Source organism: Lactuca serriola, chromosome 6, assembly GCF_051521515.1.
Source record: "Lactuca serriola cultivar US96UC23 chromosome 6, Lser_US96UC23_V15, whole genome shotgun sequence".
Classification (NCBI taxonomy): Eukaryota; Viridiplantae; Streptophyta; class Magnoliopsida; order Asterales; family Asteraceae; genus Lactuca; species Lactuca serriola.
In genome coordinates, this window is record NC_136413.1 from 54,251,926 (window position 1) to 54,319,492 (window position 67,567).

The window sequence follows — 67,567 nt, forward strand, 5'->3', positions numbered from 1 at the left end:
AGATGTGGCACTTGGGCACTGTATAGTACTTGATAAAGTGGATCCCAACTCAACTAGTCAATCAACCCATACGTCTGTTTTGATGATAATCCCTAAATTTTAGTACATCGTACTCATACGGTTGAGATATAATTTTTACATGTATTCGTGTCCATATAAATTTAATAAGGCGTATGTCATTTCCTATTTAACTAGATATCTTCTAATTTGAACACTAATTATATCGTCGTACTCCTTTCAAGTTTCTTTACAAAATTTCATACTCGTGTTTCATGACGACAATACACAGAACTTAAAACTATACGATTAAACCTCTTTAAAAAATTCGAGGCAGTAGTAGGTGAAAAACGTCTAATAAATATGTTTCACATACTTTGTCATATTATTGTCTTCATGCTATTTCACAACAAAACAATATTTGTGTAGTAAAATATCTTCAAAAACGAATCATATTACAATTTAGATGAAAATAACCAGTTTTTTTTTACTCTAGCCTAATGTTCATAACCAACCCTTGAAGTATGCATTAGTAAACGGGTTATGGTTTGTTACATCTGGTTTCAATAGAACTATAGAAGGCTGTCATCTTGGACAAACTTTTAAAAACTATCTATTTAAAGAAATTTTAGTAATATCATATTTTTGATCTTAATTAAATATATGAATTACTCAATAAATGCAAAAAAAAAAAATATTTGTAGTGAAACATTTCCTTCTTTCCTCAAAATTTTGTGTCTTTAAATGTTTTTTTTAAACAACAAATTAATGTATCCTTAATTACCACATATATCTCATATCTCAAATAAGATTTGAATTCATAACATCTCAATTAAAATGAATACTCATTACCACTATACAAAACGTAATTTGATATACTTAACTGGTCTAATACTTTAATTTGCTTCTTATTAAATTAAATTAAGGACATATGCACAGATGTGGTGGCAGTTGGTAGTTCATAATAATTGATAAAGTGGGTCAAAACTTGATATCTTAATCAAATCATATGTCTCCTCCCACGTTTATAGGATACTCGATTTCACAATCCTAGTGTCGTCATCTTCCTTTTCCTTACCCACTAAGATTTTATGTTAATAAATAAATAATTTTTATACGAAGAAGAAAGGTGGATGCGAAATCAAACACAAATTCCAACTTATTTTAGTAAAAACATGTATTGAATTCATATGGACCTACAAACCGATGTCAAAAACAATAATTTGTATCATAAACCCAAGTGTAGTTGAATAAAGTATAAAATACCAACAACAATTATGTTTAAATGAATGTTTTTTTTTTATCATACATCTCATATTCTCATTTAATTTGTTAAATATCATTTTGTGGTTATTTTAAATTAATTTCTTTTCCACATGTCATTTTATGAGTTTTCGTATTTTAATAAATTTCATATAATACTTTAATGTAATAATTACAATAAATGTAGTAATAAATGAATATCGATTTTATTAGACTTACCTTCTTATTTCAAATTTTCAAAATTAAAGTGTATTAGTTTATTTTGTTTATTTATTTAAATTTAAAGATAACAAAAAATCAATTTTAATAATTTATTATTTTTCTTATTTTTTTTTTATAAATCCAAAGTTCTTAAATATTTAAACATTCACATTTAATTTTTTTAATTAGCTCATAAAATACATAAGTTTTACACTTAATACATTATTACAATCACTACTAGAAAAACATAAATATAATATTGTTGTTTCCCAAAATAGAGTACGGACTACCTTCCCGTATTATATTGGGGGTGTATTAGATTAGTGTCATAATAGATAACGGTTAAATAATCGTACTCTATCTCCATAACACCTCCACATATGATCCACATATAATACACACTTTATTAGCCGTATTGCACTTTATTTAAACGTACTCTATTCCAAAATAATAGCCTTCTTTTCCACAATTAACCACAATATTAATCGTGCTCCAGGAACATTAGACAAACCAACAAACATTACATTGTTAACTAGACATCCATTGCATTAATGAGGAAGCAAAAATATAAATTGAAAGGTAGCACTAAAGAAGCCAACAAAGGCAAATTGCTAGAACTTATTCAACATGCACAAAACTCCCTTCAATAGCAAATCAAAGACGAGTACTCCAAACAAATCAAGCCTCAAATTCTTTTAGGCATCAGTTCCTAGGCAAAAAAGTCAAAAATTTTGATTTTAAAAAATAGAATGATATAATAGAAAAACTAAGCAATTAATTGGGAGTACATTTTGTTAATTTAATTTGTATATATTTTTCAAAACATAATGTTATAATAGGTAAAAGGGAAAGTAGAGACTATAATGAACAAATCAAAGTTCAATGTTATTTCTTTCATAACAACATTAATGATTTATAAAATAAATCAAAGTTCATTTTCTGGACCTGATTTATTCTTCGTATAACATGATTTATATAACATGAAAATTAAGTAATTGCATGCAACATATGAGTTATAAGATGTATTAAATGCATTGCTTAGTGCTTACTAACCTTCACAATGAACTTCAAAAAGATTCATAGCAGCCTTATGACGACCATTATTGGTTGAAATTTACTAAGTACATTTGAAAGGGAAAAGGATGCCCTGAAACAATAATTAAGTGATTATCATACCAAATATATATGAAAGACTCAATCATAGTTATTGTTACACGTGTCTTTAAAACAAAGAAAAACAGATCAAGATTATGAAGCTAAAAGTTGTTTTACACACCTAAAATGGTAAAATGGTATAATGATGTATAATGATGTCTGTTTCATCTACTTGCAAGGTCACACTCTTTATTTTATCATCTCGATATTGTCCAAGTTTCAGGATTCCCTATAGAAAATGTTTAATTGTATCAATAACAAGTTTTTATTAAAAAAATGGGTAAACATGGATTTAAACATTTTTTCGTCATAAAGATGACATAATCATCATATCTCTTATTATGTTGTACCCTTTTATCCCTTACATAAAACTTCAAAGCAGAGCATAGTACAATCTACACCACAAGCCTTTAAAAGTTAGATGTCAACAAAATCTCATTGATCAAATGTCATCTGTAATTTGTAACTGTTTAGCCCACAAATTTGAATTGAATGGTTAAATAATAGTACTAACATGTTGTTAATGTTGGGGAAGGGAATATATGGTACTAGATTTGTCTGAATCATCATCATCATTATCACCTGCAACCTATGTTCATGTTGATGGGTTTTGGCCATATAAACATTCCTATGTGCACATACAAACCCTAATGCTTGGATCTAGGTTTCTCTAATTAAACATGCATTGGATCCAAGAATTCTAATGGCTAATAGAGTATAAGAACAATACAAAATCAGAGTTAGAAGCTTACCTTGAAACACTTGTTTGATCTTCTTGTTCTTGGAGCTTTAGAGTCACAAATGTCACTCCTCTAATGGCTTACAAACACCAACTAGCAAGAGGATGATTTGAGAGAGAGGAGAGGGAATAGAAATCGGCCAGGGTTTCTCTTCTTTTTTTGAGATGTCGATTTCCCTTGCCCCAAGGGTCTATTTATACTTGTAAGGCTCCTAGGGTTTCACCCTTAAACCCTAATTGGATAACTTTTACTCAAAGCAATCCAAATCCTTTCCAAGATAAGCCCTTGGACGATTTGTGGCTTATCCTAAGCCCTAGAAATCGTCCAACCCTATCCATAAAGGATTTACAGCCCAAAGTGTAACTATCAAACAATTGACAGTTTATACCCTCTTATTTAATTAATCTCTTTAAGTCACCAAATTAATTCTAATTAATTTCTGACTTATATTAATCAAATAACAATATTATTATTCCTTATATTATTCTCATAATATATTAATAATATTTATTCTATCATAATAAATCATCATGTCAAGTTGCTATGGTGAAGGCAACCCAAAAGGACCATGCACAATCGGGTCAAATACTTGCCTAATATAGTTGCAGCCTTAGACACTATTCCAACAGTCTCCCACTTGGATAAGTCTAGTAACTATATGCACAAGTACAATTCGATTTGCAATCGTAGCTCTCAAAGATGTTGTCAAACTCTGATCTAATCAATCTTGTCCTTTAGATAAGGGATCGTACAGTCCTCTGTTAGATATCATGCTGACAATTCTATGGAATAATTTGTCTAGCATTTGGTTTCTCGATCTCCGATTCATTTGACATAGAACTTAATCGAACACATCAATTCAGTTCTGACCGGGCCCGGCACATAAGTCAAATCAAATCATCGAGCGGCCGAAATATCGCTTTTACCCTCTTGGGATAAAAGTAACAGATAAACTTCGACTTATATGCATTTACTTATTCATTAATCAACTATACACAACAATGCGTTTTATAACACCGAGTTATTGATGCGTTTTCGCATTATCAATGTACAACCAATTAACAAATAACAAACGATATATCTAGGTTTTAAGACTATATGATATTATTGTCTTGCGATCACCCTTTTATATCATATTCCATAAGGTGATTCCAGCAAGCGCGGGTTTGTTCCAACGCTCAAAACTAGTTCATAAGCACTCATAAACGTTGCAGCAACCCTTTGCTATGTCGAATACCATTTAGACAATCTACACACCAATTCATGGCAATCTTCATTCATATCTACTTCCAACATATGAACGATTGTGGACAATTTGAATAATTCGATTATTCTTAATAAACTCAATTAGTCTGGAAGTCAAAACATGCAAAATGAAACAATAGTTAAACAATTAACATAAGACAGTAACATTACTCATAAATAATACTCTTTTATTTAATCATCAAATTTTAATCACATTTATTTATTACACGTTTCTATTATTATCTAATCTATGCTAATATCATCCTTCAGCCCAATACTCCTAGCATGCTGCAAGTGCTTAACCCTACTCAGTCCCTTCGTAAGCGGATCTGCTGGGTTATCTTCTGATGATATCCTCTTCACTACGAGTTGTCCTTCTTCTACACGATGTCTAATAAAGTGATATTTTATGTCGATGTGTCGATATCTACCATGATCTCTCGGTTCCTTGGTCAAGGCAACCGCTCCTTCATTATCACTGAAAATCTCCATGGGCTCCTTTATGGCAGGTACAACTCCAAGATCACCGATGAACTTCTTCACCCATATCGCCTCCTTCGACGCTTTGCTCGCTGCAATGTACTCTGATTCGCACGTTGAATCAGCTACGGTTTCCTGCTTGGAACTTTTCCAAGTTACTGCTCCTCCATTCAGGGTAAAGACCCAGCCCGACTGCGAACGGTAGTTGTCCCTGTCGGTCTGAAAGCTGCCGTCACTATACCCTCGCACCTTCAAGTCATCACTCCCTCCGAGGACTAAGAACGATTCCTTTGTCCTCCGAAGGTACTTAAGGATATTCTTCACCGCAATCCAATGGGCTCTGCCAGGGTTCCCTTAATATCTGCTAACCATGCTCAAAGCAAAGGCTACATCAGGGCGAGTACAAGTCATAACATACATGATTGAGCCAACTGCGGAAGCGTATGGTACTCGGCTCATTTCTGCTATTTCAGCTTCAGTACTCGAACTTTGAGTCTTACTCAACTTGGCATTACTTTGTATCGGTAATTCTCCCTTCTTCGAGTTTTCCATACTAAAACGTTTTAGTACCTTATCTAAGTAAGTGTTCTGACTAAGTCCTATTAGTCTCTTACTTCTCTCTCTTACTATCCTTATTCCGAAAATATAGGAAGCCTCTCTGAGGTCCTTCATAGTGAAGCACTTCCCGAGCCAGGACTTAACCTCCTGCAGAGTCGGGACGTTGCTTCCTATGAGTAGTATGTCATCGACATATAGAACGAGAAAGCTAACTATGCTCCCACTGGCTTTGACATATACACACGATTCATCTTCGCTTCGTACAAATCCAAACTCTTTGACTTTCTCATCGAAGCAAAGATTCCATCTGCGAGACGCTTGCTTCAGTCCATAAATGGACTTCTCAAGCTTACACACTCTATTTGGATGCTTCGGATTGACAAAACCCTCTGGCTGAGCCATGTAAACATCCTCGGCCAACTTCCCATTAAGGAAAGCAGTTTTGACATCCATTTGCCAAATCTCATAATCATGAAATGCGGCAATTGCTAGCATCACTCTAATAGATTTTATCTTTGCAACTGGTGAGAAGGTCTCATCATAGTCAACTCCGGGACTTTGAGTAAAGCTCTTCGCGACCAATCGCACTTTATATGTGTGTACGTTTCCATCCACGTCGGTCTTCTTCTTGAAGATCCATTTGCACCCAACGGTCTTACGTCCAGGCACATTATCAACCAAATTCCAAACTTGGTTGTCATACATGGACTGGATCTCGCTATCCATCGCCTCTTTCCATTTTACAGACTCCAGGCCTGCCATGGCTTCCTTATAGCTATTAGGTTCATCTAGATTTATTAGTGTACCATCACTAATATACGTGTCCCCTTCGGTAGTAATATGAAAACCATAAAACTAGGGTTGAACTCTAACTCTTTAGGAACGTCTAAGAGGTAAGGACTCGTCAATCGGTTCAACCGGAGTTTCCTCCTCGGGTTGAGTGCCAGCGGTAGAGGTTCCTTCATCTATTGACTCTTGAATCTCTTCAAGCTCGATTTGCCTCCCACTGTCTCCTTGGCTTATGAGTTCTTGCTCTCGGAAAATTCCTCTCCTCGCAACGAAGACAACATTGTCCTTCGGTCTATAGAAGAGATATCCAAAGGATTTTTGCGGTTAGCTGATGAAAATACATCGCTTACTACGAGGTTCGAGTTTGTCGTGAGTATCTCGTCTTACGAAAGCCTCGCAACCCCAAACCTTGATATGTGCCAACGAGGGAGCTTTCCCTGTCCACATCTTGTGAGGTGTTTTGGCAACCTTTTTAGTAAGGACTCGGTTAAGGATATGGGTGGCAGTCTCTAAGGCATACCCCAAAAAGAGATAGGTAGTGAAGCACGACTCATCATAGAGCGAACCATGTCCAACAAGGTTCGATTACGCCTTTCTGCCACACCATTCAATTGTGGTGTCCTAGGTGGCATCAATTGTGAAACTATTCCACACTCCTTGAGATAATCGTGGAATTCAAGACTTAGGTACTCTCCTCCTCGATCAGATCGAAGCATCTTGATTTTCTTGCCCAATTGATTCTCCACTTCATTCTTGAACTCTTTGAACCTTTCAAAAGTTTCTGACTTTTGCTTGATTAAGTAGATATACCCATATCTACTATAGTCATCGGTGAAAGTCACATAGAAGCGGTTCCCATCCTTCGTGGTTGATCTAAACGGTCCACATACATAGGTATGTATTAGGTCCAATAGACCCTCACCCCTTTCACACATACTTGTGAAGGGTGACTTAGTCATCTTTCCAAGTAAACAAGATTCGCATGTGTCATTTTCCCTAAGGTCGAATGACTCCAACACTCCATCCTTTTGGAGTTGGGCTATGCGCTTCTTGCTGACATGTCCAAGACGACAATGCCACAAGGATGCTCTATCCATACTATTGGAAGAATCCATGCATAAAACATCATTTCCTAAGTTATCAACAATCATAACAGTTTCATAAATTCCATTACACGGTATTGCTTCAAAATAAAAGACACCATTTAGATAAGCCAAAATAGAACCATTCTCATTATTAAAAGAAAATCTAAAACCTTGTCTAAACAAACCATGAAATGAAATGATGTTTCTAGCCATTTCTGGCAAATAGCAACAATTTTTCAAATCTAAAGATAAACCATTCATAAGCACTAAAGAATACACTCCAATCTTGGTCACAGGCGACGATCTTCTGTTCCCTATGATTAGATTTATCCTTCCATGCTCCACATCCCTATTTCTTCTTAGTCCCTGCACATTAGAACAAATGTGGTAACCACAACTGGTATCAAGAACCTAAGAAATAGCATGAGATGAATCGTTAGATTTAATTGTGTATATACCTGCGAAAGACGGCTTGATCTTTCCTTCCTTGATGGTTTGCAGGTACTCTGGGCAGCTTCTCTTCCAATGTCCTATCTTGTGGCAGTGGTGGCACTCTGCCTCCTTTGGGTTAGGGCAGGGTTTAGCAGGATCAACTTATGTCCCACTAGAAGAGGCACCATCTCGGGGCTTAACCTTGCGATGGTTCTTAGACGAAGCCTTCCTCTTCTTTCCCCTTCCTTGTCCAATAGCCAAAACAGAAGCATCGGGTGGATTGGGAGTTGGTGCAACAGACTTGTCCTTGAAGTTGCTCTCAGCGACCCTCAAGAGACCTTGGAGCTTGCTTAGGGTGACCTCTTCTTTGTTCATGTGGTAGGTCATCCTAAATTGATTGTAACTTGGAGGCAAAGAGTGAAGCACCATGTCGATCGCCAAGTCTTCCCCAAAGTCAACATTCAACTTGCGAAGACGGATGACATTCCTTTGCATCTTTTGCAGGTGCACGGTAAGAGACTCTCCATGACCCATTTTAGCGTAAATCATGTTAGTGAAAATCTCATAACGCTCTTGTCTTGCGTTTTGGTGGTATCTCTCCAACAAGTCTTGGTGCATCTCGTACGGGTACATGTCCTCATAGGACTTTTGGAATTCGGAGTTCATAGTGGCTATCATGATGCAATGTACCTTCGTTGCATCACGCTCGTGAGTTTCAAAAGCGGTCATTTCAGCCGGAGTAGCAATTTCAGGGTTGATTTCTCGAGCTTCTCATCGAGGACATACTCCTTGTCCTCATAGCGAGCAATAGTGCGAATGTATCTTATCCATTCGCTAAAGTTTGTCCCATCGAAAGTGACCTTTTGACAAAGGCTCATCAATGTGAATGAACTAGCAGCAGCGTTGTTTGCGTTCGACATCTACAAATAGAAAGGACAAAGATAGATTAGAATATGAATCCCTAATTATCACCCAATAAGAAAATTAGGGCTAGGATCCAACAACAATATTTACATATTAGAAAAGGGATACCGTAATCTAACATGCAAACAATTTGAAGGTAAGTGAATGACGATTCACTAATTCTCCACCACAAAACATTACTTTAAGTTCTAAATGTATTGAGAATTCCTAGGTTTAGATGAGATTCATTGAAACTTTTCAATGGCATGTTTAAATCTCGATATGCCCCTCTTGTTTGTGACTGGGATACCGAGGATCACAAAGCGGGTGTGAATTACCATGCAAATTCACATGGTGCCTTCATTGTAACGATCACCTATTCGATGTGCCGATAAACCACACATGCTTCATCGAACTATGATAAACAATGAATCACCCTTTTCCACCTTTGCTTAGAACCAATTAGTGTGCCGGTAAACCACACACGCTCCACTAACTTCTTAGCAAGGGTGCAAAGTGTAATTTCATGGGATTGCATCAATTCACTTTTCCTAAAGTAACTAAGATTGGGAAATTTTGAAAAAAAACATGTAGTTACTTTGTATTTCATATTATACTTTTAATGAGAGGATGAGGTTTCCCTATCCTACCCGTTCGGCTAACGACCCTCCACCGATCAAGCAAGCGGTGGGTGTGAGTGTACACCCATTAAGCGCCATTTTATAGACAACAACCTTATACCCACCTTATAGACCGGCTTCGTGAATGAGGCCTACTAACGGTAAGACTAGCATTTTAGTTATATATATATATATATATATATATATATATATATATATATATTAATCTTGTAATATTATATTAGTATAGGGTTGGATTTTAAACTTGTAAAATTCTAGGGTTTGAAATTTAAATTGTCTAATTTAAACTTTTAATCACAAAACATAAATTTCAAAATTTGAGGGCAAGTTTTAAACATTTAAAACATAGAGGATCAAATAACAAAATAATTTACCAATTTAATCAAAATAATTAATTAATTATCACATAAGGAAATTAAATATTTTATTAATTGATAAATATCTTCAATTAGATCAAGATTATAGTCATATATATCAAAAAATCGGATTAGGGTTGATCTAATATGATAAAGGCAAGTTTCCATAAGATAAATATCAAAAAATCCCGATTTTAGCCCTTCCTGACGCTCGGACTCACCGAGTGCCCAACTGGACTCGCCAAGTCAGACCAACTCGCCGAGTCCACCATGGGACTCGCCGAGTCCATGACTCGGAACCACAAAATTCGAATTTTGCAAGCAAGAAACAAACAATCATGCATCAATTTAATATAAACCAATCTAGTCTCTGATACCACTGATGGGTTTTGGCCATATGAACATTCCTATGTGCACATACAAACCCTAATGCTTGGATCTAGGTTTCTCTAATTAAACATGCATTGGATCCAAGACTTCTAATGGCTAATAGAGTATAAGAACAATACAAAATCAGAGTTAGAAGCTTACCTTGAAACACTTGTTTGATCTTCTTGTTCTTGGAGCTTTAGAGTCACAAATGTCACTCCTCTAATGGCTTACAAACACCAACTAGCAAGAGGATGATTTGAGATAGAGGAGAGGGAATAGAACTCGGCCAGGGTTTCTCTTTTTTTTTTTGAGATGCCGATTTCCCTTGCCCCAAGGGTCTATTTATACTTGTAAGGCTCTTAGGGTTTCACCCTTAAACCCTAATTGGATAACTTTTACTCAAAGCAATCCAAATCTTTTCCAAGATAAGCCCTTGGACGATTTGTGGCTTATCCTAAGCCCTAGAAATCGTCCAACCCTATCCATAAAGGATTTACAGCCCAAAGTGTAACTATTAAACAATTGACAGTTTATACCCTCTTATTTAATTAATCTCTTTAAGTCACCAAATTAATTCTAATTAATTTATGACTTATATTAATCAAATAACAATATTATTATTCCTTATATTATTCTCATAATATATTAATAATATTTATTCTCTCATAATAAATCATCCTGTCAAGTTGCTATGGTGAAGGCAACCCAAAAGGACCATGCACAATCGGGTCAAATACTTGTCTAATATAGTTGCAGCCTTAGACACTATTCCAACATATGCAGCAAACTCAAAGTTAATCAAACAAAACTACAATGTATTAATGATTAAACGATGACTCCCGAAAAAAGATTTCACAAGTTTTTTGTTGTAGGATTCCAATATTTTATCATATTCCTTCTTCCTTTTGTTAGCTTTGGCTATAAAAGGTGTTGTGTCCTACATTCACTAAAACATCCCAAAAATACAGTCCAAAAATTTCGTTTTTAATTATTAAGAAAACCATAGTCATTAACATCATATAAAAATCATAAGTAGTGTATCTCAAAATATCATAACATCTGTCAAAATATATCAGAGTATAAACATCCAAGGCTAAACAAATGGTGTATGTACTGCAATCATCTCGAGCTCTTCCCCTTGCTGTCGGAAGTACCTGAAACCAAAACTGAAAATTGTAAGCACAAAGCTTAGTGAGTCTCCCCAAACTACCACATACCATACACATAATCACATAATAACATAACAATGGGCCTTGCCCGCTACATCGGGCCCCGCCCTGGCATCAGACCGAAGTCCGACATCAGGCCCCGCCCGGCATCGGACCGAAGTCCGGTATATATATAAACATATCAACAAAGCATATAACATAAACACATAACATAAGCATTCCTCAGGCCCCGCCCGATATGGGACTGAAATTCGGAAACATATAACATAACATATAAGCATTCCTCAGGCTTACCCCGACATCAGACTAAAGCCCGTAACATATAAAAAACACATTCAAGAATCACGAAGACATCAAGCATACAAACATTCCTCGGGTTTTCCCCAGCATCAGACCGAAGTCCAGAAACATATAACCTACATTGGGCTAACCCCGACATCAGACCTAATCTCGAAACATACTATCATACATATACGAGCCGACATTGGTTCCTTCGACCCGTTCATACATGATGAAACTCACCTCAAATGTTGGGTGAAATAGTTGAACGTCTCTGCTCCTGCAACCGGCTCTACTCACGCCCTATACAGAAACAACCCCTTAGATACCATTCCTTTCTTAAGACCCCTTCACGGGTCAACCTTGGTCAATGTCAAGGTCAAGGTAAAAGTCAACACCCAGTCAAAGTCAAAGTCAACACCCCGAGTTAACTCAACTCGCCGAGTCAACCCCCAGACTCGCCGAGTTCCCTTGCTACTCGCAGTCATGATAAAACGAGTTGACTCGTCGAGTCCCTCCTTAGAATCATCGAGTTCCTCCTTAGAATCATCGAGTTCTACCATTTACAGAATCGGGACAAATCGGCTCAACTCGTCGAGTTCCTCTATGAACTAGCTGAGTTCTTCAATCTGTTGCTTCATCTAAATGGATTAAGCCCCAAATCTTCAGATCTTCAAATCTGAAAATGTCCTTTTATGGGTAAAGTTTCCAACTTTACCCATTAATACCCTTACTTAATGGGTTTAGCTGAAAACCTAACTCTTTTGGACTTAGATTTTGGTCCACAAGCCATCAAAACTCCAAGCTAAAGCATACAAACAGAGATCTGGACCCTAGACACTATATGAACACGTAAAGCTTCCACCTTTCTCTCAATGCATGTCCTTTTGGAGCTTAAAAGGCCAAAATGACATCCTATAACTTGCATGGGGCTTCAATGGCCATAAAGCTTGCACCTTTATGCCATGAAAGCCCTCCATGGTTCCAGATCTGACGGTGTATTCACTTGGGACATCCATTTCCCAAAGATCATGCTTCTTGGACCAAAAACCCAATAAAATGATAATAAGGAGATCTAAGAATTTACTAAGCAATTTTGAGACTTGCTTACTAGGAAATGATGAGAATGAAATGGAGTCTCTGGATTTATGAACTTCTTCTTGAATTCCCAAGCTTCTCCTCCCTTCACAAGCTTCAACACACACAAAGTTTCTCTCAAAAATGGCTCACAAGCTCACAAATGCATTAGGGTTTCTGTATTTAGGGTTTAGGACTTGGATGCTGGAAATGAGGCCAACATGTGGGGATTAAGATGCTTAAATAGGGTGCAAAACCCCGAAATTAGGGTTTCACCCCAGCCAGCCTACTCGTCGAGTTGAGGCTCTCAACTCGTTGAGTAGGTTGCTTAAAACCCGCATCTCTTCTGATCTCTACTCGACAAGTTTGGTGCTCCCAACTCGTCGAGTTGCTCTACAAAAATGAATAATTTATAATTTAAATGCGTACCAGGAACCAGGCGTTACATTCACATCCCCAAAAATAGGTAAATACTACATCAATTATATATATATATATATATATATATATATATATATATATATATATTCTTATAAGTTGTAAGTTTAAATGTTAAAAGTTAAAACCTCTATTCAAAACCTACATATGTTATTCTTATTCTACCTTTTATTGCACATTATGACTTTGCCTCAAAACTAAACATATTATACTTACAGAACCTACCATTGACTTCCCTATTGCCACACTAGTTTACCAACCCGATAATACGCAAGTGAAATTCAAATCCAAAGCTAAAACTTCAAAGCATAAACTCAACTCAATTTAGATAGAGAATACTTGAATAAAGCTTAATAAATTTATATGCAAATAACAAAAAGGAAGATCACTCACAGCAATAACAAAGTTGTGTTAAGAGTTATCTTTTTTGAACTGATTTCTAAAGTCCTCCCTTCACAACACATTAACAAAAGGAAAACCATCTAAATATTAGAAATTAAAGTAAAAATTAAAGCTAAAAGATAAAATAAAAGCAATTACTAACATGAATAAAAAGAAAGTGCTAGCAGGTCTCTTAGGTTTATTGGCATCCTTAGCAGCTTCCCCTTGGTTGTAGTTTTCTTTACAGCCAACCTAAAATCCTAACAAAAAAATTGTTAAAAAAATACCAAAATCATGATCATGGGGAAGAACAAAAACCTAATTTCATTGAAGGTAAAAAAAAAGCAACATAAAGCCTAACAGATGGCATCTATGAAACATAACATAGATTAAATTGTACTTGGTATCAACTTTCCTCGTAGCATGGTTTGATTTGCATCCTTTCGTCATTTGATTTTGAATGAAATAACCAAAATAATAAACTAGGTCAAAAAATCAAGATGAAAATGGTTGTAAGTGACAAAAATTAGAGTCGACCTTGAGGAAAAAAGATAGATAACCGAATAAAGACAAAGATCGAGTGACAATAAAACGACATCCCTGTCTCTAATCTGATCTGCCATACATCTGATATGATATGCGGTACATATGATACTTTTTTCCTCACAAATTCAACCGTATTTCAATAATCTATCATAGATCCCGAATTCCTGAACTAATATCCAAAAAAATGAAATCCTTTCTATTAGGGAAAAGTGTTGGTGATTTTTGTTTGGTTAATAAGAAGGAGGAGGCGATGCTCCAGTGGTTGTCGGGATGAGGAGAGATGACAGTGTAGTGATTGTCTAGAGGAGAATAGATGGTGTCACACCCCCAAACCAGAATGGCGGAAACATTGGGGGTGAATGACTTCATGTAGTATCATAACAGTTGAGTATTTGTAAAGAAAGTAAACACAACCCTCATAAATATAATTTAAAAGTTACATTGTTGAATGTGATACATGTTTCAAAATAAATTACAATATGATGATTTAATAAGTTTTGAAACTGACGCCTTAGTGTCCCTTCCCCAAAAGCTGGTGTTACCTGTATTACTGAATCCCTGAGGAATACAAGTAGTTTTGAAAAAGTGTTAACATTTAAGTTGGTGAGTTCATAAGCATTTTTGTATAGGAATAACATGCCTTTTAGTATAAACAAATTCAAGTTTGTTTCTAGAAAATCCAATATTTTCCATATTTGAGTGGTGGTTTTAAAAGTTCCAAAAACCGGAATGCATAAGTATTTTCCATACCTAAAGTAGTATAAGTAGATTTATATATATGTATATATAGTCACTAAGGCGTTTAACAGTCCCGTAAACCAAGATGTAGTAATACTCCATATGAGTTTTTATAATTGTACTATTGACCCAGACTGCCTGTAACAACATTCTTTAGGCGATGGAATGATATGACGTTTGTCACCCCAGACCTGCCGGTCTAACTGTAGCTAACAGTTTAGGTGTGGGATTGTCAATCCCATATAGATCTATACACAAGTATCACGCTCTCCCTACAAGAGATTATGGCTTATAAAACAGGACTTAATCTGCGAACTGAAAGGTTCGATGAAGTCATATATCTCACAAAATTTAGTATCAACAGGTTTTCGTATGAAAAGTCCATTTTTCTTGTGAATATAAGTGTTTCTTATTTTCTTTATAACATGTAAAACTATCATGAATATCTCGTAAACTATACCTATTATAGTTTTTAAAAAAGTGTGTTTCATTTGAATGATAAACCTTGGCGTATTACCAACTTTGCATGTAAAGTAGTTTATAACTTTAATAGTAACATTATTTTACGTATTTAACATTTATACATAAGATGTAGGTAAAACATTAGAACTTATGTGTAACGATTTGTATTTTAACATAAATTCCCCTTAAAACATAAAAAAGACGTGAAAATATAGGGGTATGAACTCACCTGGTAGAAGTGGCATCTTGATGAAGACGAGACTAAATTCAGGTTGCACTTCGACTGGAGAAATTCAATTTCTCGGAAATCTCGGGGGCGTCGGGACTTATGTCGTGTGCTAGTGATGTTACCGGGGCTTCGAGGTAGCTTAAAGGGGCTAAAGAGGTGTTAGATGGTGAAAGAGTTGAGAGAAAAGCAACCAAACCCTGGGCAACCTCGCATCATATTTATAGGGGTTAGCTGAACCTCGGAGGCAGGGTATACCTGCGAGGAACGTTGGGCGTTCTGGAGAGCAAGGCGTTCCCTTCTCGTACGCAGCGCATTCAGCAATCTCATGCGTCATCGTTGACCAAAGGCTCGGACGGAGCAAGTGATGTGACCAGGGGCGACATGGACAAACCGAGACCTAGCATTTTTGAATGCAGCGCGTTCCCTCGGAACGTAGGGTGTTCCCTTCGGACCCGCCTCGAAGTATGTGCCCATAATTTGTAAAATAAGTAACTTTCACATACGAGCTCCGATTTCGACGTTCTTTATATTCATGCGTAGGTAAGAAAATACTCTACAACTCTCGTTTAGACTTCGTCGGCTAATTTCGACTTTATTTTTAATAATGTATTTTTAACAGGCCAGGACTAGAAAAGTCCGTTAAAAAATCATAATTTCTTCATCTGACGTCCGTTTTCGTCAGACTTTTTAACGTTGCACTACTATTGTTGAGATCTTCGATTCTCGTGTAGATTGGGTTGGCCACAAATCACTCGATAGTTGTTTCGAGTTTTTAGCTGTCTACTGCTATCCTGAAACTTAGAAAAATCATAACTTCTTCATACGAAGTCAGATTTGGACGTTCTTTTTATGCGCATTCACGGTTTAGTATAATCTACGACTTTCGTTTAGATACCTAAGACTAAAAAGTACTTTATTGAAATTTCACTTTTTACGTCTAACAGTGTTTTACCGGTCTTAACACGAATCTTTTATTGGTCATAACTTCTTCGTTATAACTCAGATTTGAGTGTTCTGTATATTTCTGAAAACCTTGGCATGATATCTATCATTTTATGCAACCCAACTGAGACTTTTGATCGTTTTATTTTTAACGCCATTTTTATTATATCAAAAGTAGATTACAAATCCTTGAATTTTTGGTCATTACATTGACTTGAAATATCGGATTGTCACATCATCCCCCCGTTAGAGGAAATTTCATCCCGAAATTTTAGTTTAAGAAAAGTATTTATGGACTAGGGAAAAGATGTTATTTTTTTTTCATCTGATCTTCGCGCTCCCAGGTGTATTCAGGTCCTCGCTTTGCATTCCAATGGACCTTCACAATAGGTATGCGACTTTGTTTTGTTCTTTTTATTTCCCTATCCATTATTTCTACCGGTTCTTCTACGAAGTGGAAACTCTCGTTGATTTTGATTTCGTCCAGAGGGACAACGAAGGTCTCATCAGATAAGCACTTCTTTATGTTTAACACATGAAAGGTAGGATGTACATTATTGAGTTCATGTGGTAATCGAAGCTTGTATGCTACCGGGCCGATCCTGGCAAGGATCTCGAATGGTCCGATATATCTTGGATTTAGTTTCCCACGTTTTCCAAAACGTATTAATCCCTTCCAGGGTGAGACCTTCAACAGAACTCGGTCTCCAACCTGAAACTCCAAGGGCTTCCGTCTTTTGTCCGCATAACTCTTTTGTCTGTCTCTTGAAGCTTTTAGTCGTTCCCGGATTTGGACAATCTTCTCGGTCGTTTCTCTTATGGTTTCTGGGCCTGTGAGAGTGCGGCCAGCTATTTGTCCTCTAACTGGCTGCGTGTTACCCACTTCAGCCCAGCACAAAGGTGATTTGCACTTGCGGCCATAAAGGGCTTCGAATGGAGTAACCTTGATTCTAGTGTGATAGCTATTGTTGTACGAGAACTCGACTAGTTGTAAATGGATATCCCATGCTTTACCAAAATCGATCACATAAGCTCTTAGCATAATTTCCATGGTTTGATTCGTTCTCTCACTTTGTTCGTCCGCTTGTGGATGGTAAGTTGTACTTATGCCCTAGCCTAGTTCCTAGAGATTTTTTTGTAAAGACTACCAGAAACAAGGGATGAATATGCTATCTCGGACTGAGATAATAGATATTGGCACACCGTGCAGTCTAAAAATCTCTTTGAGGTAAGTTCTTGTTAGCTTCTTTATCTTGTCGGATTCTTTTATTGGTAGAAAGTGTGTGGATTTGGTCAATCCATCAACAATCACCCCAAATTATATCATAACCACCCATTGACTTGGGTAAATTAGTTATGAAAACCATTGCATGGATTATGCCTGATTCATCTAATACAGTTCCGTGTATACGATTCGTATATAGTTAAGATTGAAAAGGCAATCGAATAAATGATTCATCTCTAAACCCACATCCACACAAGGAAAAGGAGTCAAAGTGGAATCATCAAGTCTAAGCCTGTAGAATCTTAATTACGTACTACTCTTATGTATACATTTGATAGTATTAGATAAATAGCATAAATTTTTGGGGTCTTTGTTGGTGAACTTGACTTTCTGTGCGAGTAGTATTCCTGTAAACTTTGTTGGCGGTACTTGAGCAAAGTTATAGAAAATTTGGTGCTCCTTACGTGCCTACTTCGTTGGAGGTTTTTGTTGGTTTCCTTGATTGTCATTACGGTTTGAAGTGTCGACTCCATTTTCATTTTCTTTTGTGTTGTTAGGGTTGAATTGCACCATGACAACTACCACTGCAGCAGTTACAACGTCTTGGAACGTAGCGGAGTCTATGTGTAGGATCAGGGTTTCGTCGGTTAGTTGATCAAATTAGTCGTCTACACGAGGTAGTGGGTAACGATTCTTAAGGCTAAGCTTGTTCAATTCTCGATAGTCAATGTACATACGAAACGATCTGTCGTTCTTCTTGACGAACAAGACCGGTGCTCCCTATGGGGAGAAGCTTGGTCTAATAAATCCTTTACTGAGAGGTTTGTTAAGTTAACCGAAGCATTCCTGCATCTCTGTTGGAGATGGACGGTAAGGCGATTTAGCTACAAGGGTAGTTCCTGAAATTAAGTCGATTCGAAACTCGACTTGACATTATGGTGGTAATCCTGATCATTCTTCTGGAAAAATGTCGGGAAGGTCGCGTACTTCTGGGATATTATTTGGTGTTCTTACCTTTAAGTCTAAAAAACTATTGGGTAGGTTAGAAGGGCGTGGTACCCCTCGCATAGGTACTTATGAAGGGTTTTGCGTTTATGGGTCGAAAAAATTTCACCTGACAGTTGTTTAAGGGAAGAGTTCCTTTCATCTAGCACATAACCTTTACATGGTAAGAACCAAGCAAAACCATGTCGGATGATGATGTCGTAACTTCTTGATGATTTTAATATCATGTTGGTCTGGAAGAAGAAATGATTACTAGGACGAAGAACTAACCTTGGTATTAATACTACGAACATCACAAATTACGAGTATAAACTAAATGTGGGTTCTGATAATTTAAAATAATGAACTTTCATGAAGCAATCCCTACTAGGTTTTTCTATTATCGTCCGGTGTGTGCAAGAAGGTATAATTATGACGTAACGTGTAAAATTCTGTAAAATCTCAGGGGTCTAATTATTGAGGTTTAGATACATACCAAAATTTCCTTGTAGAGTTCCTTGTTGCTTTTTCAAGGTCCGTTGTTACACTCCCCCGTGTTCCCCGTCATTCCTCTCCGTTAGGCAGTCCCTCTTGAAGTGTCCTATTTCACCACAAAGGTGGCATACTAGACTGGCTCCCACATTGGTGGTTGAAGTGATGAGCTCGACCGGGGTTCTACAAAAACGGGCCGTGTGCCCCTTCCTGTTGCATCTATCGCAATGCACCACTCGATAGACTCCATAATGATGGTAGTTGCACTTATTGCAATGTGGGAGGCTTCGTAGGTACGGTGTGGTCAGTGTTGGGATAGCAGGGCTGATGGGGATATTGATTGCTCCAACTTGATGCCCTTCTGAAAGGCCTTGAGTTGAACTGCTCCCTTTCTCGTTCTCGAACTTTCATTTCAGAATATTAGGTTTGAGGTCTGGAGTGTCTTTACAAACAGGCACCCGTTGCTGTACTTGGTTATCACCGTGATTGGGGTTGTTGATAACATTTCCATTAACATTTGTGTTGTTAGCATTTAGGTGAGTCATGACAGCTGCTACGGCAGCTGTGACCGCAACTTGAAAAGTAATCGAATCTATCTGAAGAGTTGGTGCTTTGCCAGCGGTTTGGTTACGTTTCTTCGGAGGCATGATTTTGTTATACGATAAGAAAATGAGTTTGTGAGCGATTATGGTTGGCTCTAGATGTATTCTGATTATTCATGCGAATGTAAGTTTTTCGTTTTGTTATACTGTTCTCGATGGTTCAACCTACATCTCTATGATGCAGTCCTAGTAAGGAGTAGAAGTAAGTTTCTAAAATGGTTACAAGACGAGTGTTTATCCAACTAAATCATCTTTGGTTGGAGGTATAATGCTTTCCACTTTCGAAAAGATTTGAAAGTGTTACATGATGGAGTCTACACAAGGTAGACTTTATGAGTTTGATAGATATTCACTCTTGACTGGAATTCCATGATCCGATATATTGCTATTAGCCATAACGGAAAGACGATAAGCTTAAAAAAACCTAACGCGAGAAATGTAATCACTAAATCACTAGGTGGCATTAGTAGTCATTCTATGACGAAGGGGTATTCAAGCACTTTGCATGGAACACGCGTGTTTTTTCCTTGGTTCTATGATTTAATCCGAGCACTAATGGTTCGTTCTCCCTTGGTATCTACATGGTGTCCCTCTCCTCTGTAGGTACATGGAATTATGTGTCGTCTTACTTCCAATTCTAGCACTGATCCCCATTACTTCATAACGGGGAGTTCGAATCCCGGAAGTTCACGCGAACTTTTCCTCAGTGTTTGTATCAAGGTAACGACATGTTGTGGTTTCTATAGTTTCCTCGGGGTTGCGAATACAGACGGTGTTAATTTCACGCGAACTTTTCCTCAATTACCATAGTTTAACCATTAAATTAGAGTGTGATTTTGGTAGAGTTCTAACAATGGAAAGATGAAAGTATTTGGACAAAGATTTCCCTAGGAGATTAGGCGCTTGTCGATGTCATTGGTAGCAAAGATGTGATAAGTTCGGGAAAATTGACCTTGGAGTAGGTCTTACATCATACACCAAAATTGAGAAAATTTTGACACTTCAAAGACCTAACCGACTGAAAGTTCAAGGTCTTAACATAAGCATGAAATTAATACTAGAGTCTATACATAGACCTAATTTATATCCAAAAGAGAGAGTAGAGTAGACTCTACTTGCGACGAGAACTGCTCAAATGAGTCCTTGATTATGCCAGACGACGCTCCATGTCCAACATGCGTCTTTCAAATGTTGCCTGATGACTTCGAAGTTCCCTGACTTCATCTTGGGTTGTAGTTAGTTCTCTCTGCAGGGTCATATTCTGGTTCAGGATTCTTCCATGAGCAGTCTCTAAATGGCGAATGTGAACCGTATTGACTCCCGCATCGGCATCAACCTCCATGACCTGGTTGATGGCTGCCCTTCCATGTTCCTCATTACGAGCAACCCTACGAACCAAAACAGGCAGGATTTTGTATGCTGAGCCTCCCTCGCTCAGATTGTAGAAGCTTCGGTCTCCGTTATAGGGTAAGGGTTGACCTTGATCTTGACTCCATTTGTTCAAATTTGCTGCCCATAGGGGTGTGGGGCCTTGAAATCCTGGTCGAGGGTTAGGATTTGGGATACGAGCCACCAGGGGTAGATTATTGAATTCTGGCTCAGAGTCAGAATCTTCTGGGAAATTTTCTGCGAAATCGTCATCCAATGGAATTGCATGATTCTCTTCTGGCTCCGCATCGGTCCATCCACCATTATCTTGGTTGGGAAAGTACGGTTCGCCGAGGAGATAGGATCCAGTCATGGTATCTAAGCGAGGAAAGGGATGTAAGAAACATATAATAGACGTACTACTTAGATAATTATAGGATGATCCTTACTAGTTACTTCAATACTTGCGTAGTGCATACCAACCATATGTAACCAAGATAGAATAGACCTTCGAATAAGTGACCCTAAATCTAAGTCCACAACCAAACAAGGAACATGAAGTAAAGCAAAGACACAGATTCTGAGTCTATGACACCATAGTCACATATAACCTCAGCGTATCCACTCAACAACTATTGACCTACTAATAAAGGCCTTTTTGTTCTTAAATAAGTAATTATAGCAACACAAAATACTCCTATAGTATTTTAAATTTGTAAGTTTGATTCTAGTGTTTTCTTTGGTAAGTTTTTGACTTGTTGCTCACTATGACTAATCCCCGACATATGTTGGTCGTATCTCGGATAAATATAGTTAATCAGGCTATATTCATCCTAGATTTGATTACATATTCTGAGGCCTAATCATAGTGTCCAACTTGTCTTAATACTTTTGTATAGTTTTGACTAGGATACTAGACCGTTGCAAGCATGTACTTATACCTTTATAAAACTAACATTTTAATTTATTAAAAGTATAGTAAGTGAAAAACGTTTTGTCGGAGAGTTTTAGTCCCTTTGCATTTATAGTTTGTATATCTTATGCGGTTCGATATACTTAGTTCACTATAAACAATGCTCGGATACCAATCTGTCACACCCCCAAACCAGAATGGCGGAAACATTCGAGGGTGGATGACTTCATGTAGTATCATAACAGTTGAGTATTTGTAAAGATAGTAAACACAACCATCATAAATATAATTTAAAAGTTACATTGTTGATTGTGATACATGTTTCAAAATAAATTACAATATGATGATTTAATAAGTTTTGAAACTGACGCCTTAGCGTCCCTTCCCCAAAAGCTGGTGTTTACTTGTATTACTGAATCCCTAAGGAATACAAGTAGTTTTGAAAAAGTGTTAACATTTAATTTGGTGAGTTCATAAGCATTTTTGTATAGGAATAGCATGCCTTTTAGTATAAAGAAATTCAAGTTTGTTTCTAGAAAATCCAATATTTTCCATATTTGAGTGGTGGTATAAGTAGATTTATATATATGTATATATAATCACTAAGGCGTTTAACAGTCCCGTAAACCAAGATGTATTAATACTCCATGTGAGTTTTTATAACCGTACTATTGACCCAGACTACCTGTAACAACGTTCTTCAGGCGCTGGAATGATACGACGTTTGTCACCCCAGACCTGCCGGTCTAACTGTAGCTAACAGTTTAGGTGTGGGATTGTCAATCCCATATAGATCTATACCCAAGTATCATGCTCTCCCTACAAGAGATTATGGCTTATAAAACAAGACTTAATCTGCGAACTGAAAGGTTCGATGAAGTCATATATCTCACAAAATTTAGTATCAACAGGTTTTCGTATGAAAAGTCCATTTTTCTTGTGAATATAAGTGTTTCTTCTTTTCTTTATAACATGTAAAACTATCATGAATATCTCGTAAACTATACCTATTATAGTTTTTAAAAAAGTGTGTTTCATTTGAATGATAAACCTTGGTGTATTACCAACTTTGCATGTAAAGTAGTCTATAACTTTAATAGTAACGTTATTTTATGTATTTAACATTTATACATAAGATGTAGGTAAAACATTAGAACTTATGTGTAACGATTTGTATTTTAACATAAACTTTTCTTGCGTTTCACTTGTATTCCCCCCCCCCCCCCCCTTAAAACATAGAAAATACGTGAAAATATAGGGGTATGAATTCACCTGGTAGAAGTGGTGTCTTGATGAAGACGAGACTAAATTCGGGTTGCACTTCGACTGGAGAAATTCGATTTCTCGGAAATCTCGGGGGCGTCGGGACTTGCGTCGTGTGCTAGTGATGTTACCGGGGCTTCGAGGTAGCTTAGAGGGGCTAAAGAGGTGTTTGATGGTGAAAGAGTTGAGAGAAAAGCAACCAAACCCCGGGCAACCTCGCATCATATTTATAGGGGTTAGCTGAACCTCGTACGTAGGGTGTACCTGCGAGGAACGTTGGGCGTTCCGGAGCGCAGGGCGTTCCCTTCTCGTACACAACACGTTCAACAGTATCATGCTTCATCACTGACCGAAGCCTCAGACAGAGCTAGTAATGTGACCAGTGGCGACGTGGACTAACCGAGACCCAACATTTTTGAACGCGGCGCATTCCCTTGGAACACAAGGCGTTCCCTTCGAACCCGCCTCGAAGTATGTGCCTAAAATTTTTAAAATCCGTAACTTTTGCGTACGAGCTCCGATTTCGACATTCTTTATATCCACGCGTAGGTGAGAAAATACTCTACAACTCACGTTTAGACTTCGTTGGCTAATTTCGACTTTATTTTTAATAATGTATTTTTAACAGGCCGGGACTGGAAAAGTCCGTTAAAAAATCATAACTTCTTCATCTGACGTCCGTTTTTGTCATACTTTTTAACGTTGCACTACTATTGTCGAGATCTTCGATTCTCGTGTAGATTGGGTTGGCCACAAATCACTCGATAGTTGTTTCAAGTTTTAGCTGTCTCCTGCTATCCTGAAACTTAGAAAAATCATAACTTCTTCACACGAAGTCAGATTTGGGCGTTCTTTTTATGCGCGTTCACGGTTTAGTATAATCTATGACTTCCGTTTAGATACCTAAGGCTAAAAAGTTCTCTATTGATTAATTAAAAGATAAAGATAAATCAAAATTTTGGTTTAAAAGATCAGTTAATTAATATTTAATTCAAAATTAAATTTAAACCTTGAAGATTTTAAAATGTTTAAAATACACCCTATACATATATAAAATGTTTAAATACTATATTTATAACTAAAAGTCAGTCAAATAAATAGTATGCCTCATTCACGAAACCGCACTCTAAGAGATGTATAAGGAAATAACCTATAAAATGACCATTAAAGGAATGTCCTTTTCACCTACTGCTTCTTTGTGTGGTGGATGTGTTGGGTTTTGAGCATTTTAACACTCCTAAGTGTACATGCAACCCTAAATACCTTGGATCTATGTTTTCTCTATTATACACGCAAATATGAACATCCAAGGTATTATCCTAATCTAGTATACAAAACAATGGATATAACAAGATAGAATACATACCTTTTTCATGTAGAAAGTCTTCATGAAGCTTGAGTGCCTAGTTCCCCAAGTGTGACACCTCAAATGGTTCACACAACACCAAATATACTTGGAATAACTTGAGAGAATTCTACACTTCATGAAATCGGCTAGCCCTTCTTTTACACACACTAGTGGCCGATTTTTATCAAGAATAAGATGCATATATAGTTAGGGTTACACCATGTAAACCCTAATTGACATGGACTTTCATTTCCATGATCCATGGGTACAAATACACCATGGAGCATCCATGGAGCATCATATGGGTTTTAGCCCAACTAGATAATCCATGGAGCATTAGCCTACTATATAAGTATGGATGATTTGCACAATCAACCAATATATTTAATTAGTCTTCTTTTGATCACTTAATTAATCCTAGATTAATTCTTGATCAATACTAATTAAATAATCTTATTATTCTTATTATTAATATACTAGAACTTGTAATATATTAATAACCATAAGTGTCTTATTTCTCTCATTTAGTCTATCCAAGTGCATGATGCCATGCAACCCAAATGGACCATGCCGGGTCGGGTCAAGTCTTACCAATTATAGTTATGGACTTAGACATTAATCCAACAGTCTCCCACTTGGATAAGTCTAAAACTATTATTGTGTATGACTTCAGGAACCAACTAGCAATCGTAGCTCTCAAAAGCTTCTGTCGAACTCTGACCTTGTCGATGAACTCTGACCTTTGTCAATGACTTGTCCATTAGATAAGGGATCATATATTCCACCATTCTAGATATCATATGAACTGAGATATGGATTATAATCATTCTCTATGTCCATTTGTTGTTTCCCAATTTCCGATTTATGATGACTGACTAATTGAACAAATCAAATCAGTCCTAGCCCGACCGAGCACTTCCATTTGTCATCATCAAATCATCGAGGGGCCCACAGATATCGCTTTTATCCCGAAGGTAAAAGGAATGGATAAACTTCGACTCATATGGCTTGTTCTACTACTTGTTGAATCATACACAAAGGCACGTTTTATAGCACCGAGTTACCAAATGCGTTTTCGTGCAATCAATGTAGAACCAACTCATAGTAACAACTCATATCTCTAGGTTTGAAGAATATAAGATATTATCGTCTCATGATCACTCGTGATAAAATCCATGAAGTGATTCCAATGAGCGTGGGTTGAATCCAATACTCAGAACTTATGAGCACTCATGAGTGTTGTAGCCCTTTGTCCAACACCTTAGACCTCTACAAGCCAACCCATGACAGTCTTAATTCATATCTACTTCCAACATATGACCGACTGTGGATGGTTTGAATAACTTAGTCATTCCGGAAGAATAACCTAGTTTATTCTGGAAGTCAAAACATGCAAAATGAAACACAATAATAATTGAATCCAATATGGTATCAAAACCTATGAACATAAATAAAACACCTTTTATTTATCACCATATGATTACACATTATTCATTGTATACTGTTTCAGCTATCAACTTTATTCTTGAATTTAAAACAATAGTTGTCCCATGCTCCAAGCATGTACACTATGTTTGCTAAACACTAGTCATGCCATACACCAAGTATGCATACTATGTTTGTCTATGATCTTTACTTTGTGAACTAGATCCATTGAACATAACTTCAATGATTCTCTTTTCACACTCCCAAATCCTTACTGCAAGTACAAGAATTCCAAATTCATGTCATTTACTGAAATCTGTTAGATTCTAAACTTATATGCATTGATCCTCTTGTAATGATTATGCACAAAGTCAGAAAGACTTGACAACAATCATTACAGAGTATTCCAAAGGAGATCAGCTCCTTGGAAACATCCTTCTTGCATTAAGTTTCCTAATCTTACACAGATTGAATAATTTCTAACTTTGAAACATTTCCATATTCCATTTTGACTATCAATTCTGAACATGAGTTGCCTCCTTACAGACTATGTCAATATGGTCCTTCCAGAATTATCACTATACTTCCAACTGTCCTTGAGCAACCAATCTTTAGTAAACCTTAGATTGTCCTCGACAATTGTTTAATCCTTTTAGTCATATCCAGTTCTAAACCTTTTCCCTTCTTAATGCCCCAAGCATTTGGAAAATTTTAGAAAGGCTAAATATAGCACATGTAATCGATCCTATATCCGAAGCATATGAGACACGATTCATGATGTCTCACATAAAGAATAAACCAGTCTTTTGCTATAATATGTCCATTTCAATTTGCCAAGTTCTCATAATTCAGATTATGAAAAGGGATGCCGTAATCATAATCGAATTTTAGAACCCAAATAATGGACTCATATACAAAATTTCCTTACGTTGAGCCATTCCAACATGAAATTCATATATATCCTTGACTAAATTATTAAAACCTCACGATCTAACCTTATAGATTTGAGATGAAGTATAATTTCCTCTCCCTTAATTATAGCAAAACAACACTTTTCCAATTGAAACTTTTGTTTTCTATAATTAACATTGCTAGCTTGCAATACTTATCATAATTATCATGCTCCCACTAACATGATGATTATTAGCATAACACTTATGCTCCCACTAGATTTGACATGTACTCAGAAAACAGCTGACTTTCTTACCAAAGTTCAGATTTCTGATACTAGATTGTTTTGATAAGACTTTATCAAAACCATACACCTTCCCTTGGATAGCACACTTGTATGTCTAAACAATTATGAAGAGGGATGCCGTAATCATAATGGTTAGACCTTTTTGCCACTTCTCACAAGTCCAGGTTAGTGTGCCGGTAAACCACACACGCTCCACTAACGACTTTGAGAATGCAAATATCACAATTGCTATCTAGCTAAAATCTACTTAGTGAAAGTGTTTCCTCACCATCATTTTCATGAATCGGAGAGAAACCTTTTGACACTTAGATTTAATGGTGTATGTGTTCTTATCCATGTGAATTGTCAAAACCATAGACACAAGACAAGGATAATGACAAATCCACACTCATATGGATTGAACTCAATCTTAATTTCTTGCCACCTAGCAGCTCAAGGACCTGCCATTGCTTCCAAGTTGTTGTGCACCCAATTGAGAACTCTAAGAACTCATATGCAAAACCAACTTTAACTGGAATGGGCACAGAATATGTCAACACGATAGGTTATAAACCTCAAGTCGTGTGCTAGTGAAGAACTTCAGGTTTTATTCTTGATTAGTTCTTGAGACTTTCAAGACCTTTAAGACTCCCACTGTCCTCTTGACATATAAGACTCCCTTGTCAAGCATCCAAGAGATAGTGCGGATTCTAATCAAGACAAACACTTCACACAATTGGCCTTAGTTGGTCTTTGTTTTATCCAAAACATCACAACTTACCAATTTCAAATGTACAAGAGTAGAAAACTTTTACTCTTACATTTGACAAGTGTTTTAAACCTTCTCTAAGACATGTCACTCAAGTTACAATCTTGGAGTATGACTCTAAGAATTGTTTTTGGAACGAACTATGAATCATCTTCTTGATTTAACCACTTCAACAATTCATAGCCCCTCTTCTTAGCTATAAGAAGGCACTTAGAGGATGAATTGTGATAAGATCTCTAAATCATCAAGATGATCATAAAAACTGATACTAAAGTACTCTCCCATCTTTTCAGATTTGAGAAACTTTTATCCTTCTGCCTAATTTGATTCTTCTTATTTGCTCTGCCTTACATTGGAACCTTTTCCAATGTCTTAGAATTACACTTATGCTTGTAAGTATAACCATATTTACTGAACTTAAGTAAATCATGACGAATAGTCTTATCAATCTTTTGTGGTGGACTTAAGCAGTGCACAAGAATGTGTACTCGATCCCTTAGTCCTTCACTTGACTCACACATCCATGTGAACAAGTAATTAGTCTTAATTTTCCAATACTTGAAAGTTCTCATTCATCATGCTATACAACTTGCATGATTCCAAGTTCTGGTCCAATTGAAACTTGGGTGATGGGAATCTTTCCTTATTTGGTAAATTTAGACATTACCACAAATGAAAAAGAATCAATTTCATATTTCCACTCTTGCTATTAATTGAATCCTATAAGCAACACAATTTTTCACAGATGCCATTGTAAGGATATTTTTTAAAATAAATAAAATTAGAAATTTTCCTTTTATTTTTAAAAACATTGCGGAAAAACTTGTCCTTACAATCCATATGAAAACTTGTTGTTATCTATTCCTAAGCAATATCTCATAACTCCTAAGAAGTAGCTCAAGAATCCGATCTTCAAATTACGCGATAGAAATCCATCTATGCGATCAGATTCAACATATTCTTTCTCTAAGTTTCTTCATTTTTCTTTGATTCTTAAAACATCACCATGTGACCCAGTCACATAATGTATCCAGAATCTCAGAATAGAAACTTAGCAGAGTTAGATAGTGGACTTTACCTGAAGTAGGGTCAAACTTATTGACTTTAACATCCTTAGGTAAATCCAGTGTTGCAAAACTCGGCCTACTCGGCCGAGTACTCGGCCGATTACTCGGAATCGGCCCTCCACCGAGGCGAGTAATGTCAACTCGGCCAAAAAACTCAGATTTAGTCAAAATCGGCCAAAAATCGGTCAAACTCGGTAAAAAATCGGACAAACTCGGTCAAACTCGGGCCTACTCGGTCTTACTCGGGCCTACTCGGTCAAACTCGGCCAACTCGGTCAAAATCGGTCAAACTCGGTCAAAGGGTCAAAATTGTCATAAAAGGAGAAAAAAATCAAGAATTTCAAGATTAATATGTATAATGCACTTAATGATTTATTATTTAACACAAACATGTGATTATTACTACATATATATCTTAAATTTTCAGTAATTATCCATGTAGTGAGACAATTATGTGTATTTCAGTTTTTATGTATTCACATGTATCTAATTTTGGTTATATATTTTAATCAAATTATGATTTTAACTTATGATTTTGACATATATAATTTTCTAAAAAACATTTCTACATGAATTACCGAATCCGAGTATTCCCCGAGTACTCGCTACTCCCTAGTCGGCCGAGCAGGTACCGAGTAGCGAGTTCTACAACCTTGGGTAAATCTGGCAGCTTCGCAACTAATGACCCTTCCTTTGGCAATATAAACATATGGACCCTTTGGTAATGGTACACGGGACTATCACAGATTTAGCTTTTCTCTTTACCATTTGGTCAACCGAGTTGACTATGGCCGATCCCTTTCCATTGGGAAGAGAATGTTTTTCTGGATTTCCTGTGTCACTATTGTCAATGTCCATCAAGTTTTAAGGAAGTTGATCTTAACAAATAGATAAGATCATTAAGGGTCTTGTCATAGTCTGTTTCATAGGTGTCCCAAAGGAACTCACTATGTGACTTAGAAAGTGATTGAACCACCAACTTTCTCAAGACTTTGACACCCAACTCTCCCGGCTTGTCAATATGTGACTACATCTCCAAGATGTGATCACACCTAGACCTTGCCTTGCCAATAGGGCTTGAGTGACCTTGAACTTGTGGGTTAGGGAGAATAATTGGAGGAGGTGAAAGAAGTATGATTTCCATGGGACATCATCTTCATTTAGGAAAGCTTGTTTCAAGAGATTTGGGAAGATCATAAATGTCTAAACCAGACATCTTTTGGGAGATATTCAAGATAGTTGATCTTAAGTCCTTAATATGACACCCAATATGAAATATTAAGGCTAGGACCCTACAAACTATTTTATAACTTAGAAGAGGTATGCCGTAATCCAAGCTATAAAATATTTGAAGGTAGGTGAATGACGATTCATCAATTTCCACCAAGATAAACGAAATGCATTATTAGGTTTTAATTGGTTTTGAAACTCCTAGATCTTGTGAGATTCATTGAACTGTTCAATGGCATGTTTCAATCTCGAGTGTGCCCTTCAGGTTTTGTGACTGGGATGCCGAGGATCACAAAACAAGGTGTGAAGTAACCATGCAAACTACTTGGTACCCTTAAGTGTTTACCCCTCAATCGATGTGCCGGTTAACCACACACGCTCCATCGATACTATGATAAACATTAAGTTACCCTTTACCTACGTTGTTAAATACGAGTTAGTGTGCCGGTTAACCACACACGCTCCACTAACTAACTTAAACAAAGTGTAAAGTGTAATTTCATGGATTAGAACCTTATTCACATTTTCCTAAGTAACTAAGATTGGGTATTATTAAGAGTTTAGTTACTTAGTATTTATCATTAATACTTTTAATGAAGGGAGAATTCTAGTCCTGTCAAACCCGTTCGGCTAACGACCCTCTACCAGTCAAGCAAGCGGTGGGTGAGAGTGGACACTCATTAAGTTGTCATTTTATAGGCAACAACCTTATACCCACCTTATAGACAGGCTTCGTGAATGAGGCGTACTAGCGGTAAGACTGACTTTACTCTTATACATATATATTATTAACTTATAATATTATAAAGTATAAGGGTTGAATTTTAACTCTTTAAAATTCTAAGGGCTAACTTGGAATTAAAGTATCCATGGGAAAACTTTACAAATTCCAAAACTTGAGGGCAAGTTTTGAAACTATTCAAAACTAATTAATTCCATAACTTATGTGTTTAAAGTAGTTTTAATCCAAAAACTCTTCAAGTTCCATAACTTGAGGACAAGTTATGGAAGACTTTAAACTAATAAAAGAATTAACTTTTCTTTATTTTATAACTTATGGAATTAATTAAGGTTACATTTTTTTATTTATTATTTAATGAAGAGACTCTTGGTCCTCCATAACTTGAGGACAAATTATGGAGTCATAAAACCATTTAATTAGAACTAGACTCTTCATTTTTGTAACATTTGCCAACTTTTATGAGTTTTATGAAACTTAAATGTGACTTTTCATATAACTTGAGGACAAGTTACAAAAACACATTTTAGAATCAACTCTTAGATTAATTTGGATTGAAAACAACTATTTCACTCAACTTTCTATTAATCTAAGCAACTCATAAGAACAAGATAATTCAAATTAAACTTTTTCATGTAATTAGTCTAAACCTTAAACTAATACAAAACATGAATCTATTGACAATTATCTTTGAAATTGGATTAGCATGAACATTACCACATCAAAAACAAGTTTATAAGTCCAAAAACATCTTAGGGTAATGTTCCTAGTCCAATTCCAGCCAAAAAAGTCGAATTTATGCTGTCTGGGGGTCCAACTCGTCGAGTTGGATCGATTTGATCACTTTTTAGGCATGGACTTGCCGAGTCTCCTGATGGACTCACCGAGTCTGATGATCAGACAACAACAATTTCGATTTTTTAAGCAGTTTTGCAAGTATAACAAGAAAACAAGCCTAAGCTCTGATACCACTGTTGGGTTTTGAGCATTCTAACACTCCTAAGTGTACATGCAACCCTAAATACCTTGGATCTTTGTTTTCTCTATTATACATGCAAATATGAACATCCAAGGTATTATCCTAATCTAGTATACAAAATAATGGATATAACAAGATAGAATACATACCTTTTTCATGTAGAAAGTCTTCATGAAGCTTGAGTGCCTAGTGCCCCAAGTGTGACACCTCAAATGGTTCACACAACACCAAATACACTTGGAATAACTTGAGAGAATTCTACACTTCATGAAATTGGCTAGCCCTTCTTTTACACACACTAGTGGCCGATTTTGATCAAGAATAAGATGCATATATAGTTAGGGTTACACCATGCAAACCCTAATTGACATGGCCTTTCATTTCCATGATCCATGGGTACAAATACACCATGGAGCATCCATGGAGCATCATATGGGTTTTAGCTCAACTAGATAATCCATGGAGCAGTAGCCCACTATATAAGTATGGATGATTTGCACAATCAACCCATATATTTAATTAGTCTTCTTTTGATCACTTAATTAATCCTAGATTAATTCTTGATCAATACTAATTAAATAATCTTATTATTCTTATTATTAATATACTAGAACTTGTAATATATTAATAACCATAAGTGTCTTATTTCTCTCATTTAGTCTATCCAAGTGCATGGTGCCATGCAACCCAAATGGACCATGCCGGGTCGGGTCAAGTCTTACCAATTATAGTTATGGACTTAGACATTAATCCAACAGGATGGTCGTTAGTCGAACGGGTTTGATAGGGTATAATTACATTAAAAGTATAATGCTATAAAGTACTAGAGCATTCTAAATCCCAATCTAGTTACTTAGGTGCAAGCCAATGATCATTAGAAGAATGTGTGTCGTATCCCAAAGGTGTAAGCCAATGATTGGGCTTTTCTGTCGCTTTCAAAGTCATATGGTCAGTTCCTTGAGAACTTTCATATGAGGAATCTCGATGTGAACCTAATTAATCTGACCCATACGTTGATATTTGCTCAAGCATAAATTCTTGAGAACACACCTAATCCAACAAGATTTTGATTCATTTACTTGTTAACAACCCGTACCGCTAACCCTTTGGATGATCACCGATAAAATCTGTTTATAACCAACTCCATATAAATTTTAGAATTATACATTTATATTATACACTGTTTAACATTTAATTTTAATTCCAATCGAAAGTTCAAAGGGCAAAGGCCAGAGGCCAAACCGTTTTACCTAGGACTTAACGACTTGACTTCTAGACTTCAGTTTTCTATCGAGAATCATGATGACATTTCATTTATATTTCATCAAGCAATCGTCAGTTCCATTTATAAATCTTTACAATCATTTATCAACTGGAAAAAAGTTTGCAATTGCTATTCTCTTTCACTTTAATCTCTAGTAAAACATCAATCGAAAATTACTGCAATAGTGATTTTAATTCCAATCGAAAGTCCTCGAGTACATAATGTGCTATCTAAATCAACATTTGTTTTAGTACGAAATATATTTTTTTTAATTAAACTGTAGTAGACATTTTTTTTTAAAAAAATATTATTTTAAGAATTAAGTAAAATGTGTTTGATTATTCAAAAAAACCTTGTGAGTTATGGAGCGGGTTTGGATTGGATTTTGAAATTTGTTAAAAGGGTTTCGATCAATGTTGATTCGCTCCAAACCCGCTCCATTGTTAGGTCTACTACCACCACCTCTAGTTCATCTCTCACGGTTCCATCTCCTTTAGTTAAATTGATAACATCAAGGTCCAACCTAGATGTTCATCACTCTCATGGTCTCTTTCTACTTTATCAAGTTCCTCATTATAATCATCATGGTCCTTTTCATACTCCGCACCATTAGGAATGATGTTGATGTCTTCATCCCATAAAAAAGACTACCGTTTCAGATAAATTTGAGGTTCTTTATAGCAATGAAAATTCATCTTGTCTAAGGTGAGAAGGCAAAGTATATAAAATCTAATTCTTGGAAAGAAGATTGTTTGAGCATCAGTCATGACTTGTATAACTACGTTCTAATGACCATGGATGATGTTGTCCCTATATTTTGTTAGTCTTTAGTTATAGGATTTTTCCCATTTCTTTTGTGTTCCTAGTTTTTAGATTTTGGCTTATGGCATGTCCCTTATCCTTAGTTTTTGTTTTTTCGAGTGTCTTTTCACTCGTCATTTGTACTTTTATTTTTTGTTGTTTTAATATAATTTACATGAGGCTTCGTCTTCTATATCATAAAAAGTGTTCAAGAAATCATCATTGCAATCGTCCTTGGCATATGCTTTAAAATCGTCTTCTAGTTCATCGTCTATTAGATTATCCCTCAAGTCTGTCTTTGTAGTCATCGTAAACATAATAATATTGTACGCTTTCTTGGTATGATTCATCCATTAAAGAATCACCGCAATGTAAAAATCAAAGGGATGTAACAATTTTTAACTATAAAAACTTGTAAATAAGGTAAAAAATATAGACTTAATGAAGATTTTCATGTATACAACTCATTAAATAAAAGGGTCTAATGGTAGAGCTCAAGATCCATGTATACAACAACTCATTATATAGATTCAATCAAAGGCATCAAACATGTTGTACTTATGAATTGCTACATTTGATTTTCATCCATTCATCCAGCCTCTCTTCTATCTCAGGCTCAGGTAATAAATCTTTAGCCTTCATTTCCACATGATATTTATAAGCTTCCTCCAACATCCCATTCAAAAAAAGCCCATGAACCCGGGCCACATAAGAACTCCGATCAGGATCCAGCCCATTGCTAATCATCTCATTCCAAATCTTCGACACATTTTCCAAATCCCCCCATCGACTGAACTTTCTAATCAACATGACATAAGTGTCATGATTCGGGCAACATCCCATTACATTCATCTTCTTCAATATCAAAAGAGCTTCTTCAGCTGTTCTTGATGCCTGGAAAAAAGCATGGTATGTTCGAACTGTAGGGAGCAATCCTCTTTGCAGCATTTCATCGAGCACTTCACGGGCATCTGTAGATCGTTGTGCTTTACAAAGAGGCATGATCAAGGAGTTGTACGTGATTGAATTTGGAGATATTCCTTTCTCTTCCATTGATTTCATCAGATTGCGTGCTTTAACTACAAGCCCGGATTTTGCAAGAGAGTGAATCACAGCGTTGTAAACCTTTCTATCGGGATTAATATCTGATGCTATCAACTCATCGAAAATCTTGATTACTTCTTTTGTTTCACTTGATTTTGAATAGCAAGTTATGATAGTTGAATATGATATAACATCACGATGGATCCCTCTGTTGTTCATTTCCCACCATATTCTCTTCCCTTCTCGTGGACTGCAGATGATGTTACACCATCCGTTGAGGATGATGTTGAAGCTTTTGGTTGTTAATGGGTAAACGTCTTTGTTACAGAGCATCAAACTTTCAGCTTCTTTCACGTTTTTGTATCGGCAAAGAGCAGAAAGAAGATCTTGAAATGAATTGATACTAACCTCGAAGTTAAACTGTTTATACGCATAAAAGGTGTTGATGGCCTTGCCCACATCATGAACAGCACAATACCTTCTGATCATGATCAATAAGGTGTGAGGAGTCACCATTGATTCTCCGCCATTCTTTCCACCTCTCTTCATTTCATCAATCAATGTCCAAGCAGTATCGAATCTTCTCATTTTACCCAGAATACCGATCATGGAATGATACTGGCGCAAAGAATGTGCATAATCTGGCTGATTGCCAGCCCAAAGAAAGAATGTATACGCCAGTTCCCAATCGTTCCTAACTTGCGCGAGAACTTCAACCACCAGCTCCGGCGAGGTGGCCACACCACATTTCTCAAGATTGTTCCTCAAAGCAATACAACTTCGACCAGGTCGCTTGATTATCTCCATTATCAATCCAACTTCTCTTTCAAGTTCAGTTTTTTTGATAGAATCTTTGGAGGGAACTAATCTCTCGCTATCATTTTCTAACTCGTTTTCATCTGGTTCCTCAGAATCTGAATTTCCTACACGTGTGTAAGTTGAGGAAGAGAAAAATATTGGAAAGCCATACGGTTTAATTGAAAAACCATTAGAGGATATGGACGGATCAACATGTTGATAGATAAATTGTGTTGAGCCAATGACAGTAGGAAAAGTTCTTGAATTGGAATTATTGTGATGCGAATGTAATAACAATGATCGCGCAAATTGTCTTCTGAAGTTCCACATTCCAAATGAAAACCTAAATCATTCACTCAGAAAAACGAAGATGGTTTTGGGAAAGATCGATTTGCTGAAGCGGGTCTATGTAGAAGAAAGCAAGATGCAGACATGAATAGAAGCAGAGTTACTAAAAGAAAGAAAGGAAACACACACCAGCTGTTTGAGAAAATGCCTCCGAAAGACTCCTCTTTTAAACCAAGTTTTATTGTAAATTTGTAATAGGAAAAGCGGAGGGAGTGCACCTTGTCAATTGTCTTGTATACTTTTTCACATTCGCCCCCAAATTAATCTCTAATAAGAAATTTCCCCCAATTATTTAGCCATTTACTCATCTATACAATAACAAGTTAACAACACCAATATGCAGCAAATCCATGTGAATAAGATAAAGCGATCAGAGGTAGATATTCGAGCCTTTACTGAAAGATAGGGAGATTTGTTTTGATACAATGACTTAATGCATATGAAATGTTAATCTACGGTGGAGAATAAACACTAGCCTTGATAAATATGTATAAAATGATGTATGAATAAAAACAATTTATAATTAGTTAAAAATATGATGTGTATATATCTATCCGTTAAATTTTGCATAAACTATAGAGAATTGAAAGGAATGTTCCACGATATATTCAACTCTATAAAGTTTAATGGATTTTGAAATCAACATCTCATTTTTCGTATAACTTTATTATTTAATTCTTATAATCTATTCCGTTAATAAGAGTTTATTGGATTGTCAAATCATCATACTATTTTTTATCATTTAATCACAAATGATGATTTATTCTTTAATTCAACCATACAAGGAGATTGAACTTTATACTATTAATATTTCAGCTTTTAGATCATCATCTTACAATTCATTCAACTCTCATTCAATATCACATCATCCATCTATCTTCTCCATTCAACTTTCATTAAACTTGCATTTGTTTTTCTGACCCTCATTCAATGTCACATCAACCATCTATCTCCTCCATTCAACTTTCATTAAACTTGAATTGGGGATGTTCTTCCTCAACCTAAATAATGTGTTGTCAGAGCATACCATTAACACTAAAGATGAACTTTTTAATTGAATAACCGAACCGATTAGTGCTATTTGGTCAGAGCATACCATTACTCTTATACTATTTGATAAAAGGAAATTACAGTTTTTTTTTTAAGTCCATAAACTTTGAAATTATGGTTTCAATATCTTAATATTCATGTCAATTGATGCGTGGATACCGGTTATATTAACTTTGGGGTCATTTTGTAGTGTATCTATAATGTAAGGGTATAAATGAAACTTTCGTTCTATATGTCGGTTTATAGGTTCCATTTGCCTTGTAAAAGAACAATTGTGATCGGATTACGGGAAGGGTTTCAGTCGATCAGGTAACTCGCAAAATTCTCATTCAATATCACTATTGTCGATTAGTAATCTGAAATTTCTTTCGAATTCATTGCATATAGAACACAAAAACCTTGAAATTTATCATGAATTCCAACACCCAGAACTTAGAAATCTTCATACAAGCCCCAGATCTTCAAATCCCAACTCGTGCCCTAACCCTAACCCCTAATCTCACCATCCGCAACCTCAAACTATCTTTCCTTTCCCAAATTAGCTCAATCCATCAAACTCTTGTATCCTCCAGTTTCTTAACCGTGAACGGCCGCCTTCTCTCAGATTCCGACACCGTTGAAAACTCCGGAGTCACAAGTTTATCGACGCTCAGCCTTCGATTTCGTCTCTCTGGCGGCGGAGGTGATGGCGGTGCTACGGGGGCGGAGTCCCGCGACTGTTATCTCAACATGTATGCCGAAAAGAAGCCTGATAAATGTGATCCGAATGAACAGAGACTATCAAAATGGTTGAATTGTGCGTTATCAAACGAGCCCTTGAAGCATCCTATTGTAGTTGATTATCTAGGAAATCTGTTCAATAAACAACCTTTAGTCGAGGCATTGCTAATGAAAAAATTGCCAAAAGCGTTCTCTCATATAAAGGGTTTGAAGGACATGATAGCAGTCGAGCTTGCTGCTATACCTGGATCAGATTCTCCTAGCAGCGGTGATGTGAAATTTCAATGTTCAATCACAGGGATGGAGTTCAACGGTAAGTACAAGTTTTATGCTTTAAAGAGTTGTGGGCATGTGTTAAGTTCCAAAGCTTTGAAAGAGGTCAAATCCTCGACTTGTCATGTCTGTCATAAAGATTTTGCGGAATCTGACAAGATTGTGATCAATGGGAATGAAGAAGAGGTGATTTTGTTGAGAGAGAAGATGGAGATTGAGAAGATGAAGTTAAGAGAGAAGAAAGTGAAGAAAGTGAAGAATGGAGAGACAGGTATTTGTGATGATGAAGTTAAGTTGAGTGGGACTAAACATGGGATTGTTGATTTGAAGGGTCCTCAGAAGATTTCAGGTAAGATTGAAACAAATGGGAAAGATGTTAATGGTTTGAAGGCGAATGGGAAACGTTTTAAAGCAGGGGATAGTGCTCCTGCACATGCGAATAAGGAAGTTTATGCATCGATTTTTACCTCTTCAAGAAAATCTGAGTTTAAAGAAACATATTCTTGCAGATCTTTGCCACTTGGTAGGAATTGATCCAATATCTATGGTGATTCTGTGTGAAAATTGCTAGTGATTTTGGGTGTTTGATGTAAGGTTGTACTTTGTTTACAGTGATATTATCGCACAGACATTAATCAAGTAGTGTATTCGTTTTTGAATTCATAAAGCCTAGTAGTTAAGGATTCATGTGGTAACTATGCTAAAGCACTCGCGTATTTTCATTTCAGTGTAAGAAAAAACAATTGTTTCGTGACTGTTTATTTAAACATGAACAAATGATCTTTATTTATTAGGTTAGATTTGATCAAATCATTTACAAATGAAAGAAAAACATAAGAGTATTATGTGAAATTTGTTTTCAATTTCTCGAAGAGCATCCATTATATATACTATTAATCGTTAAAAACCTGAGCAACAGTAACTTTTTTTCTCTTTCATGTTTGGCCACGGAAGTTTTGCTTTTCGTTATTTTGACACTTAGAGTTTTGCTTTCGTTGTTTTCTTTTCATGGTTCCAACTTTTGGAAAATTTGCTTTATTTCACCGCCATCAGCTTCTGACACAACAATACGTGCCTTCTTCCCCTTTTTTTCTTGCTTACTCGCCCTCAATTGTATCTCTTCCAAGTTCCAACCGCCATTGTATTCAATCAGATAGAGCTTCGACCTTTTTTTTTCTTATGCATCCCTTCGAGGCGATTCTTAACCTTCTCCTTCCAATTCTGTAAATCATCCGTCAATCAATACATCACTCTGTCGATAACTGCCTTTCACAACTCTTCCGTTGTCTTAGAAATTCCGCTTCTGCTTCTCTTCTCACCTCCACTGTTGTTATGTATGGACATCAAATCATCGAATTGACGTCTCAGGTGAGGTCCCCAGTTTTTATGGCAAAGTAATTCCACCGGCGCGCCCCTTTTTTTCTCAGCAAACTCCGACACCGACAGCAAACAACCAGCCGCCACCAACTGTTGCTTCCTCTTTTTGGCTATACCACAAGCAAACGCAAAGTGCACCCTGATACTGTCACCCCTCTCAAGTTCTATACGTATTACATTAGATTAGATGCTCTTTGTGATTTACCCTCATTTAAGTAAGTTATTTATATTTTGCAATTCATGGAGCAAAATGCACAAATAACGGATTTTCCTTCATCTTTCTGCCTTTTTGGCTGTTTACGTTTTTACTTTTTCTTATTTTGTGTTTAGGGGTTGATGAAATTAATTTCAAACAGATTTCATTGATCAAGTGGTAGAGGTTGTTCAATATGTGAGGTTATTTTAGATACGCTAATAAACAACCTCATTATGTCCAGATGAGATCAATTGTTTCAATTTTAATTTGTATTTTAGACTTGTGATTCAAGAGAAATTATAGAGTTGGAGTTAAAGCAACGTGGCTATAAAGTTTAAACTTTTGAACCTAAATAAATAGTATATAAAACCTTATGTTTTAAGAGTTTCTTTTAATCATAGTGTCATTGGTTTTTACTTTTATGCTATTGTTTGCAGATACCAAATCACTGCTCCCCAACAACACGATTCAGTTATGCATGCCCACTTACGTTGATATTTGATAACAAGTTTCACAATGCACTCATAGTACTCGATGAAATGCTACAACCAGGTTTTTAATATTTTCCTTTTCGGTTATTTGGCAGAAATGATGTACACTTGATTGAGGTCAATCTGTTGTTTTTACCTCAACCATTGCTAAGAAATCCGTTTCTATTTGAAATAAAGATAATTTTAAAAAATGGGATTTTATGTGTAAGTTTGCAAAAGGTCTTTGTTGGGATTTTTCTTTTTAAAACAACACAGAACGAGTTTAAGGAAGAAGCCAAGTAATAAAGATTGATATACTTGTGGAGAAGTATACATCCATGTTTTTTTTTATTTTATAAGAAGGTAACAGTTGATTAGGATTAATCAAAACCTATATTCAGTATCAATTGTTTGTGAAAGTATTTGTTATACTCTTTCTCAACTAAACATAGATTCTTTGTTATTGTTACTGAGATTGTTTGTTTAAAATGCTTTTACAGGGTCAATCAGTGAATTATGTTCAATACGGAGCATTATTATAAGAATGAACATTGCGTCTGCATGGTTGTTCTTTGATCAAAGTGTTTCATGGGTTGCGAAATTTAGGAAAAAAGTTAAAAAGGTTTAATTTTTCCACTTGACTGGCTTGGTTGACTAATGGATTTGAGAAATTTCAACCTTTTATGAGATTAATTATAACTAATTGGTAAATTGAAGTGAGTGTTCTTTAATTTACTCTGGTTTCAATTCTCATTGCTTCGTGACGACTGTATTAATCTGTAAGAATAATCTAATTGATCGTTTTTTATATAAGATGGTTTTTATAAAATAAGATTAGTAAAGGTCAACTGAATTTTTTTAATAATATTTTACCTTAGATTCTCACTCAAATTTGTACATCCAATATTGTTGAATCTATTGATACTTTACTTTTGCTTATTTTGTTTACTTTGTATCTACTGCCGGCTTGCTTCTTGGCGGCCCAAGATATAAAGCTACTGCCGAGGTTTGTTTTCTGCATTTGCTCTCAGTACTCTTAATTGCTGCCTTGGAAGGTGAGTTATGTAAAATCAATATTACAACTCTCAATCTGATTTATTGTCTTCCTCCTAATTTAGGCTATTGGTTCAGTAAAGAAATTTGTAAGTACATCATTTGTACAGGTAAGCTATGGTTTAAATAGAGAGCATACATACATTATTTTCCTCTCTTTCATATTTTTTGCAAATCCTTTATTCCTTTTGTTTTTTGTTTATTGGAACTTTGTTGTTGAGAAAAAGTTGACTGCTTTTACTAGATTTAAAATGATGTGAAGGTTTGAAATCAGCAAGCCCCAATGAACTTCTGTTGCAGTGTTACACAGAATATGACAATTACCAACTACCTACAGTGTAGTAACAGATTTAGAGAAGAGGGGGAAAGGGATGTGGCGAGATTCAAGTAAACCAAACTTTTGGCTCCACTACGGCTGACTTGCCACATGAACAATGTATTGATCCATATCACTCTATGATAGTAAGTTGCTACAGTAGGCAATGTTTGATATTGTGCAATATAGGAAAGAACCGGATGGTTCACTCCATTAGAATTTAAAAAATATGTTTCATTTGTCAAGAAATCATTTCATTAGAATGAAAGGCTTTAAGAGAAAGAAATATATAAACTTTTTGCTGTAAGGTGAGTTTGGAAGTTGGTAAAACCCAAAAAAAAAATGAAATTATACTTTTATATGATACCATAAAAAAAATCATAATTGTATTTCATATTTTTGATGCCATGAAAAGAAAGTTGTTCAGATATTCAGAAATCATAAGTAATCGTTGTTTGAGGAAATCTAAAACCATGTAATTAATAATTGACTTTGTTTATATGTTAGGATATTACATTTGGACGAGATGCCATTGCAAATAACCAAGAGCAGGTTAAGCCGTATGGTGGAAAGAAAAATCAGAAGAGGAAGCATCGGTAAACCCAAAACAAACATCTTCAAGCCGAGTACTAATTTCATTTTGTACGTTATTCTTTTTAGTGGTTACAATTCTGAGGTTACATTTCGTCGATATTTATTTCCATATATACCCTTTTAATTTGATGACATTCTAAATTCTTATAGGTACTTTGAAGCTCAATTCATTATGGACGACTAGAAACGAGGCAAAAAAAGAATGATCAAGAACATGGAGTATGCTGTATATTTTGAAAAATTGTGTATCACTTAGATGATTAGATCTTATGGGTTGGTGAACTAGCAGGGCCCTTTTGTCAATTTTAAGATATGGTTGGTCGAAACTATGGTCCGGAGAGAGACTCTGTGGGGCACCTTTAAGAAATCTAATAGCTATACATTATCTGATATAACTAGAACAAGAAATTTTGTGATGCTATTGTTATATATCAAATAAGCACTACTTTCAATTTCTCTTTTAGAACTTTATAATGCCATGCTAATATTGTTATGATGGTGGATTGATAGGCCAATGCAGCATCAGGGATGACTGCAACCTAAAGTTTATGGACTTGAAGGCCAAAAGGACCTTCCGTTTCATCATTTATAAGATCGAGGAGAAACAAAAGCGGGTGATGGTTGAAAAGCTTGGAGAACCAGCAGAAACCTATGATGATTTTGCAGCATGTCTCCCTGCTGATGAATGCCGATATGTTGTCTTTGATTTTGATTTCATGACTGCAGAAAATGTCCCAAAAAGCAGGATCTTCTTCATCGCATGGTACCAATTACACCCTTCAATTGTTTCTTTATCATTGTTTGAAACTTAACATAGGCTCAATTGCATAAAAACCATTATAATTGCATAATTTTTGTGAGTTAACCACTTATACTTTTTCTTTTCCCAATCAAACCATAAAAAATTCAAACATTTTTCCAATTTAACTATTTTGACCGGTATGAATTATTTGGAAAACATCAATGAAACCTATTATAAAAATGCTTATATTTTGGAAAATGTCCAAAGCTTTTATTGTTTGCTTGGAAAAAATATATAGTATTTGTAGCTAAAAGGCAAAACTGCACAAAATATAATGTGTGTGTGTGTTTTTTGTAATTTTCTATTTAATAAATTATAATGGTACCAATAACGTTTTAGTGGTGTCGTTATTTTTTTTTTTTTAAATTAAACATAGAGTAAGTTACAGAAAAGAACATTATTATATCTCTGTGGTTTACTTTGGCCACATATGCTTAATTTTTTCCAGTTAAACCATAAAATTGTTGGATATTTTTACAATATAACCATTTTGACAAGATTTAACTGGTCACTATGGTTGATTAGGAAAAAATACCGTGAAATCTATTATACTAGGTCAAAATGGTTAAATTGAAAAATGTTGGAAACTTCCATGGTTTGATTTGAAAAAATAAAATATTGTTGATTTGTAAGAAAAAAAACGGCAGTCAAACCTAATGTAATAGGTTAAAATGGTTAAAATTGGAAAATGTTAGAAACTTTTATGGTTTGATTTGAAAAAATAAAATAATAGTTGTTATTGCCCCATCAAATTTTTTTTCCCATTAATAAATTATAATGGTAATAATAACTCTCCAATCAGCTATTTATTATTTTCTGAAGTTTAATATAATGGCAAGTTACAAAATAATCTATTATATTTTGGCGCAATTTTGCAGTTTACAGACTAATAGATTATCTTTTTCCAATCAAACCTTAAAAGTTTCATTCAAGACATTTTCCAATTTAACCATATTGACTTGATATGACAGTTGAAAATGTTTGGTTTGGAAAATTAGCTGTGAACCTGATATAACATTAACAGGTCAAAATGGTTTAATTCGGAACAGATATTTGAAAGTTTATGGTTTTGGTTGGAAAAAATAAATTTATAGGGGGTTAAACCCCAAAACTGCATATAATAAATGTTTTTTTTGGTAATATTCGGTTTGTCACATAATTTAATACTTGTGTAAAATGTGGCATGAAATTGAAAGGTCACCAGATACTGCAAGAGTGAGGAGCAAGATGATTTATGCAAGCTCAAAGGACAGGTTCAAGAGAGAGCTTGATGGCATTCAGATTGAATTGCAAGCAACTGATCCTCAATGTTCCAACTCATTCTTCCTTTTCCATTAAAAAGATTTTTTTTCGCATATTCAACTTAAAGAAATGGTTTTAAAATACAAATTAATCAAAAATATAGTTTTAATTAACTTATTTAGACAAAATAGTTTTAATTTTGACATTCAAATGTGATGAAATGATAGATTTGTGTCTTTCATATAGCATTTCATGTTCTACTTTCAATGTCTGAACCATAGGTTTTCGTTTCTTCCTTCTTTTGCTCTCAAAATTCCATTCTTACATTTTAAGATATGTTGTATGTTCCTAACTTATCATTTGGTGGAAATTAATATAACTTTTTCTCAATTTTTATTAGGCACAATTGATAGAGGCTCTAGTGAAGGGGACACTTAATGTTCTTACATCTGATGCTAAAGTTCCATCATCTTCCATGGTTGCAGTTGTGTTTCCTTATGAACCTCTGTTTTTTTGTTATAGATACGGGGATAGTGGGATGCCTTGCAGCAAGAAGAAAAATGCAATGCGAGTGAGTGTTTTTAAGTTTGTGTTTTTAAGTTTCAACACTGCAATCTTATATAATTATTTCCGTACAATAATCTTGACATTTATTTATATGTATTTCAAGTGCTTAGTTATTTATCAATTTCCGTGGTTGATGATACCTCATGGGCTTTAATACTGGCTGCACTCTCTAATCTGGTGACCTACCCACTTTGTATTTTCTTTAACCGATCTTTTTTTTTTTTTTTTTTTTTTTTTTTTTTTTTTTTTTCTAATTATGGAGTGGTTATTTAAAACACTTAACCATGCTGAATATGTAATTGCAGGGACAATAATCATTTCTCCTGTATGTTAAATATATTTTTATCAATATAACGGTATGTTGCAGTACATATACAACCTGTAAGAACAAAAAAAAAAAAAAAATGAATCAGCGCCAACGGGCGCGTATGATTCCCATCTGGTTATGTATAGTTTAATAGGAGAGTTGAACGAGGTGGCATGTTTAATTGACATTTAATTGATTAAACTCTACCATTATAGGATGTCATGTTGGGCATTTAATAGATATGAAATTCAATGACCGTTGAACTTTTCAGTGGAAAATAGAAAACTTTTTAACTATTTTTTCAATCAAAATGATATTCTTACATATAATTTTTAAATAACTTTTAAAGTTCAATACATATCGATTGAAGGCAAACGGACAAAAAGCTGTGCCGTCAGCCTTTTCTGGATGGCAAAGTAAAATAATAATGTGTCGATCCATTAAACTCTTCAACTCTAATAAGTTTAATGCATTGTGGATAGGCTGGATGGCAAAGTAAAATAATAATGTGTCGATCCATTAAACTCTTCAACTCTAATAAGTTTAATGCATTGTGGATGTCTAACTTTAATGCATTATAATAGAATCCAAGACTATTTGTTAATTTCTTCAATTCTTCAAATATATTATTTCATGAAGCAATTTTCATATCAATGAAAACAAAAAAGTACCCAACTCTAAAAGAATCTTCATCTTATCGTATTTCATCTTCATGATTAAATTCATCAATTATTCTTTTTCTAATAATATTATTTTCTAAATAATATTTATATCATAATAATTATTCTTTTTCTAATAATATAAATATTATTTATTAAAAACTATATGTATTGATATATAATAATTCAATAAAAAAGAATTACTCCAACAAAAAAAATTTAACGAAATCAACTAAAATAAATTAATAATCAAATAAAAGAATATTTATTAATATATAATATTATATATTAAAAATAATATCTATTAATATATAATATTTCAATAAAATAAAAAAGAATGTATGCAAAAATAATCCTTATAGTATGGTAAAAGACAAAACTGTGAAAATGGTCCCTGGGGGTAAAATTGTCATTTTAAGGAAGTTAACAACCAACTAACGGACGAGGGACCAAAACCACAACAATACTTGTTGAAAATGACCATATCTGCAACTTTTCAAACGTTTGGACCGTAACCACAAACAATAAGAAACCATAGGGACAATTTTTGCAGTTTTGTCTACTTTTTATTAATGATAAATATGTAAGTTCTAAAATGCTATAAGTATCCTTTTTCTTTTTGAATTCCACTTTTTTGTATTTTTTTTTCTGTTTTTTTTTTCCTATTTTGTTTTGTTTTTTTGTTGTTTTTACTTATTTATTTATTTATTTATTTATTTATTATTATTATTATTATTATAAATTTCGATAACCGTAAAAAATTCGGACAACATTTTAAATTTCGGATGACATTATAAATTTGGATGACATAATAAAATTCGAACGACTATATAAAACGGAACAAAAACAAAGTTTGTCTTTATTTATCACGGATATATTAATTGGTTCGATATTACATTTATGTGGTGTGTTATACGGATTGAAAGCAAATTTTACTTTTGTTCTATTTTATATAGTCGTTCGAATTTTATAATATCGTTCGAATTTATAACGTTGTCCGAATTTTAAAATATTGTCGGAATTTTATATGGTTATCGAAATTTATAATAATAATAATAATAATAAAAGAAAAAACAATAAAAAAGAAAAATAAAAAAATGATGTCAAATCAAAAGTAAAAAGGTTGATTAGATTGATGTTGGGGGATGAGGGGTAAAATTGGTTAAAGGGATAATTATAGAACAACCCTTCTAAAATTACTAAAAATTCTTCGGTTGATTAATGATAACATCAATACACAAAAGCCAATTGCTTACCACCTTAACAAAATTCATATCCTTTGTATGGATGAGAAGGGCATAATTCGTGGAACTAGACTATGTCTCTTTATTACATTCGAAGAAGTCCATTCTTGGCCTGTGATATCGCTATTTTTATACGTATAACTTATGCGATATGGTAGTATTTCTTTGTTGTATTTTGATCCTAAATTGAGATATTTAATACTTATTATGTTAAAATTCATATTGTAGCTGAGAGGATGCTTTTGGATAAAAATGAGCTAAAATTATTTGTTGGATTGTTGGACTAAATCAAAGAGAATAATAAAATGTTGAAATCTAGAGTCTGCGATGTGAGCTACTTGCCTTTGGAACGTGTATCCGTTGATCAACACGGCTGCATGAGGAATGATGAGCTATCAATTACTTGGTGGATACCTGGTAAACATATATTGGTGACGTGAGTTACCTATTGTCGTGACATGTTTTTGCAAAAAATTGGAAACTTTATATATGGATATCTCTTAACCTATAAAATGTATACGAAAAGAGGATCCAAACATGGACGATCAGAGAGCTTTCAAAGACATTTTGAAGACTGGCGATCATGTTTGAAGCGAGTTTTGGAATAATCAAGTGTTAGTACAAAGTGAAATCGTTCGGTTTGCTTTTACATACCATGTCAATTAGATTTTAAATGACTTTTACTTATGTTTTATCTATGATTATGGGCTAAAAAACTTTTATTTTCCCTTAGCGTAGATGAACCCTTAGATTATGTGTTGATTTCAATAAGAATTGATGTGACATCCCCAATTTCACGGCCAAAAAAGACCGATTTCATTTTTGCTTTTTAAAACAAAATCAGAGTAATCATTTGATTAAAAGTGTTGCGGAATTTGTTCCCAAAACCAAACATGATAAAAATTTATCAAAACCTTTCTTTAAGAAATATATATTTTTATTTCATAACAAAACCTCAGGATGTCATGTTCCGATACAGATCAAAAGCATAAACAAGACATTATAAGCCTTACACAGTTATTTACAACTACTGGCCTATAATCCAAAATCACTCATCATCATCATCCGACTATGCTCGGAGTCCACTACCTGTAATATAAAAAGCTAAGTGGGTCAGGCTTAGAAGCCTGGTGAGCATATAGGGTTTTCAACCCATCATAAATAATAAACTCTTTTAATTTATCAATCAACAAATAATTTATTAATTTCATCCACCTAAAATAACTGTATTTACCCATACTCGTTATCCTTACCTTACGTCCCTAAAACAACTATCACAAGGGACCTAGCCTAAGGATTTTCATTAGGGGTGACAACTTTGTTTCGGGGGTTCCTCAGCAATTATGTCAAATAAGGCAACCTACATGGTGACAACACTGCTTTCCTCAGCAATTTATGTCAAACAAGACAACCTAACACAAAACGACCAATAAAGTGACAACATTGCTGTCTTCAGCAATTTATGTCGAATAAGGTAAACACCGGGGTGACAACATTGCTTTTCCCTTAGCAATTTATGTCAAATAAACAACCAAAATAGGTGACAACATTGTTTTCTTCAGCAATATATGTCAAATAAGACCACCTGACATAAAGCAATCAGTATGGTGACAACATTGCTTTCCCTCAGCAATTTATGTCAAACAAAACAAACACCTGGATGACAACATTGCTTTCCCTCAACAATTTATGTCAAATAAGCACGAAGTCACATCGTCGCCAAGGTTTATACAACAGACACTAAGTCCATAGTTGCCAACATACTAAATCCATAGCTACCAACGTACATCTATACTGTACTAAATTCATAGCTACCAACGTACATCTATACTGTACTAAATTCATAGCTACCAAAGTACATCTATACTGTACTTCTATCCCTCATACTTTATCTAGCCATATTTACCCAACATATTTGAAGATAATATATATATACATTTTAAATCATTTTAAACATGTATAAAACATTCATTTAACGCCCATCTCGAATAAACAAACAACATATATACACATAGCACGTATTTTATATAAAATACTTCATATCTATGTGTAAGATGAAAGTGACTACACACTCACTTGATTTAATGAAAACCGGGCAACAATTCGTTTCCTAAAACGATCGTTTCTAATAAAACCGGGAGTTTTATTGAGAAACCAGGCTCTGCAAAAGTCGGGCTTCGAAACCGAAAAGATAAATTTTCTGGGCTTCACGGGCACTTCGTGGTGTATTCCGGGGCTTATAATTGATACCGGGGCTTCGGGGGATGATAATATGAAAGAAATATGGAGAAAGGGGCAAAAAATGACAAGTTTTCAAAATACCCCCGGGAGGTCTCGCACCCTTTTATTTATAGGGGAGGAGGACCGAAGGCTCGGATCCGAACCGAGGAGGGGATGGCACGCGTCTGCGAGGCTCGGACCAGGTGGCTGCTTCGGCGAGGCTCGGACTGGTCAGCTATGAGCTTCGGATTGATCAGCAGTCTCGGTCCAATGAGAAGAGTCCACGTATGTGAAGGGGTGTCCGAGGAGCATCCGCGGGGTGTCTCATGCGAGCATGTCCGAATGCGAGTGGACCGCGGACTTGGTCCAATCAGAAGACGACACGCGAAGCTCGGTCCTATCAGGAGGTACCACGTGGAGGCCTCGCATGCGAGGGATGACGTGTCCGAGGTGACTCAGCGAAATTTCTCGGTTTTGGGGATTTTTCTCGTTTTTCGCGCAAAAACTTCTAAAATCCATAACTTTCGCATACGAGCTCCGTTTTTAACATTCTTTATATGCACGCGTAGCTAAAATTACGCTCTACAACTTTCGTTTCGACCTCGTCGGCTAATTTTGACTTTAATTTTTATATTATTATTTTTAACAGATTGGGACAGGAAATCCGTTAAAAATTCATAACTTCTTCATCCGACGTCCGTTTTCGTCAGACTTTTCACCGTTGTGCTCCTAATGACGAGACCTTCAATTCTCGTTTAGGTTGTGTCGGCTAAAAATCGCTCGATCTAAAATTCGAGTTTTTAGCTGTCTACTGCTAAGCTGAAACTTCGAAAAATCATAACTTCCTCATATGAAGTCAGATTTGGGCGTTCTTTTTATCGAACTTCTCGGTTTAACGAATACTACGACTTTCGTTTAGATTACTAAGGCTAAAAAGTAGTTTATCAAAAACTCACTTTTTACGACATTCGGCACCGTGCCGGTTTTGTCGTGAAACTTCGACAGGTCATAACTTCTTCGTTATAACTCGGATTTTGGCATTCTTTATATCCCCGAAATCCTTGTTTCGACCACTACAACTTTATGTAAAGATATCGGGCTTATTTCACACTTTAAATTTTGACACTTATTTTTATTTTTAATTAATTAAGCCCTAATAATTAAGCATAAAACACATAATTCACATAAAATTCACATAATTCCTTTTCATTTCTTCTAAATGAGTTACAAAGGTTAACCTGGACCATTATGTCAATATTAATGCCTAGCCTAGAAACACGGGCGTTACAACTGAGTTGTTTATTTAGTGTGTTTGAGCTTTGTTGATCAATCTATCTATGTTTACTTGAATTATATAGTTTTATGAATTTTAAGACACTAGTGTTTGATCAAAACCTAGAGTTAAATAGTAAAGTAATTACTTTAATATGTAAGTTTGCATGTGATGACTAATCATGTGTAATGGATTTTCAACATAATAGAAATTAATAAAAGTCCAAGTCTTTTATAATACAAGCCAAACAATAATTTTAGGGTTAATAATTCACCTGATCACTACTGACGTTAATAGTCTTTAGAATTAAAGGATTAGTAGTCAGACCATGAAAACTAATCATCCTAGAAATCGCTAAACAATGAAATCTAATCCATGAAATTCCAATAATTTTCCTGTAACCTTCTCTCATTCACATAAATGGTATATATACATAATCCAAGAGGAATAAGCCTGAATACAAATGGGATTTACAATACTAGACAATAATACAAGAATACATAAATAATAATTCGCTAATACCCCCTGCAGTGCAAACGGGAGGGGAATCCTGGATGTTCAAGCTGGATTGAAACTCTAGAAAAAGAGGTGATGGAATACTTTAGTGAAAATTTTAACATATTGAGAAGATGATGGTACATGTAGTGTTGGAAAATTAATTTTATTAATTTCCAAAAATGGATTTTTTTTTTTATTTTTGGGCACAAATTTTGGACTCTAAATATAATCAAAATGATTATTGATTATATATTTGTGTTCTCTTCTGTGATATCTTCGTTTTGATATATCAAACGTCCAAAACGGATTAAAAATGAATGAGAAATTTCTTGTCAAAGTAGGGAAATTGGAAGAGAAAATAAAGGAGTTAAGTGGGTTTTAAAACTCATCCCATATTGGTGGGAGAATGAAAAGGAAATTGGTTTATAACTACAAAGACTAGCTACCTTTGCAAGACTTATGACCCTATTTAGATCTCATAAATTTTCCCTAGAGAAACTGACCAACAATATAAGCCCCCACAAGTTTGGCATGTGATTTCATGTCTAATTACCAACCCACCCTCCTTCATGGATTTACAAATGTTGTCCCAAGCAATCCAGTGGTGCCTGCGTTCACTATTGGAATCCCATAATAAATTAGCCATAACATTAGAACCAAGGCTCGCGCACCCAGGGGGTGCAAATGTGAGCCAAATTGGCTTCGAGCCACTGAACTTGTGGGCAGACACAAATGCACTACCAGCCATGACATTAGAACCAAGGCTCGCGCACCCAGGGGGTTCAAATGCGAGCCAAATTGGCTTCGAGCCACTTAACTTGTGGGCAGACACAAATGCACTACCGATCGACCAGAAAAGTTCAAGGACCTTTTCTGCATTTTTTTTTCTTTTTGGTTAACAATTACAAAAATGAATTAAGAGCAATTAATCATAGATTTCGGTTTTGATTTCTTGTGACAGTTACGATTTACATTGGGTAGTATTTAATTGTGACAGTTACGAGTTCGTTTTAATTACATCGGTTACATTGGGTAGTATATATACAATGCCTATGTGACTGATTCAATACACCGGATGAAATGAAATCACCCACTTCCTCTCTTACGCTTCTGCTTCATCTTTTCTCTCTTGTTGCAACCAAAGTATAATCCGGCCCAAGTGAGGGTTCGGGCAATATAGAAGAATTGCTTTCTGCTGTTGTATCCTATAAAACAAATACCCATATAGGGCAAATTTGTTTTAAGGAAACTGTGTTAAACACAAACCTCAGTCAAGAATTTTAGGGTTTTGTTCATTCGTATAGTTTTTGGGTTATATTTTCCTAACAGTCTTAAAACAAATCGTTTGTGCGAAACGAACTTGAAAAAAATTGTTTCTGTTTCATCTTACAGTGCTTATAAAAACATTTTTTTTCTCCCTCACACTTGCAGAATATGTTTTCATAAATCGTTTTCTAAGACATTTTCTGTTTTTTCTGTTTTTCTGTTAACATGTATCTAACTGTTTAAGTTTATTGTATCCAAAATTTATTATTGTTTTCAGAAACTGTTTTCTAAAACAGTTTTCAAATTCTTTCATTTGTTTCACAGCTTTTCAGAACCTGTTTTCTGGAAACAGACAATACCTAACAGTTTAGTTGTTATTAAATTTTAATCTTTAACAATTTTACATTTGCTTCCTTTTGTAGCATGACTACTGGTGAAGGTTCCCAACCACCAAAGTCTAATGGTACTCTTAGTGCTCAAGGAGCTCCAATGATGACCATGTCGGTCAATCATGCTGAGAAACCTGAGAATTTCTCTGGACTGAACTTTAAAAGGTGGCAGCAAAAGATGCTCTTCTATCTTACCACATTGAATCTTGTGATGGGTTTTGAGCATTCTAACACTTCCTAAGTGTACATGAAACCCTAATAACCTTGGGTCTATGTTTGTTTAATTATCATGCAAAGTTGAATTCCAAGGTTATATTCCTATCTAGCATACATGGGGAACATTTTTATCTTGAATGAAAGATAGAATAACATACCTTGTTGTTGATTATGATCCTTGAAACCTTGTGAGCCTAGCACCCCAAGTGTGATGCCTCAAATGCCTCATACAACACCAAATGCAAAGAAGTAAACTTTGAGAGAATCTTACACTTGCAAAATCGGCTCTAGCCCTCTTGTTTTTTAGTGTAGCCGATTTTGGGGAGAACAACTTTGTTTATATAGTGTGTTGCATTAGGTAAACCCTAATGTAACATGACTCTTCATTTCATGATCCATGGGTTAACTCCATGGAGCATCCTATTGGTGTGTAACGCCCGTAGATCCGGGCTAGTCAATTTAGAGGCAATAAGTGTCGAAAATGACTTTTCGACAAATGATTATTTGGAATAAATAATCTTAACCAAGTTGTATAATATGTCTCAAGGGTTCCGTACATATTAAGAACGCCGAAATCCGAGTTATAACGAAGAAATTATGACTCGTCGAAGTTTTTCGGCTAAACTGGCACGGCACCGGGAGACGTAAATAATGAATTTAAGATAGAGGACTTTTTAGCCTTGGTGATCTAAATAAAATTTGTAGTATACATTAAACCGAGAACATACAAAAAAAGAACGCCCAAATCTGACTTCGTATGAGGAAGTTATGATTTTTCTAAGATTCGGCTTAGCAGTGCACGACCTGAAACTCGAATTTTAGTTCGAGTGGTTTTTGGCTTACGCCACCTAAATGAGAGTTGAAGATCTCATAATAGGAAATCAATGGTAAAAAGATAGACGAAAACGGATTCCATATGAAGGAGTTACGAATTCTTCGCGGTCATTTAGCAGTCTAAACTCCTCCTACTGTTAAATTTAAGATTGGTCGAGAACTACCCGACGGAGTCTAAATGAAAGTTGCAGATCTTGTTTTTACCTACGCGTGGATATAAAGAACTTCGAAAACGGATTTCGTATGCGAACTTTATGAACTTTTGAAAATTTGTTGATTTCCACCCTGTGTGCGATGCCACGTGTCAGCACTAGGCTTTGCCTTGGTGCCCAAGTAGGCTCACGACGTGAGCATCAAGAAACTCACGACGTGAGTGACCCTCCAGCCTCCTATAAATAGAGATGCCCCCTCCATTCATTCTCACACCTCCCTTCACTTCCCTCTCTCTCTCTAGAACTCCTCTCTAGCCCCGAAACCCCCCAAAAAGCCTAGGGAACCTCCCTAGCACGAGGCAGAAGCCCCGGAGCACCTGACGGCTCCGAGAAGAAGAGCCTTTCAGCTCAGGAACGCTGCTCCAACGGAGCCCGGTTTTGAGAAAAACCCGCTGTAAGTGAGCTACGCCTAACGTATCTTTTGTATATCTTAGGTTTTAATATAGTAACATTATTAGGACCTTAAAATAATTATTTGGGCTATTATTATGAGTTATATAGAGTGTTGGTTAACGCTTATATAATAATAATAATAGTTAGACTATTAATTAGTCATGGTTAACGTTAGACTAAACCCTAGTGATAATGATACTAGGTTTTATCGAGGGATAATTGTTTTGAGATAACGAAGCGCTGTTCGAAGGCAGAATCACCACCTTTTCAGGTGAGTGCATGGTCCCTTTCATCTTACACATATCTATGAAGTATTTTACATAAATTACGTGCTATGTGTGCATATTATCTGAATACTTGTTGTCTATGCTGGATGAATGATTTTATACATGTTTTAAATGATTTAAACTGTATATTTATATCTACTAATATGTTGGGATAAAACATGGGTAGATGAAATAGTTGGGTGTGACAAAATAAAATAATGAGAGATAGGTGATGATAATTAGGTGAGGATAGATAAGTGATGATGAATCGGTGATGTAGGATACTACAACCTTGTCCAACAATTTGGAGATGTAGTCATCTACCAGAGTATAGATGGCGACCACGAACTATTATAGACAACCCCGTGGAAACACCAGCAGGCTCATAACATGTAGGTGATGAATTACGAGTTTAGGCGATGTAGTAACTACGTATTCATGCGATGATACCCTAACCCTTGGTGGGCACGTATTGAGGGAGTAATCCCTGAATCAATACTGTCTAGGCGATGTAGGCGATGATCCTTAGGGAAAGTCCTTAGGAACAAACATATAAGGAGATGCGATGTAAGAAGATGAGAGGTAAAATATGATGTAGGAGACGACCCTTAGGATAAATCCTTAGGGAGGGTACTTAGGAATAAAGAAGATAATGGGGATGGGTAATTGGGTTAATTGTTTGATGATTGAACATAATAATTATATTATTGTGGGTTGAAAACCCTATGTATTCACCAGGTTTCCCAACCTGACCCACTCAGTTTATTTATATCACAGGTGTCGATATGAAGTGACATTACACTGAGAGATTAAAGAGATGTAGATCACTAGTGTAAATAAATGTAAGTTCTGTTTATGCTTATGTTCTTGTATTGATGATGACATCCCAAACGTTTTAAAATGAATAAAATACGTTTCTTCGAAAATGATTTGATAACGTATTTAACATGTTTTTCTGGGAACAAATTCCACAACATTTTTATTAAAAGAGATACTCTGATTTTTATAAAGCATAAACAAAATCGGTCTTTTCTAGCCGTAAAAATGGGGATGTCACAGGGTGGAACCCAACTTGATAATCAATGGAGCCTCTTAGCCCACTATATAAGATATGGAAGATTTACATAATCTACCCATATATTTAATTAGTTATCTTTTGATCACTTAATTAATTCTAAATTAATTCTTGATCAAACTAATTAAATAATATTATTAATATATTAGAACTTATAATATACTAATAAACCATATGTAATACTCGTAGATCAGGGCTAGTCAATTTAGAGACAATAACCGTCAAAAATGACTTTTTGATAGAAGATTATTTAGGATGAATAATCCTAACTAAGTTGTAGTATATGTTACAAGGTTTCCGTGCATATAAAGAACGCCAAAATCCGAGTTATAACGAAGAAGTTATGACTTGTTGAAGTTTCGCGACTGAACCGGCACAACGTTGAATGGCGTAAAAAGTGAATTTATGTTAGAGTGATATTTAGCCTTACCGATCTAAACGAGAATCGAAGATCTTGTTGTTAGTAGCGAAACGACGAAAAGTTAGGCAAGAACAGACGTCAAACGAAGAAGTTATGAATTTATAACGAAATTTTCTGTCCCGACCTATTAAAAATAAATAATAAAAATAAAGGTCAAAATTAGCCGACAGAGTCTAAACGAAAGTCGTAGAGCGTTGTCTCACCTACGCGTGGATATAAAGAACGTCGAAAATGGAGTTCGTATGAAGAAGATATGAATTTTCAAAGTTTATTAAATAATTAATAATTAAATTTAATTATTAACTCCCGGTATTATCCGAAGACGATTCATCGGACTCATCCGAAGTACGCCCCGCGTACAGCGAAGCATGACGACCTTCTCACTCGAGTTCTTCGGATGGCGCATGCAGTGACGTTTCGGACGCGTACGCCCCGCGTACTCCGAGGCTCCAGCCTTCTATAAATAGGATGCGAGGGCAGCCGACTTATTTGCTCTTTTTCTCTCTTCTCTTTACCGTTTTGCATCGTTTTGCGTGCCCGAAGTGTCCCAAAGCCCCGGTATCAATCCCGAGTCCCGAAGCAAGATCCGAAGCCCCGAGAATCCCGAAGAGCGTGATTCCCGAGCCGAAGCTCTGCCCGCGAGAAGTTCAATTTTTGTGAAGATCTTCCAGATCTGCGGAGATATACTACTTCTGCAAGCCGTAGTGCTGTCTGATCATCTTCTGATCAAGTGAGTGTATACTACCTTTCATAAACACGATAATAATACAAGTATGGTTTGAGTGTATTAAGTATATTGTTGTTTATATGTGTGAGGGTGTAGTTACTTTCTTCTAACACATAAATATGAAGTATTTGCTATGAAATACGTGCTATGTGTTTATGCATTATTTGTCTATTTGAGATGGGCGTGGAGTTGATGTTTTATACATGTGTTAAATGATTTAAACTGTGTAAGTATTTATATCTACGAAAATGTTGGGTAGAACATAGGTAGATGGGATGGTTGGTGACTATGGAGTTAGCACCTATTGTATAAACCTTGGCGACAATGTGACTTCGTGCCTATTTGATGAACCTTGACGACTATGGAGTTAGCGCTTGTTGAGTAAACCTTGGCGACTATGGAGTTAGCGCTTGTTGAGTAAGCCTTGGCGACTATGGAGTTAGCGCTTGTTAAGTGAACCTTGGTGACTATGGAGTTAGCACCTGATAACTATGGATTTAGTACTTGATAAATAAACTTTGGCAGCAATGGATTTTGTGCCAATTCCTTAGGAATAAAGGAATGAAGGATAGTTGGTTCTTAGGGTAAAACCTTAAGAAGATAATGGGGATGGGTAATTGGGTTGATTGTTTGCTGATTAAATATAATAATTATATTATTGTGGGTTGAAAACCCTATATGCTCACCAGGCTCCCAAGCCTGACCCACTCAGTTTTCTTTTCATTACAGGTAATGGCACAAGGGTATAAGTTGGTGGACTTGACGAGAGATTTTGGATTATAGATCAATAGTTATAAATAACTATTGTAAGATCTATTTTATATTGTTTATGCTTTTGGTCTGTAACGAACATGACATCCTGAGGTTTTATTATTTAATGAAAATACATTCTCTTTGAGAAATGTTTTGATAAATGGTTATCATATTTTATTTTGGAAACAAATTCCGCAACCGTTTCTTTAAACGATCACTCTGTTTTATAAAACAAAGCATAAACAAATCGGTCTTTTCTGGCCGTGAAATTGGGGATGTCACACCATAAGTGTTATTTCTCTCATTTTAGTTTATCCAATTCCATGGTGTCATGCAACCCAAGTGGACCATGCCGGGTCGGGTCAAGTATATACCAGAAATAGTTATGGACTTAGACACCTTATCCAATATCTTGCTAGATTCTTAATTGAAGAGGCTCCTCGAATGCCCAGAGGAGAAGGAGATGTGCAAGCTTTAACTGCTATTGATGCTTGGAAACATTTTGATTTCTTGTGTAGGAATTATGTTCTTAATGGCCTTGTTTATTCCCTTTATAATGTGTATAGTGTAACAAAGACAGCCAAAAAACTATGAGACTGATTGGACAAAAACTATAAAACTAAAGATGTCAAGACAAAGAAATTTGTGGTTGCCCGATTTCTTGACTACAAAATGGTGGATGGCAAAACTATTATGTCCTAATTCCAAGAACTACAAGTCCTCCTACATGACATGCATGACGAGGGTATGGGGTTTAATTAGCCTTTTTCTGTTGCTTCCATGATTGAGAAGTTATCTGCTAGTTGGGTTGATTTCAAGAATTACTTGAAACATAAGAGAAAGGAGATGTCCATTGAGGACCTTATTGTTCACCTTCGAATTGAAGAGGACAATAAGATAGCTTAAAAGAGTAGTTATACCCCTACTTCTGAGAAAGCTAATGTGGTGGAGCATGGTCAAACTTCTAGGAAGAACAAATCTAGAAAGGGAAAATTCCAAAAGAAAGGCAAGGGTTCAAACTTGGGAGCCAAAGGTGGAATTTTTAAGAAAAGGTTTCAAGGAAACCGCCATAACTGTGACCAACCGGGTCATCGAGTTGCAAATTGCAAGCTTCCAAAGAAGGCTAAGGAGGCAAATGTTATGGAGAAGATAACCCCCGACTGATGGCGAGAACACTGAGGTGCACGACGTAAACCAGTAATCACAGTTATTGAACATACATTGGACAATACAAATATAATATTCTATTATTACCGAAATAGAAGTTACATTGTCACACCCCCAAACCAGAACGGCGGAAACGTTCAAGAAGGATGCCGTCATGTACAGTATCATAACAATTGAATAATAGTAATCAAAGCAACAACAACCATCTGTATTAATAATATAGTGTTCACATTTGTATTCGAATCATTGTTTGTTTGACAACAAAACTATAGCAAAAACTAAGACTTGACGCTGCTACGCCCCATCTTCAAAACCTGAGTGAGTACCTGTTTACTGATTTCCTGAGAATACAATTGGTTTTGAAAAAGTGTCAACATTTAAGTTGGTGAGTTCATACGCATTTTGTATGAAAAAGGTATGTTCTTTGTTCCTTGAAAACGTTAGTGAGTCCTTCCAAAAAATCCAATATTTTCTTTTGTAAATGAAATGTAGTCTTAGACCTTAAGACCAAAATTTATAAGTTTCTTATGCTTAAAATTTGTAATATGAAGTATGAATTCATGTAAGTAGTGTGACCCATACTAGTTCCTTCTATGATCACCTAGTGTATACAAGTTATATTTAATCACGATCGAATGGACAGTCGAATGTGCGGTTTTGTTCTAAGCTCACAACCAAACAAGGAACAGGAAGTAAAGCGGAAATCACACATTCTACTACCTATTGGATCTTCATTGTGTATAACCCTAACATATTCACTAGGTAATCATAGAGCTAACAATAATGGTCCATTCAGAAAGGTAAGTTGTACTGTACTAGAAAAGTAACGTATTGTAGTTGTATTTATATATATAATCCTGGATAAATGTTTTTCCAGAAATGCAAGTTTCTTGTGCTAGAAAATAGTGTATTGTACTTATATGAAGAGTTATGACCCATACTGGTTCCTCCTATGATCACTTAGTGTATACAAGTTATATATAATCAAAGATTCGAACGGACAGTCAAATGTGTGGTTCTGCTCTGAGCCCATAACCAAACAAGGAACAAGAAGTAAAGCGGAAATCACACATTCTACTGCCTATCGGATCTTCATTGTATATAACCCTAATGTAAAAACTAAGGAATCACAGAATTAACAAATAAGGGTCCTTTACGCCTTATTAATTTATAAATGAACATTGAACCTTTAGTATGTATGTTCTTGGATCCACCAGTTGTACTGTAAAATATTGTTTTGTAGTTTTATTAAAAACCATTTGAAGTTATGTAAGTATTTGTACACTAATCGTATTGTTAATACCATATTGTAAGTTATTATACTCATGCTTGATAACCTAAGATGGCCTGATACGTCATTTTTCAAGCGTCAGAATCGTTATGACATTTGTCACACCAGAACTTTCGTTCAAACTGTAGCTAACAGTCAGGGCGCAAGATCGTCAGTCTCATATAGATCTATACACAAATTCACGCTCTCCCTCCAGGAGACTTTGATTATAAAATCAGGACTTTTGTTGGTACTTAGATAAGTACTTGAAGGCGTGTCTCACAAAGCTATATTGACGGTTATGTGTAGAATAATGAAAAATCATTTTGTAATGATAAATTGTATGTATTACAATTTTCATAGTGATATCGTAATGTATGTCTCCTAAACTATACCTACTATAGTTTATATGTTTGTTTTTTTTATTTTTTTTCCGACTTAGTAAATTAGTATGTAAGTTCCATAAACTATACCTATTATAGTTTATATGTTTGCTTTTGTATTGTTTCCCGACTTAGTAAAATAGTATGTAAGTTCCATAAACTATACCTATTATAGTTTATATGCATGTTCTGTATGTAATGAAAGACCTTTGCAATTTAACATTTTTGTATAAACGGTAATAAAGTTTTTGAGAAAATACCCTTGTTGCTCAACATATTACAAAGTGTAAATAAATCTATAAACTATTTTTCTAGTTTAACTTTTATGTTCACATTTTTACAGAAATTATAAAAAAATCATCGTAAGTCAAAATCTGAATCTGTAAACTCTAAGAGTTTAGAAAATGATTCTAATTTGTCCATAATTTTTATTATTGCCTTTAGTGGTCTCTAACCAGTGTGAAAATGTTCATTTTTACAAACTGGTCCGAGATCCTTTCTGGAATGACAGACAGTTTTGTAAAGATCGCCATAAATTGTAGAAAATCGTATGAACGCGTGCGAGTAGTCCTTAGAAAGGTATAAACCTGAAATACTTGCATAGTATACAGTTTTGAAAAATATTAAGTTTAAGATGGGTAAAACAGTTCGTAAACAAATCACAACTTTTCTGTAGAAAGCTGATGTTTTGGTTTAGATTATGTTTTCGTGTTATAACTTGTATTCTCCCCATTAAAACTTGAAGAAAACATGAAAAATGTAGGATTATGAACTCACCTTATGTGATTCCTTGAAGAGTGGAAGGTTGAGGATGATGAGTTTTCAAGTTAAGAACACTTGAACAATACTTGAGGGTTTGACGATCCTATGAACAAATATTTACATATTTGTGTAAATGATTTGAGATTTGTAGAGCATATGTAGAATGTTTAAAAGTTGGAGGAACAATTACCAAAATCTAAGAAAATATCCCAAGTAGAATTCTTGAAAGGCTCTTTTCTAGAGAGAGCGTGAAATGTTCTTGGAGAGTTTAGTGGAAAATGTGAAAAAAAAATGGTGAATGTGAAGAATCAATCTTCTCCTGGAAGTAGGTTTAAATGGAGATTGGAATAAGATATAATAATGCAAGTGGATTGGTTGAAATGTGTGAAGAGATAATGGTTTGACCAATGGCAAGTGGGGAAGTGACATAAAGGTGGCAAGTGGGGATCCACTTGACCCACTTGTGTAATATAATGTAAAAATATGATTTATATATAATAAATCTTCAAGATGAGGATAAAATATGAGTTTAGGGGGTCTAAGATGTGAAAAATATGAGTTGGATGAAAATCCAACGTCAAAAACTCATAAAAATGTCGTAAAGTGCGAAATTGTCAAAAATCCGGAATGAGAGGCGAGAGGGTTCGCTGTTGAGAGGGTTCGCATCCTGAGAGAGTTTTGCATCCTGAGAGGGTTTGCATCTTGAGAGGGTTCATATCCTGAGAGGGTTTCGCATCTTGAGAGGGTTTCACATCTTGAGAGGATTTCGCATCCTGAAAGGGTTCGCATCTTGAGAGGGTTTCGCATCCTGAGAGGGTTCGCATCTTGAGAGAGATTTGGTAGAGAATTGGGAGAGATTTGGGAGAGATCTTGAGAGAGATTTAGGAGAGAGAGAGAGAGAGAGAGAGAGAGAGAGAAAGAGACTGTGTTTATAACCTGAGTTACGGTTGCCTTGTAGTGTTAAGATTATGGACTCCACTACATCGTGTTATGAGTGTTATCAATCCCCAAAGTATACATGGTTGAGTTTTTATTGAGTTGTTATGTTTCTCACCCTAATTTTAGAGTTTAGATTGTTGAACATATGAGACTTTTGAGTGATACTTTGTATTATAATAGTAAGGTGTACATTTAGGAAACATATCATAAACCCTAACATACTAGTACTAGTTGAGTTGTTTGGGTTGATTTGTTGACTTTGTTTGACTAAAATTTGACGGTTGTCACGTACATCGATAATAGTTATTGTTGAATCGTTACACACGCGTAACCGGCGTTCACAATTGTATGATAAAAATATTGCGGGATCTTCTATACAAACACTTCCGACCTTATAAAAAACCTGAGAATACATGCATTAAGATATGTCAACAAAATTGTTGGCGAGTTCTACAGGTTTAGACACAAAGTAATTTTATACTCAAAAATATTTTATAAAATTTATCTGGTTGATTAGCTTTTATAAACACGCTCTTTTATATCAAAAGTATAAAATAATTGACTCATAAAAGTATATTTAGACTCATTTAGAAATATCATTTGCTCAAATCCAAAAATACACCATTTGTAAAATATATAAGTAAATCAAATTTATAACAAACTCTGACGGTTCTCACGACCAAGTTTTCTTTTCATATAAAGATTTTGAATACCAATTTATATAAAATAAAGTCATATCACACTTCGTAAAAACATAAAATAGTCAAATTTACTCTTGAAAACTTGTACAAGCATTTGTATAGTTTATATGTAAAACTCATAAGTTTCGAATTTATAAACTTTGTAAATTCATGTCTTAATATTAATTAAGTATTATCTTACTTAATTTGGAAATTGATACTTAACCAATGGGGCAAACTCCTCCTAATATACCTTCCAACAACTGGTAACTTGTAAACGTATATTTTTACTACTCATGTGATTTCAACGACAATGATTAGTTATTCTCGTGACAACCCTATTGTAACACCCAAAACTTTTTACATATATTATAATGTTATTTTCTGAGAATTTATCAGAGTATTATATAACATCATTCAAAAACCAGAGTTTCCAAAAACCATATAACATTTTCCCCAGAAAATTAATGGGTGTACAACCATATCAAAACCATAATTAAAGCAACAAGATTACTAAGTGCAAAATCTATATCCAGTCCATACTCTTGTTGCCACTATCATCACTCGTACTAAGGTTTTGTACTTGAACCTGGAACACATGGCACATAACAATTATCAGACATGTCTGGTGAGTTATAACTTAATACATTAATTAAATTACTATAAACCATAACGACCGAAATATAGTCTCATCAATAACTATGGCTATCCATATTATGGCCCCGACAATAATTTACGGTTATCCATATTATGGTCCCATCAATAATTCACGTCTATCCATACTGGAGAACAAATCATCCAAATGGTCACGTCTTAGTCCATAAGGACCCTTAGGCAAGCTTGCAATATCTTTTCTCTTTATCTTTTCTTGTGTTACTTAATATTTATGTAACATCACAATACAACTATATAATCAATTGAACAATACATTCTAAGTGCCAACAAATTTAATAATCACTTATTTCATTAAGCACAACATACAAGCCATGTATTCATACTTTACAAGGTTTTATAGCTCGCCTTAAAGAAAGCTACATTGATTAACTTTTATTATCGCACTGCTGAGCAATCCTTTCCTTCAATCCTAATAAATTAATACATTGCAATAATTCAACAACTTATAATGCTTCTGCATAAACGATTATGCTCCTAACTAGTACTTTATAATTCCTCTAATTAAATATCGATTATTCTTATGTATGTCAATATAATATTGACTTTTGTTCAAGGTTGTAGAACTCGTTACTCGGTACCTGTTCAACCGACTACCGAGTAGCGAGTACTCGGGGAGTACTCGGATTTGGAAATTTGTGTAGAAATATTTTTAGGGAAATTATATATGTCAAAATAATAAGATAAAATCATAAGTTGATTGAAATATATAACAAAATTGGATACATGTGAATACACAAAAAATGAAAAACACATAATGGTCTCACTTCATGAATAACTAATGAAAATTTAAGATATATATGTAGTAAAAATTGCATGTGCGTGTGTTAAATAATAAATCATTAAGTATATTATACATATTAATCACCGAAGTGACTGAATTTCACAACACTACTCAATTCAGTAAGGGGCTGATCGGTGAGTACTCAGGATTATGTAACTCGCCTCGTCAAGGGGGGGAGTAGCCAGTACTTGGAGGAATAATCGGCCAACTCGGCGAGTTTTACAACACTGCTTTTGTTAGTCAAAAATCTTGATAAATTCCAAAATAATATGTCGCATCCTATTTCCCAAATTTCAATATTCACGTTTGATGAAAAAGATCAAATCCTCCACTTTATATTAAACATGTTTCTTTAAACTTAGACATGTTTAATAATTAAATCGATGAATATGCAAACGTATATTTTTTTAACATGCATTTGGTTATAAGATTCTAAGCTTCTTATGAAACACAAAAATCCATTAAATAATATCAAATAAATAAAAAGACGTTTAAATACCTTTAGCTTAAGTAGAAAACAATAAATCTTGATTGTGCTCCTCTTTTCAATTTGAAGTAGATGGAGTATTTATTGTCCGATTGTCCTATCTGTCTCTCTCTATTTCTTTGTTACATAAAGGGATAATGACTTAAAAGGGTATTGTATTTTTCGTTTTGTACATGTTTAGTCATTGAAAATTTTTTTGTCCACATTTTCCCGCTAAACTTGTTTTGTTGTCCATATCTTACCCTTATGACTGGTTGGTGTGGGTTTAACCGGTTTCCGGCGGTCTTTGCATTTCCGATGATACTCCGGTCATCTTCTCCGACAAGTCTCCGGACAATATGATTTTTCCGGCGAGTTGTAACACACAAGTAAGGTTTTGATTTTTCAGATTAACAACTCAAGAACACACACAACACACTAGATTTCGATTTCCAAAATTAAATACACAAACACACACCTCACTTCTTGATCGTCGTTCTCATTAGCCACTACTACCACCAAGCCCTTCTTCCGCCTCCCTCATCTCTCTATTAACAAATCGATTACGTTTTCTAGCTGGATTTGTTTATCCAAAGCAACCCAAGTCACCATTAAAATTGTTTACTGTTCATCGTCTTCAACCTCCAAGCCACCATTAAAACCGAGACCTTCACCCCCACAAACCCAGATCCCGTCTTAAGCTATTTCCAACAACCTCCGATCAAACTTCATTGATGAGTCCTTCACTTCAAATGATTCCCTTTCGTTTTTCTCTGATGGTTGAAAGTAAGCAAAATACAAACTATGCAGCATAATGTACAAGCTCGTCGATGCATTATCCTTTGAACCAGCACAATAGGAGAGAAGGAGGTTGCAATCAAAATCGAAGAGGGTGGGTGTCTCTTATTCGATCAAAAATTCCAGATCTATCGAGATCTTCTAATGGGTTTGTTCTTGAGAACTTCTTCAGATTTGAATGTGTGTGTATATGTATTAGATCAAAACACGAACCTATAACTACATGTGTGTATGATTTCGTTTTTTGCTAGATCTGCCATGGATGAAATCGTTTTGCTCAAGAAATCATTTTTGGTGTTTTATTCTTCAAAAAACCAAAGTTTTGCTCAAGTAATTGTTTCAGATTTGCTCATGAACGGAGGTTGAAGATGATGAACAATAATATGATGTATATTTATCTGTGTTCATCACATATCTGATGTATGTGTTTCAGCCTCCATAAATCGAAGTATGTGTGTGTGTTCATCATCTTTGTTTGTAGATCTTCATTATGTTCATCTTCTTCCCAGATCTGAGATTTTGGTTTTTGGAACGATTTTCAGAGATCAGTTAGTGTGTTCATGATTTTGGAACAACACTCATACACTTCTCTCTTCTTTCCTTTCTGTAGTCGATTTTGGAACAACACATACTATCTTTCACTCCCTTCATACACCATCATCTGAAAATCATAAACCCAAGAACTCGATTTTAATGGTGGCTTGGAGGTTAAAGACGATGAATAGTGATCTGATGTGTATGTATGTGTGTTTATATATTTATTTTTGTATGTGTTCTTAAATCTGGAATATATTTGATGTGTTAATCTTTGTTTTATGAAAAGATTATGTTTCGCCGGAAAATCATGCACATCGGAATCTCGCCAGAGAAAATAACCGGAGACTCATCGGAAATCGGTTAAACCTATGATTGCAGGTCATAAGGATGTTTTTTGAACAGTTCAACAAGTTCAATGAGAAAATATGGACAAAAAAAAACTCGGTGACTAAATGTGTACGTATCAAAAAAAATATTACATTTTTAAGTCGTTATCCCTTACATAAAAAACGAAATGGAATTGATGAGGTAGAACAAAAAAAAAGTGATCGGTTGTGGCAGTTTCACTAGACATCGTAACTTCCTAATTTACCTACACGTGGGATGTAAGACGTTACACATTCACAAGTTATTTGATCCATATTTACAAGTTTTATCCTTCACCTCCTATGCTATTGACATAACATATCCTCCACATTATATTAGTGGTCCCTTGTCTCTTCTCAAATAAACACATCATATCCTTAATTATTTTACATTTTTAGTTATGATGCAATATGTACATCGATATGCATATTGTGTTATAAAAATGTTACTATTTCATTGCTCGAGTTCACATATATTTAGACAAAATACATGTTATAACACATAACTCAAGTTATTTATTTATTTATTTATTTATTTTACAGTCATTATTTGCTTACGGAGAATTATGTCATAATGAGACGTGGTTATCAACATGAACCATTCTAAACATTCAGCCCAAATTTGGGAGGATTAACTCACCCTTGAGCTATACTTCTTCAGAATATATGTAACCCCCGTGTTTCTAGGTTAAACATTAATGGTGATGTAATAGTCTAAGTCAACCTTTGTAACTTGTTTTGATATAATAAAGGTGTATTATTTGAATATTATGTGAATTACGTGCTTATTTACTTAATTATTATGATTTAATAAGTTAAAAATAAAAATAAGCGTCAAAAATAAACATTAGATAAACCCGATATCTATGAAGGAAGTTGTAGTGGTTGAAACAAGGATTCTGGAGATATAAAGAATACCGAAATCCGAGTTATAACGAAGAAATTATGACCTGTCGAAGTTTCGCGACAGACCCGGTACGATACTGCGTGACGTAATTAGTGAATTTACAATAGAAC

The 67,567-nt window shown here is 35.2% G+C and overlaps 3 protein-coding genes across 5 annotated transcripts; 2 read left to right on the top strand and 1 right to left on the bottom strand.

Annotated features, from left to right (window-relative positions):
* Positions 1–34,519: 34,519 nt before the first annotated feature.
* On the bottom strand, positions 34,520–36,639 carry LOC145058958 (Tetratricopeptide repeat (TPR)-like superfamily protein). The gene has a single exon (XM_079006834.1). It carries the CDS (start codon positions 36,294–36,296, stop codon positions 34,683–34,685), a length of 1,614 nt encoding a protein of 537 aa, XP_078862960.1. The 5' UTR covers positions 36,297–36,639; the 3' UTR covers positions 34,520–34,682.
* Positions 36,640–37,575: 936 nt separating this feature from the next.
* On the top strand, positions 37,576–39,052 carry LOC145058438 (RTF2 RING-finger protein). The gene is made up of 2 exons (XM_079006340.1): positions 37,576–37,673; positions 37,752–39,052. Exon 2 carries the CDS (start codon positions 37,776–37,778, stop codon positions 38,889–38,891), a length of 1,116 nt encoding a protein of 371 aa, XP_078862466.1. The 5' UTR covers positions 37,576–37,673; positions 37,752–37,775; the 3' UTR covers positions 38,892–39,052.
* Positions 39,053–39,165: 113 nt separating this feature from the next.
* Positions 39,166–45,185, top strand: LOC145058439 (actin-depolymerizing factor 2-like). Of its 3 annotated transcripts, XM_079006343.1 has the most exons (9): positions 39,166–39,949; positions 40,368–40,482; positions 40,901–41,915; positions 42,277–42,411; positions 42,514–42,582; positions 42,874–43,126; positions 44,362–44,474; positions 44,808–44,978; positions 45,078–45,185. In XM_079006343.1, the coding sequence occupies exons 6-8, from the start codon at positions 42,912–42,914 to the stop codon at positions 44,843–44,845; spliced, it is 366 nt and encodes a 121-aa protein (XP_078862469.1). In that variant the 5' UTR covers positions 39,166–39,949; positions 40,368–40,482; positions 40,901–41,915; positions 42,277–42,411; positions 42,514–42,582; positions 42,874–42,911; the 3' UTR covers positions 44,846–44,978; positions 45,078–45,185. The 3 variants fall into 3 exon arrangements, with proteins under 3 accessions (XP_078862469.1, XP_078862467.1, XP_078862468.1); XM_079006341.1 differs by having other exon boundaries at positions 42,514–43,126; XM_079006342.1 differs by lacking the exon at positions 39,166–39,949 and having other exon boundaries at positions 39,959–40,482; positions 42,514–43,126.
* The last annotated feature ends 22,382 nt before the right edge of the window (positions 45,186–67,567 follow it).

What these genes read in the sequence shown, in the direction of transcription:
- LOC145058438 (XM_079006340.1), top strand. Translation starts at nt 37,776, where the DNA reads ATGAATTCCAACACCCAGAACTTAGAAATCTTCATACAAGCCCCAGAT.
- LOC145058439 (XM_079006341.1), top strand. Translation starts at nt 42,912, where the DNA reads ATGGACTTGAAGGCCAAAAGGACCTTCCGTTTCATCATTTATAAGATC. An exon ending in AGGATCTTCTTCATCGCATG is followed by an intron (nt 43,127 to 44,361) that starts GTACCAATTACA and finishes TGAAATTGAAAG; the next exon opens with GTCACCAGATACTGCAAGAG. An exon ending in GCAAGCAACTGATCCTCAAT is followed by an intron (nt 44,475 to 44,807) that starts GTTCCAACTCAT and finishes AATTTTTATTAG; the next exon opens with GCACAATTGATAGAGGCTCT.
- LOC145058958 (XM_079006834.1), bottom strand. Translation starts at nt 36,296, where the DNA reads ATGTGGAACTTCAGAAGACAATTTGCGCGATCATTGTTATTACATTCG.